Genomic DNA, 72,089 nt, shown 5'->3' with positions numbered 1-72,089 from the left:
TCTTCAAAAAATGTCAGCAATAAATATTTGGCAAATATAAAGAATATGCACATTTTTCCCAAGTGGGTGATATATTTTTTTTCCCAGTTCTTATAGTCAAGTGATGACATTGCAGTTCAGAATGTAAGTGCATATTGATATTTTCTTCCAGAAACTGCATGTGTTGTTAGAGAGTGCTTCTCCCACAGAGTTATTTTTGTGCAGACACCTGGAAGTGGTTACATACTTGCTCTGGCTTGCAGACTGGTTTTGGACAGTCAGGTGTATGTATGAGCAAATGGTCTTTATTTGCAGCAATTAAAATTCTAACATTCTCCTCTCTTGACATGCAATTACTAGGGCTCTGCTGTTCTCACTAATTGCTCTTGCTGGGGACATTGGTGAGGAGCCAATGATTTTGATGGGTAGTGGATTATCATTTTTACTCTGCTACCTGAGAAAAAAATCATTTGCAAAATCCCATGTGTAATTAGCAAGACTCATGATTAATTGTCCTGCAAAATTAGCTTCACTGTTACTTTTATTTTATTGCTTCAAATATTAATTAATGTTAAGTCCTTTCCTTCAGTTCTAGCTTTTGAATATTCAACGTGGCTTTGAAAAATTAGTCAGGGCTTCTACTTGCATTAACATGCTGGAGCTTTGATTTCTGAATAAGTATTCTGATTTAAAAGATCACACTTGGGTCATAAATAATTTTTATAGGAGGACAAACAAAGCATCAAAGCATCATGGGAAGGCATTCATGCACTAACTGAAAGTAAATTGTTTCAGTAATGATTCATTCCCCCAGTGCTTTTGGGGAAACATCAGCAAATATGCAAAACACTGCATTGTGAGGGGCAAAACAATTATTTAATGACAGCAATCAATGTATTTTCTAATACATAGCACAGTGAAAGAAGTAAAAATAATGGTGGACTAATACCATTTTAGTACCAATTTGTCCTTTAAACTTGGAGCAGTTGCAGTATCTACTCTCCGTATTTCTGTGTGTTGTGGGTTCTTATTGTTTGATGGTGTAAAATGGAAAATGCTGAGTGTCTTTACTTCAATGCTATCTGGTTTAGTGCTCTCCAAACTCTTATGTGTTTAACGTTAGGACTATGACAGGGTCAGCAAGCACTGAAAGGACCTGGTGAAGACTGTTCATGGGTTACCAGAATGCTGGTGGATGGAATTTATAGGACAACTCATTAAAACCAGCAGTAAGATGTCCTGAGACCCCAAAGAGCCTTAGCTTCTGTTTTAGCCGTGTTTTCATTGTGCCAGGTTAGCTCACACTCCTCCTCACAACAGAGCTCGTTTCCATGAACTAGTGGTTCCCCCCAGTACAGCGCTGTGGCACTACCTGTAGAGCACTTCTACACATCAGTGATAGGCTTCATTTTGCTCCTGCATCAGTCCTTGCTTTATTTCTTCTCTCTGTTTTCAGCATGCTGCTAGATGAGTTTCTCCGTAATTCTTCAGAAGAGCCCTTGCCTTCCAGGATGTTCTTCTCATTATGCAATAATCTCACTGAAGACTTGTCATAAAAATCAAAGTTGAGCACCAGAGAGAGCAGTAGGAGTGAAGGTGACACCATGGTATATTGGGCAACATACTTGGCTTCATTAGCAAATATAACAGGAGAATCGAATTTGGGAAATTCTGTCTCATTTGCTCTTTTTAAAGTGTACAGCTCCTCTGGCAGCTTTTGTCAGACTTTTGTAATGCAGTGCAACACTTTAGTGCTTTTCTAATCTCAGCAGAAACAGTCACGTATAGTAGTGGTTGCAGCGAAATAAGCAGGAACACTTGCAGATGTTCATGTATAGGATGCTTGCTAAAAAAATCTAATTTTGTCTCTGTCACATGTGCTAAGAAGTCTTTTCTACATGGAAAAGTACTGTCATCTATTCTGATAAGAACACATCATTCTTCCTGTGCAATTATAGCTGTATGGACAATCTTTTCTGAAGTAATAAATGACCTTTTTGCTCTAAAATATACCATTTTAAAAAGTAACTTACTAACTGTGTTAAAGATCCTCCTACACTGATATTGTGCTGCAGCACTCTACATGAGAATAACTAAGAGATTTGGATAATAGGTAGGGTCTGGGGGAAGCTGGCTTATTTGGGAATTTAAATAGGAAATATTTCAGATTTGGCCCTTCACAAAAATGAAGGCTTTGGTCTACTAAATTGATAGAAATTAAAGAAGCATGAAAGAGAAGCTGAGATACAGAAATTATGAAGGTTGGGACTTTTCTATTTCCATAACCATCACATTTTACTCGTCAAGCATCCCCAGGGGCAATTCTCCAGGAGCAAGAAGGTTTGCTGCGAAAAGGAAATGAAAGAAAAGAGAGAGATTAGTTAATCTTAAAACTTAAAATGGAGCAAGTAGCACCATGCTCGCACAATCTTCCAAATATGAAAGAATTCATAAATCTCCTGCATCAACAGGCACTGAAGTTTCTAGACTGTATGTGATGCCACACTCTTCATCTTCCAGTGATGCCCACAGGATTTGCACATGCAATCCTACAGGAGCAAGTGGCTTCAAGTTTAGAGTCGCAGGCACACTGGTCATTATCCGAGTTTCTGTGTTAGTGGACAAATGTTTTGACAAACTAAATAACTGATTTTGCAAGGACCTATGTAACTTCAGCTGCTTAGGGAAATTTAAGGGCTTGCAAAATCTGACTTAAAAAAAAGTAAAAAGTTCAACCCCTCTATATTCTTTTACTCTGTTAATCTTTTATCTTTTTTTAAAAAAAATCCATGTTTGCATGTAACATCCACTTCATGGAGTGGGGATTTGCTTTGGTGATTACTCTGTTGTTTGAAGGCCAGATTCCATTCTTAGTTAATTTTTTTCCCTGTGTTTGACACGAGAATGTAGCTTTAACAGCTGTGGATTTGGCTGTGCTCTATAAAAACACGTGGTTTGGAGAAGGGCACCCTCCTATGTTGTGGAGGGTGTGCAGAGTTCCAGCCAGCACAACGCTGTCTCTGAGCTGCCTGCTGCATTACAAACACACTGAGTAGCCTTTGGGGAGACTTCTCTTTTCTACTTACCTTTTCTCCTCTATTTTTTTTTCTTAAAAGAAACCAAAACCAACTTACAGGCAGAGGATCATGGCCTTGGCTTTTTCTTCTGAGCAAGTATGCCTTTAGCTTTTTCCACAGATTAGCTCTTTGTTGGATACTAGCATGAAATGCAAGAGGTTTAAGATTTTTAACAGATAAAATCAATTACTGTTTGATGTGTGGAGAAGGGCAGAGGGGAAGGAAAGATTTTTGCATGTGTCTCTACCTCTTATGAATCAAATATGGATTCTTCCTTCAAGTTGGCCTCTATGAGGAGGCTAAAACACCCTGAAGGTTAGCTACAGCATTATGTGTTCCTGAGATGGGATTTACTGGATGATGAATATATTAGTTCAAATTTAAATTGATTCTATGGAGGAGTAATGTTGATACCATATTTACTGCTGTGTTTCAGTGACGTAGGCCAATCATTAGGGTGGAGGGAGTGGGAAGAAAATAACTTAAAGGTGACACTGAATGAAATGGGGGAAACGAACAGTGCTTTATAAACAATATATTTCTCCTGTTATGTTAATTTTTCAAAATAAGCTTAGAGTTAAGTGTAATGTTCGATCAGTACATGCATCTATACTAGCATATTATTAGTCTGTTTAGTCACATCTAGAAATATGTTCTTTGTATTTATGGTTGCCAAAGTAAATAGAAATCAATGAAAGCAGCAAAAGTGCTGAAGTCATTTCAATAAGTGAAACGCTCATTAATTTAAATTTCACACTTGACATTGTTACAGACTAATCATAGAAAATAAGACATTGACTTCTAAATATATTCCAAGACTTGGAGGAATCCTGCAACTTTATTTTCAAAGTGGCAGTGACATTAGAAGGAAAGACCTCTGACTGCAGCAGTTTAGGCAGATGTTAATGATATGGTAAACTCTCAAAAGCCTGAAGTCCATTCATATGGATGACATAAGCTTGAGGAGCTAGCAAGCAAACAATATTGAGACACTGGGACTGAACATGTTCTGAAACATCAAAAAGCTCTTCCTGCCATTTTCAAACATCTAAAAATATGTGTGAAGCCTGTTCACAATTTAATGGGAGATATACAGAGAGCTGGGGGTGGTTATACAGGAAATTAGAAAAGCCTCATCTCATCAGAGTGAAATAAATATGCCATCGTATAAGAAAAGTAATTGAAGGGGTGTGTCAGTTCTGTTGATGTCAAGCAGGTGTTCATAAATTAGAATAAACATTTATAATTTATATTAGTGATAAGAAAGTATTTTAAGTTACACTGAAGAGAGATACCTAACTTGTCTCTCTCCATCCTTTTTCCATCAAAAAATAAAGGACTGGAAAATGCCATTTCCCCCAGCTATCTTTTCCAGTGTAGACTGATCCTCTATTCACCTATTTTCTGTGATATATAGCAAATCACATTGCTTAATGCAGGATGCAATGGAAGGGAGAGGCTACATTGCAGTCAGAGTAAGAAGCTTTATTTGTAAGTGGTGAGAGGCAGGTAGGTAACATTGAGTTGGTGATTTCTGATTGATAGATGCAAGGATACTGTCTTGTTTCTGTTTGTTGTCTAGTCAGTTCCTCAGTCATGGAAAATTCTCATTAACAGACAGTGCATGTACTTCATTCTCTCTCCCTTGAGAACATCCTCTGTGTTTCTTAGAATGTCCAAGAGAATTCAGAATTCTTTTGCACCTCTGACATAGATGCTATGAGAGTCATGGCACAGAGATCCCTTATGGTCAACGCTTTTTCAAAAGTTGATTAACTTTGCTCAGATGTGCTCAGAACGCAAGTCCCTGTATAGTGTTTAGTCCACTGTAAATAAGATGCTGCTAACGGTTGTGAAAATCTTTTCCGATCCAGTACATGAATCATGACTAGGAGATCAAATATGAATCTTGTGGTGTGTCCACAATATATTTTAGAGCACAGGTATTTTTTGCTGTTACGATCTCTTGCTTAACACAGGAAGAAATCAGTAGTAGTGGTAAGAAGGGCCTCTGCGTGAGAACATGGTGTGCATCTGAATGCATTGCTTGGATATCTTAAGTCTAGTATTTACTCTAATATTTAATAATGGATACAATATTTCCTGATCAAGAAGCAGAGGACTATAACAACGTACATGCTGTTTAAGTGCCTTACCACATTACAGCTCTTTGTGGCCTATTTTTTCCACCAGATTCCAGTGTAAATCTGGATAAACTAGAATGATATCAATATGAATTGGAGACCAAATCCAGCTCAAAATTTGGCCATCAATCTAATTTTATGTATCTGGTTCATATTATTGTTGAATATTTGGTTTAATTATTTTGGGCTGACCTTTTCAGTAACAAAATTTCAATAGCAGTTTTGTCTTGAGATTTACATGCTTTTTGAACTTAAATTTGTGGATAAAACTGTCAGACCCATTTAGGTAGTCATAGTTTTTATCGTTGCTTAGTAGAACTTGATGTTACTATGTAGAAACTGTATATTTTACAAACCTGTCCAGTTCCATTGTGATATGAAGTAGCAGTAAAACAGGTTCCTTTTGGAATAGTTCAGACAATATTTATAATACAAGATTACATTCAGAAAGCAAGCTATTACTGAGAACTGTCCTATTGAATGGAACAATTGGGAAGGTGACATACCAAAGAGCTTAAATCAATTCAAGGTGGTGGCTTGCCTTCCTTTTTGACCAATGTGCCTTTGGGGACTAAATATCTGTGTTGTAATTTGCAAGCTACTGTACATTTTCCTCATAAATATAAAAAACCCCTCCCTTTTTCCCCATGAAGTTCTTGTCACTCCTCTTTTTCCTTCATAACCTTCCAACTAATAGTAAAAAGAAAAGCATTGATAGTAGGAAATCTAGAGACATATCATTGGTGGTTTAAATATTATGACAAAAATGAGATTTAATTTACTGTAAACCTTTCATCAGATAATTATCTCAGTGGGAAAAAAGTAGAAGAGTCCTGTTCTACCCTTCTGATTGAACTCATGGACCTTTTCTGATATTCACGTAGAGTTACACATGAAACATTGATTGACTGTCCATTTTTACACAAGTGTGTGTATTTGGGGCTTCTATCCCATGTGTTCCTGAACAAATATTCTGATCTGTGACAGCACTGGGCTTTATGAGGAGAAAGAAGCTTGAAATAAGTGTGCTTCAGTCCTCAAGCCCTGGCATTATACTATCCCTCTTGTCAAGGAGGTGTAAGAATTCAGGGTGAGGTAGAACTTCTGTCCCAAAGTTTGGCTCATGCACACTAGTTTTTGTGCCATATATCAGCTTTGAGCTTTGACAACGTATGCTCCTTGTGCAAAGAGTGTGTAGCAACTTCAATATCCTTAAAATAAGAGTTTGAAATGAAAAGGGGTGATGCAGAGTAGATAGGAATAGGAGAGGCCTTGGAGGAGACAGGACAATCTGAACCATCTGCAAGTGAAGGTAAGCAAACAGCTGTGGGCGACGGGAGGGCGGGAGGACAAGCAGGGAATGGGTGCAATTAGATCCTGCTTCACATTAGGGCACTATAATTTCATTTTATGGCTTTGTTGACAGTCCTCTCATTTCTTTCTTACTGTGAATGACATCATCAATACTATCAGATGGAAGAACAGTTCACTAGCAGATGGCTTTGTACCGTTTCCAGTATGGTACCCAGCATATCACATTATATCTACCTGCTTTGTGTACTGTATTTTACCTGGAGGAACTTGTGTAAGAATACATTTAACTGAGGGTCCTATGTAGCTATCAGTGAGCCATAAGACAATAAATGAAACTTTTGCTAGCTAGTTGATGAAGAAAGTGAATTGACATGTTTTGAATTTGCTTGTTCATTTACTTTTCATTTACTTGTTCAATTTCCTAGAAAGGAAAGGATGTCTCTTGATTGGAACGCAGTTCCAATTGAAATGGGGACCATTGCATGGTGCACTAAAGAGTGAGCTAAAGCCCTTCTAAGTCCTTTCTTTCTCCCTTGTAAATTGGTCCAGGCCACTAATGGTGAAGTGATTTCAGAGCATGCAGCATGCAGCTAAAGGTGATGTCATTTCAGAGCATGCAACTTTGCCAAGGTATTCATGGAGCTCAGATAGGATGGTGAAGCTCTTGCGTTAAAGTACTGTTATGGAGAGTCCTCTAGTCATCCAAATTGGTGAATGAATGAAGGCTGTATACATACAAACTGCCTAGGTACAAATTTATCAGCCTAGTTAACAAGGATCTGCAGGTTATGACTGTAAATGAGACACTTGTACAGTGCACTTGATAGTACTATACTATCCTCTTGGCCAAGGAATTCTTGGTAATATGTGGGATGCTGGAAACAAGGTCAGAGATCATAATCTGGGAGCAGTGGACATAAAGAAGGCAGAAACCCAGATTTGAGATTGAATGTAGAATATTTAAATGAAATTTGAGTATCCATTGTGTTGCAGAAAATGTACAGAATCCCTAAATTACAAATTTTGAACTCAAATTAACAATACTGCATTATTTTCTTTACTACAATCTCTAGGTATTCCAGTGAATGAAATGTGGTATATTTTTGCTGACATCATGCAAAAACTAAACCAATATATTAGTGAGAACTTATTGACATGTTCCTGGATTTAATGGCACACAATCCTTCTAAATAAGAAAATATCTGGAGTTAGCAAAGTAAGAATTTTTCAGTTCTCAGATGACTGCATTTCCCGTGTAAAATTTAATTAAGTTGGTTGAGAGAAATACCAGTAGATTAGTTCAGGAAGAAAAAAGCATCCAGTTTAATAGAAGCCAAAGAAGCCGGAATGGCAACCTTGAGGAGCTATACAGAGAAGAGCAGATTGATGTCATTTGTATCGGAATTCTAAGTCATGTCCCTAGTGCTTTTGATTTTTGATCATGTTTCAGTCTAGTTCCTAGCAGGTTTTCTTTTTTTGGTTGGTTTAAATTTTCTTCTCCCTGCCAGATGTTTAGAGCTGCAGTAAGTCATGCAGCCTACAGGATGGAAGCCCAAACTTCTCCTTCTTCCTTAGCTAGTCCTGATTAGTATCCAGCTGGAGAGTTAGAAGGTTGCTGAACCTTTTGAAGAAGGTAGAAGATGTACAGTCATCATCTACTCCACTTGCTAAATACATATCTGAGAATTTGATTCTTCTTAAAATAAAAGCTTATGACAAGCTGTATCTTTTTTAGTATCCAAAATAGGGGTCAGAAAATAAGACCACTTAGAGACTTAAGGTAGGCTTAGGATGCTAACTTTAATAATCTTAGAAAGCAAAGCAGACTTCTAAACCTATTGTTTTATTAACATTCAACTCATGTTAGTGACTTTACAAAGTAATTAATAATGGTTTATAAATTCATCATTATGACTGTGGCTTGTACTGTGCTATCATTTGTATTTTTGCAATGACTTGCTGATTTCCTTCATTTCCACTCTTTACAACTAGGACAACTAGAATGGGAAAGTATTTTGTTTTGCATTCTTTTGCCAGTTTAGTGTCCAAATAATTTTTAACTTACCTTGTAATTAATAGGTAATTTTGACACCCTGCTACCTGTATGATCCCACTGTGCAAGTAGTGCTGGAACCTTTCCTGTGAAGAATCTATGCCCAAGGTCTGCCTGTCACTAAGGTTTTTAGGCTGTACAGGATGCTGAAGTATCATTCTCTCTAATGGTTCTGGCAGAGGTTGCTGTACATGGTTGCTCTGGAAATAGATGCTTTGGATGCTCATGGAGAGGAGGAAAAGATTCTATACATTTAAGGTCTATATTAATAATCTTTGCATTTACTTCCAGAGTGTCACAGTATTTGTATGTCTAAATTAATGTACTCTCCTTATAGATGGTCTTTTCTGCTGCATATCTAGATGTAGCACATGGGTTTTGGTGTTCTATTTAAAACCTAGCGATGCACCTAGCTTTGAGTAAGGCTCATCACTTGATGACAAAGCTAAGCCTTTCTGACCATTCTGTTCAGCCCGATAATACAGCTTACACCAGCAGCTTTATACATTTGGTCTTCTGCACAAAAAAAGCTCTCGGAGAGGTATGCTGGTCTAGTGACATAGTCAGGGTTAACAGCTGAGCTCACAAACCTGCAGTAGTTGGAGTCAGTGAAAATGGTGCTGGAAGGAGGACTGCATGCTCAGGCTTTGTATGAGACAACTAAGAAAATTATGATAAAATTAGTAGGATAATAGAGTACTAATAGTATGTTGTTGTAGAAACCAAAGGATGGTGGGGCTCTTATGCTCTGGATATCACATCTTTGGAAATTATTGCCAGAGCATCTTGTAGATACTTAAAGTTTACAGTGGCTAAAAAAGAGGATGGAGAGGTTCATGGGAGATACATGAGTTGATGGTCAGTAAATGTGTAAGAACGACCTCTGCTTCAGAATGTCCCCACACTGAAAATTGGAGAAGGCTGGAGAATATGAGAGGGAAGTTTGTTTGCTCTTATTCTTCCACAGGCATCTGCTTATGACCTTGGAGGCCGAGTAAAACAGTAGTTGGACTTGCTGGGCTGAAGCTGTATGGCTATTCTGAAACACGGTGGAGACCTAATAATTAAACCTTTAAATAGCAACATGCTAATAGGTTTTCTGGTGTACAAAGTGAAAATAAAATCTATATCTTCTCTGTTGTAAGATATGTTTGGTGTATTTAAGTCGCTTTCTCACTGCTTTTTACGAGATGATAAACTCACAGACGGAAATTCTTTTAAGCCATAAATACCATGCATGCTGTCATGCCTAAAAGTACAGATAAAGCCAATGGGATGTTAAAACCAGTTGAAGTGCATTCCTTCTCTACCTGGTTTGTGCAGATGAAACTGCCTGCTATTAGTTTGAGTGTATGGTGTTTGACCCTTGCTTGTAGATATAAATGAAATAGAGCTCACATCACTTAGTCACAATGCACTGAATGACAAATTTGTCCACAGCAGTTGACCTAAAAAGTGGAGGCTTAACCTTACATGGAAGCCTCTGAAGTTTCTTGCATCTGCTTTGTCTCTGTAAACATTTTACAATCTTTCCTCATCTTATTCGTTACAGACAAGGCTCCTGGGACTCTATGGTTGCAGACCTGTTCTCCGAATTTTATATTCTGTTACACTCTTCTTGATTTTGTGTTTTTTCCATTATATAGCTTCAGAGAAAAAGGATGGACTAACATCCACTGTACCTTGCTTGGGCTTGTACTACTTTTTTCTTGAGTCGGACAAACTAATTTTTTAAAAATATGATTTAATGTATTTTGGGATATGCATTCTATGCGTATTTTTTATCGTGCCACCGTATTTGCATTGTTACAGTTCTTTAATGTTTTCCCATCACAAATCTGACTAATATAGATAATAAATTGTATTACTTGGTAGTGCCTGATTGAAATGCTAAGTTGTGAGAATAATACTTAAAGTGATACTTACACATATTATCTTTTACTGATCATGAGATCCACACGGAGGTACAAGGAATCACCTGCACAGTGTGAATCCAAAGGTGAAAAAATATTGATGGGCATTAAATGGAAATTTAATATTTTCCTGTCTGTGGAATTTGCAAGTTATCAACTCTAGTCTTTGCATCATACTGAACAGGAGGAGACCAAAAAAACAACTTCTGGAGTCGGTGTCTTAAACCCCTAACCTTAAACATTTGCAAAAAGAGGTATTATTTCTCCTTATGCTTTCTAAAACTCCCCATTGTGTATACAAATGCCAATTGTAACACCATGTTCCAAGGATGTGTGAATTCAGGGACAATACGCAGATAATTTTTTTGTAAATTGGGATCATTGACTGAACTCATACTAGGAGAAAATTCATATTTTACATCTAGAACATTATTTATCCAAGCATTTTCTGTTCACCTGGGCGAAGGAGAGAGGAGGAGTGTGATGTACTGTTATCATTCAGTTCTACCGTATAATTTCATTCTTGGAAATGAGACACTCCCAATTTCATATTTAAATCAAGATATTAGAATGTTATTGCCTTTCTTACATTTATTCAGGTGAAAGTATTTTTCTTCTATCTGTTTTCTTACTGTATGCTGTAGATCTTTCTTGGACATTGGCAACACTTTAAACTACATCCCACAAGCTAAAAGTAAAGGATACCAAGCTAAAAGGCTGAAGAAACTTTGCCTGTTTTGTGCAGGTTCCTGACAAAATTCTATACTTCCTTTGCTCTCCAATAAAGGAAAAGGTCAGCCCTAGCGGTTTCCACAGCTGCTTGTTCAAATTTAGAGAGACAGTAAATAGACCCAGTTATATTCTTCACGTCAATTATAGTAGATCTTTCTGCAAGATCGTGATGAGGAGTTGAAGTCGGGACTTGACTGCTTATCTTAAAGTTCCTTTGCTCCTGTATGGTGCACTGAGTGGAGCATGGGCATAACTGAATTTCTGCATCAGCTTTTCATTTCCGTGGAACATGGAAAATATATCACTTAGAGGGGAATAGTCCTGTTCTTCTTCCTATATGTGCTTTTGAGTATCTTGCACATTTTAATGACTTTTTTTGCCCCTTTATAAATGTGTTTTATTTCCATATAATGTAAGAAGAAAAGGACTGTTATATCAAGGGTCTGTTTTGCCCAGTATCTTGTCTATGCCAGGAAAACACCAAAAGGACTAATCAAGCATACAGTGAATATTCCCAGAATATTCTTGCTGTATTGCCTGAGCTGTGGCTCAACATCTTCCATGAGCATATCTATTCTTTCTGAACCATGCAAACTTTCTGCAACCATGATGTCACTGGGATTATGTATAAAAGACCAGATTGTTGTGTTTACTGCAGAAATTAATTAATTACTGTGGTACAGTTCTGAATTATGATCCCACTTAGAAAGTTCTGATTTGTCTACTTGGAGGCTCTGAACTTAAGGTTCAAAGTCCCTCTGGAAGTCAGAACTGATGTACCTGTATCACAGAGACACAGGCCTTCCTGTTCTCTTTTCAACTTGACAAGTCACTTCAATGACTTTCAACAAACTAATGCAGAAGGAGGATCACATTAGAAGTCCTCCTCCATCTCTCCCTCCCTGCAGGCACAAACCATTGCCTGAGAAACAAATTTTCTCAACTTCATCTAAAGAAGAGCAAACACCTTCTGCTGTTGTTCCCAGACATTGTTAATTGTTGTTAATTTCCAACACCTCATTAATTATTTGCTATTAAAGATGTGACTGAGGCAAATGCCCTTCACCCATGGATAGTCACAAGAATGGACTACACATTAATAACTACAAAAATGTTTTACTTTTGAAGTTGAAAGGCAGCTTGTATGAAAGTCACTTTGCTTGCAAGAAAAGCCTGATGCAGCATCAGGGTGTCACTTCACAAAGGGCTGGCTATGCATGATGCCTTAACGTGCAAAAGAAACAAAACAGGGAACAGGGATAAAACTGGAGTTGATGTAATCAACAGAATATACTGGTTAGAAGTAGCCCCATCCCCTCTGAACTACTTCTCACTTAACTTGTTTTAAAAAGTGATTATTTTGATTCAGTACATGTGATGATACTTCCCATATATAAAAGTTTAAAATACTATTAAAAACTCACAGTAAGCTTTATTCTTTAGTATGCAAAGCAGTACATTAGACTAGTATTCTTATTATGTTAAGTCTGAGAAGCCTCGGTCAGGACTGATTATTAACAAAAGTAGCAGTAAGACACAGCCTGCAGTCAAGGAATTCATAGCATAGATAGGCAGGTGGATGAAGGGAGTCTGAACATCCCTCAGAAGTATGAACGTGTTTCCTAAGGTGATGCTTGGGAATTGTCCTGTATCCTAGGAGCTAGGAAAGGATGCTCATTATTTTTATGGCAGTAGCATAACAGAAAATGAATTTCTTCTGCCCCTTCCCGGCTTGTTTTCAAAGCTGAGCCTGTCAGAATGGTTTTCACAAACAGCAAAGCTTGACTTTCTTAGACAAAATTTTGGTTAAATCTACAGGTAGTGTCCAATAACTTCTTCACTGTTGGCTTTGACTTGTGAGTCTGCTTTACTGTAGCCATACGTCTGCTGTCAGAAATCCATCAGATGGCATTTCTGGGCCTTACTTGTCTTTGGCTGCTGGTGCCTGATACTTAGGTGAGGCGGCAAGCTTTAAGGCTGTTATTTCCCTCCTTTCTCTGTTCTGGAAAAGGTGCCATCAAGTTAATCTTAAAATATACCCATTCTGCGACTTCTCTTTCTCTTTTTATCTCTCTCAGCTTTCACTTTTATCTAGAATGTTTGGTCACTCCCTGCACAGACATTTGGTTATGACAGCTCCATGGCTGACTGAATATCAGGATTAGATAACAGCCTGAAAACCAGAATTAGATTATAGGCTGGTCTTCTTTCACTGCTTTAGCTGCAGGAACTGAGTAACTGCCAAAGAGGGGCAGTAACTTCTTCCACTGCTGCAGCCAAGTCCAAGCAGGGTTGTGAATCAAAGCCTTCACTTGCCATTGTTCACAGCCTGGTGTATTCACTCCAATTAATTTAAGAAACTAATTGATATTAATACGTAAGGCCATGAATTGCCACAGCTGGGAAGTTTACATGTCACCCCTCTGTGCCTCTGTTATGGGCTCCACACGTTGTTCAGGGAGTGGGTGGGTTGTAGTTTCAATGATTTCTACAGAGTAGTAATTTCTTTACCTGCTGCAGCTTATTCTGAAAGGGGCTGTTAAGCAGAGCCAACAGGTCATCTGGGCAAAGACTGAAGAATCGTGCTCTCTTCAGCCAAGTTACTTATAGAAATCGTTCCATATACTATCCGTTGCACAGGAAATCTGAAGCAGAGCCAGGAAATGTATCCATGTCTTCTGAGCTGTTACACCTTTTTAATACCAGAGCTACCTTCCAAAGCCAGACTTGAATTCCATTAGTTGAGCCAGAATTTAAAATTATCTGATGTTGCACTTACAAACTGGTCAGTGCTGGGGAGTTTGGACTGCTCCGTAGCTGTTACTGCAGTTCCTCTGAGGCTGCAGAAGCTCCTGTTCCTTCCTCTGAGAGGAGGATGGGGATTCATAATGTTGTTGGATCTCAGCTAATTAGGATAGTAACCTAAGCAGCAATACTTTTGTCTTTTTTTCTTTGCTCCATGATATGAAATTATGAAGAAAATAACACAGATTTACATCTTTTCTTCTCTAAAACCTTCTGTGTGTATTATGTATCTAAACGGTGGTAGCCTTGAAGGCTAAAAAGGGCTGTTAGATCATCTATTTATTTCTATAGGTTGTAGAATTTTGGGTCTCCTGACATTGTCTCACACCTTTTGCTGGACCATGGGATCCTCTCCATAGGCCTCCAGCCTTGCTTTGGAGAGATCGGAAGGCAAGACGTCCCCCATTCTCCTGATTATTTTACCCCTATAGCTGATAAGCCTCAGTGATTAACCATTCAGTAGTCAAAAATAAATGTTTTATGTAAAAAAATATACTCTGCAAGCTCTTAAATGTTATCCTCAAAAATACGCAATGCATATTGCAAACTCAGGGTTAAATTAAAACACTGAATTATATCCTATAGCTTTGTCTCGAGTTTCACTTTGGAACAGATAAAACCTTCCCAGAAATTATTTTCACCAGATGCCGGATCTGTATTTGTTTTAGAAGAGCTGAAGTATAATGAAGTAGCTGACTAAAGACTTTACAAGATAAGAAGTGCCTGGTTGGTGCTAAAGCTTCATTTTTAATTCAGTCTTTATTATGGGAGCTGTTCTCTCTGGGAGTTTGAGCTGTGATCGGGAGCGTGGCTGGGACAGATAGGGCACATGAACCCTGCCCTGAAAGCTGACAAACTGGCATAGCTGAGCAGTCAGTTACACTGGAGACAGATCTCTTTCAGGCAGTAGTTCAAGCTGAATTTATTCCAAGTCGCCTTCAAGAAAGATTCGCTAAAAATGGAATTCACCACAAATTATGCATGACTTTTAAAAGTTTATAATCTATGTGCCTGCAGGTTACTGTCAGGAGGTAATAAGAAAAGAGAAAACAACACAGCCTTCTTCTACACATGTGCATACCAACATGTATACATGCTAATACAGATGTAAAAGCTCCTATGTGTGTATATGATGATAATTACTTATTACAGTATTTATTACAGTGGACTTAAACAAAAGCCAAATCATCTGGGTTTAATGAATTAGAAAAAATTAAACCCACCAAAGCAATGAAACAGTATGGGCATTCACTTTAACATGTCTTGATGGAAAAACTTCATATTTGGTTTGAAAATTAATTTGGGGATCCCAGTTTGGGTTTTTATATGCTGTGCTGTGATAACTATTTTCTTGGTTTTCGTAATGACCAACATATACTCCTTAGTGATTTGTGTATACTTTGCTTGTATGGCAATGCAGTTTCTTTGGTAAGGAAACAGTGCAACATTGCTTTGTTATGTCGTTGTCCAGTACCTAGCATGGTTATTCTAAATGCTCCTGTATGTTACTTCAGTATAATGAATGTATGGTCATGACGTTTCTATTTCTCTGTTTCTATTTGTACTGGAAACTGAATTAATCCGTGACTCCTGTAAAGCTGATGAAAATTTAATATTAGGCAGTCCCAAACCTGAAATTTAAGTTTATTTTTACTTTCTGGGCTTGGAACATAGAGGTGATGTACTCCTTTATCAGAGGGTAATAGAAAATCTTGTGTTTCTGTATTGAAGAGAGATCAAGAGTAACAAACAAAACAAAAAAAAAAAAAAAGGAAGCAAGTTTCCTGAAGATGAGACACAGCAATCAGATGTTTAAATTGAGACTTTTGCATATGCAAATACAATAGCTGTGTCTCCAAACAGTATACATACAAATGTGCACCTGTAAATGTGCGCAGAAACTTGGATGGACCAAATTTTTGATGGACCAAAAATTTTATTCTTCATGTTCTATGGATATATTCTATTTTATGTTGAGGGTGTGTTTAGCTTTAATCTGACCAGAGAGGGTGAAGTCTGTTTTTTAATTATCAGTGTACCATTTTATAATTCTTTAGTCGTAAGAAAACCCCTTTTGCCATTGCAAAACAAAAGCAGAAATCTTGCAGCCAGTGTATTTATCTCTCTTCAGGGGCTGGGGGTTAATATCCAATAGCTCTAACATCTTTATTATAATGCATTTATAATGATTTACTGGAATGGTTCTGTAGCTAAGTATCTCATGTCAAAGACTGGATTTGGCATGGTGGAAAATGTCGTATCCTTGGCTAGCTCTAGGGAAAACAAGGCCTCTGCCAGTGCTTTCTGTGTAATTCTACTGAATGTAATAAGGATAGGGGTAATTGCATTAATGTCAATTAAGCTATTAATAATGCCCATCTTGTCATTCCTAAATATAGCAGTCACTCATACATATTACTGTCGCTTGTAAAGACTGTACGTGAATGAGATCATGGTTTATTTATGCTTTGAATTCTGGCTGACAGCCAGTCTTGTAGCCCTTATATACTACCAGAATAACTATTATTTTGGAGAAAAACAGCCTGCTCTACTTGAAGAGGCCATGTCCTGTAACTGTGATGTTGATCACATCATGCTAAATACACAGCTCCTGTATAATTTACAGACCCCCAGGATGCCAGCAGGACACTCTGTGTCACTCCCATTCATGCCAGAGGAAGCTTTGTCATGACTGACAAAGTAGAGCTTTAGAATAATGCTTGCAGCATCTCTGTGCACCTGAAGAAATGTTGTCTCTGCTGATGACTTCAAGTTTCCTCCACAATAGGCCGTAACTGGTGATGTGACTGCCCTTGCTAACCATCTATTGTGGCCTCCAGTATTCTGGCTGCATTTGTGAAATGAAATTGTTTCTAATGCCACTTAGAGATTGTTAATTTGTCTTAAGTAGGAGTATCGCTAGACAGTTTAAAGATAGAGTCCTGGAATAATGTAAATGGGCATGCAATCTCCCTAAAACATGCATGGATCTGTATTTAACAAAACAGTTGCTGGAAACTGATGCCATAGTTTCACTAAACGGAAGAATAGTTGGTGTGCTATTCAGTGCTTCAAAGATGGCGGTTAAATGTTCAGCATCACCAGCCACAGTGCACAGACAACCATCACTAGCAAATCTAAAGGGTTACCATAGGGGTGACTCTCAGAATTGGGCTGTCCTTCAGGCAAGCAGAGAAAAAAATATGAGAGAAACCTTTCAGTCAGAGCTTGTGACAAGTGAGAGGCCATGGCCAGTTCCCACAGGAAGGCAGAGAGAAGTCCTATGATCTGCCTGCACCAAGGAGCAGGAAAGAAGGCAACAGATGATATGTATGCATTAAGGGTGAGAGGGGAAAGAAAAGTGAGAAAGAGACTGGAGTTGTTTGTGAATGCCTCTGATATTCTAATGCTGCTCAGCCCCATACCGTCTCCAGAGAGCCATGGGTAAGGTTATAATAGGTGAAGTCATTTTTGTAATAAAGTTGGCTATAGCTCTAGGCCATAAATCACAAGTTCAAGGGCTCAAACTTATTAAACATTGCTCTCTTGCCTTGTGCTCTCTTTCTATTAATACTTTGATTTGGATGAAAATTTTCATTCAGTATGAAGGTAGGAAGAGTGAATAATTATTTCATCCTGATAGAGAAGAATACGTTTACATATCACTTATTAGGATTATTTTCTGAAGAGTAACATTCTGTTTTATTCTACCAAAGGAAAATATAATTTCAATGAACCTGCTACTCTCTCCATCTTATTTTAACTGACTTCCTACCACAAGGTTTTAATGAGAATGCAGCTGCTCTGAGTAGTAGCCAAAGGTGAACTGCCCTCTGCAAGTTTGTATCCTGCGTAGCTGAATCTTAGTCCTGACCCAGCTTTCATTTATTCCTTCCTTATTCGTTATTCCTTGTTCCAGTGAAGTGAAAATATCCCCAGTAATGCACCATGTCTCAAAACGGTTTAATATAAAAGAAAATAAGCTGACATCTTTACAATTATTAGCATTTTAAGAACAACTCTGTGCACTGATACCTCCTTGTCTATTTTTCTCCCTTATGAGTCAAAACTTTGTCACCTTTGTTAACTGGGCATATTTGAGGCAGCTGTTTAAACCCTCTTCCCTCATTTTCATTTCTTTCATAACTTCTCCCTTTAAGTACAGGTCCAGTAAAAAAATAGCTTCTCCCTTTAAATAAGGGCCCAATGCAGAATGAGAATGAATGTTGTCATATGAAGTGCATTTCAAATGTAATAAAGCAGAAAGGAGTTCCTGGCCCCTGTGTCAGTTGTAAGAGGGTGCATAGTGCGATCACTATAGCTCAGTGGCTGCAAAGCAGAAAATGAAGATTGTAAAAACGTCACATAAAGAAAAAATGCACAGTGGATTCGTTTTGCGATGCTCATAATTCAGTAATGCCTTTAAGTAGCTAGAAGAAATATAATAAATGTTTTTCCACAACATTGATCATACTGTATCAGAGGAAATATTAGTGTGCAGGGAGCCATGATTATGCTGGTAGTAATTCTCGGTGCAGAAAACTCCTAGAAGATGGGACCCTTTATAGGCTGAACTTTTATTGGCTGCAGTTATTTACCTTTAAGAATACGCCTAATACACTGTCCTATAGCTAAATATTTTTGTGAAAACTCAAACCAGTGACTGTCAGTAAATCAGAAACCCTGCTACCATTTTACAGAATTTATGTTTTTCCTGTGGACACTTTGATATGTTCTGAGATACGAAAAATGTCCAGTTGACCACGTAAAAGAAATTTTCCTGCTGTGTTCTAAAGCCGGGGTTTGGTCAGACAGGTTTATTGTGCATGATCCCATCAAACCATTGCCTGGAAGCGTAAAGTATCCTTAAGAAATGTAACGCAATGTTAGATTAGGCAACGGAATAAAGCACACGGTTAGCTGGAGGTTATGAGCAAACATGCACGGACCACCATGGACTTCTTTACCGCGCTGGGAACCCGCCGTACATCAGGAAAGGGTGCCCGGGCTTTGGGCTGTGGCGAGGAGGGCGGCCTTGGTTCCTAGCGCCGGTCTCTTGCTCCTCAAGGCGGCAGGACCCGGTAGTGCCGGGAGAGGCGCGGCCCGGCCCCGCGGGAGCAGACCCACGGCCGCGGCCGGCTGCGGGGGCGGGGGGGGGTCCGGCGGGGTGCCCTGCCCCGCGGCCGACCTGGAGGGGGAGAGCGGAGGCTGGGGCGAGGGAAGCGCAGGGTACCGGGAGATGCTTCCATGGGTGCAGAGGTGGCCCTTCCCTTGCGCTGAGCGGAGGGAGAGGCTGAACGTGGTGTGTGGAGGGCGTGGTGCTGGCCTCCAGTCTCCAGAATAGCCTGTTTGCTCTAGAAAAGGCGCTAAACCTTCACCTTCATTTATCATTAGGCTCCTTCTCAAAAGAATGGTTGAACATGGTTGTAACTTTAAGCAAGGAACTGTGCCTATGTACCTCCAAAGCATGGCTCACAAGTTTGCAGCAGCGCTCCTGCCACGCGGTGTGCTGGGCTGAGGCCTCAATGAGCAAATGTTCTGTGCTGATCGTTGGCTCCAGCCCCGCACAGCATCTGGTCTCTGAAGACAGGGGTTGGGTTTGTTTCCTTGATAGACGTTTTAGGCAAGAGTTTAATGTGATTGTTCCTCTGAGCAGATGCTTCCTCAGCCTTGAAACTTTAACCGTTTCAGTTTGGTTTTGATTTCGTTTTGTTTTTTTTTTTTTTTCTCCTGAAACACTCTCTATGGGTTTTTTTATGCTTAAAATTACAGATTTTTTTTCTTGCTTTGAATAGAAAAGACAGCCACCCTCCCTTTGTCTATCATGAGACAGTCGCTTGGGGTAGAGACTGAAGGTCAGTCCTGCATGATCTGTCCTTGGCTGTCTCAGTGTTTTGTGATGTAATGTTGGGCAAGCAATTTAAACGTTCTGTGTTTTAGTCTATCCATCCTTAAAGTGATTAAAATAATAGGCACGTCCCAGCAGTTATCACATGTGACTTAAATAGTTAAAGGTCTTTTCCAGGTTATGTTAAAACAAGGAAATTGTGCAAGGCTGAGAATTATCAAATGCACAAATTCTGTTGTGCATCTTCATGTACCACTTTTAAAGCGATGGAGGTTATCTAATGCTCCTTCTGGATTAATTGCTATGGCAGTACTTTATTCTGCGTAGTTGTGTACACAATGCATACATATATGTTGGTCTGTGGAGTGTTTAATTGCATATGACTATTAGATGGAAGAGTTTTAAATGCTGCAATCAAGAGCGTTACCGTAATACAAAGTACAGCTGTTGCTATTACTTGAAAGAAACTCAGTGCTGTACAGGACACAGAGGGGTGGGATTTTAGGGTCCTAAACCAGCAGCTCTAAATGGCAATTGATGGCCAAGATTAGTCTTGCTTCAGAGGTGAATTCACACTTCAGATAGACGTGATCTAGTACCAGCCCTCTGCAGTTCTGCATATGCAAAAAGCCTCTGAGGCTGGAGCTCAGTGCTCTCTTTCGCACGGGGATTGCCCCAGCCCCTGCACGGCCCCCCAGAACACCAAAAAGTGCACTCTGGTTTGTATGGTTAAAATCTGCCCATGGATACAATGAGAGGGCTTTATAGCAACTCGAGATGTATCGATCTGATGCTCTGTAGCTAACATTTAATCTGAACACAGCTTGCTACCTTTCAGGAAATTTTAAAAAAAAAAAAAAAAAGGTATTTATTTATTTTATTTTAAATAGTAATTTTGTTGGATTCCTAGGGATTATACGAGTGTGAGTAGGCTGAGCTGCCACTGGATGGCAATGTTGCATACAGCTGGCAGGAAAAAAATTCCCCCTTAAAACCCACAGCTTGAAAATGGGGTTTGGGGCAGTTAACAGATACCTGTGGGTGTGGGATTACCGGCCAAGCAAACTACCATAATGCTCCACTTACATAGCAAGACAAGAAATGTCAAAAACTCTGTACTAAAAAATTACTCTAATATTGTAATAACCCCTAGTAGCTGTCCTAGCAGTTGCATGTTCCCCCGCTACAAAAAAGAGCGCATATTTTATAATAGATTTTGATTTATTTAATTTTGTTTATTTTATTTTCTTTTTATGTAGAATGAAATACCAGCAAACCCAAATATTTTAGTTCCTCTACACACTTTTATCTACCCTCATAAGCAGTGAGGATGTTGACTTTAGATTGACTCATTGTCAGTGAGGCCTAATTTAAGATCAACTAGACCAAACCATTTTAATTTTCACTACAAATATAACTGGGACTGCTAGTTTTGAAAATAATTTGCTCCTTTAAATCTTTTTACTTCATTTGTTTTAAATCATAGATGAAAGTTTGCATTTAACTTGATTGGCTAATGTGTTTGTATTGACTACTGCAGTTTAGGAAAAAAATAGAAAGTGAGAAGGTTTTTCTCCTCAATTCTAGAGCAAATATGAGGCAAATATCTTCTGTCCTTGTTCAATTCAGTCCTTAATCTCTGAATTCTTATGCTTCTATGAGAATGTGCCATTGATACCGGAAAAAAAAAAAAAAAAAAAAAGTTTTCTTTTAATTGTATTGATTGCACATTGATATGAATTCAGCTGGACCTCTATGTTCTTTATTCCCCTTCTTTTTCTTTTTCTTGAATGTTAGAGTACATAAATTGTAGAACAGTTACAGGCCTAGAGTCTAGCTATGGGATTTCTTTCTGTTCATGTAAATTATCACAAAATTATGTTGCCTGCCATCTATGGGATGCTTTGATCCAAAATTTCAGTCATTGTTTCCACATTTAGGGGCTGGAATGAACATCAAAGAAGTGGGTGTACTGAATTTACTGAATGCCAAAGCAGTACAATAACATGCAAAGGATATAAGCAAATCCCAAAGGTAAAATGTGCTGCCAAATCTTGCACATAATAGAAGCTCTAAAGTGACAGTCTATCTTTGACAAATGCATAATGATATCAATACCAAGGGAAGGAACTAGCATGCTGAAAGGTGAATAAAAGAGTTGGGAACAATTCGCTGCATTTACACATTTCCTCAGTGTGTTTTCACACAACAAGGAAAGCAGATGAGACAAATGGATTAGGTAATCATTGGAGAACATTGTAAACCTGCTAAGGTTTTTTACTAACCTGGATCTTTCCTTGTCTTATAATGAGTATTTAAAACCAAAATATGGTTAGAAACAATTCATATTCTGAAAGAAAAAAAAATACAGGCCATGAGGAATGTTAAAAATGGTTTATTTCTTCTTCCTTTGACAAGTTCACATTTAATGCCCATATGGTGCTTGCAATATGCTGCTCTCTTTCCTGTTTGATGGATTCCTAAATGCTTCGAATAGTTGCAAAGGCAAGTTAAGGGTTCCATATGTATTCACCAGGATTTCTACCACTGTGGACTAACAGGGTAATTTCAATGGGTACTATAATATAAAAACATGAGAATCATTGCACAAAACCTATCAAATTATCTTGTAAAAATCTGAAACCTACTTGTTAAATTCATTTTATTTTCCTTTATTTGAAAACAAAACAAAACCCAAAGCAAATAATAGCTATAAAACTTTTAACAAAGGGCTTCCTCTCCCAGTATGTACAACACTTAGCAGAGACAAGCCTCGGGTTATTTAGCAGATCCAAATGTGTTCTGGAGTATAGAGGTTTTTCCCAAGCCTACATGTTAATGTTCTTCAGAGGGAGTTTGACAGCAGCCCGCTGAAGTGCAGCACGCCTGCTGCAGCCAGTCAAATATTCAGAAGGAAGTTCTACTGTAATAAAACTTCAAAGAGAAAGCAATCGAGGACCTGCTCTTCCCCTGTTAGTTTTCTGCCCTATCCCTGGCAGCAGAGTAGTCACCCCCAGTTTTCATATGGCAAGAAAACTGCCTCTCTTTACTTCTCCCGTTAGGTGACTGAAAGCATGGCTGCCACGTGTCAAGAGTGCTGCTCAGGTGGTAGGTACATATCCATCTAGCCAGCATTTGCCAAGGTGATAGCCATATTCTAGTCATATGATAGAAAAGACTATTCCATCTTTGACAAAGAGAATGTCAGCCTTTTGTGGGAAAAAGCAACATATTCTTACCTAGGCTGTGGTTCCTGCACTCCAGCTACAGAGGTTTAAGGAGCAGTTTAATAGATCTAGGCAGGGTAACATTCCTCCTGCTCAGGAACAGAGGAAAAAGCTTCTGACTGGCATGGACCTATGTCGAGACTGGAGGGAGTGTTTCCATTGCCTAATTAAGTGGATTTTCAGTTGCTGCTGGCTTTGGGGCAACCCATTAACACCTCAGGGAGCACCATAACTTAGTTACTTGGACTCTTGAAGCGTCCCCCTGAGGCACATATATGGTTTAAAGCTGCCTCTGTCTTGCTCTTCCTCCCCCTTTTCCCTTCTACTCTGAAACTACAGCTTTTCTACTATGCTTTGGTGAACTGCAGCAAATAATGTAATTCTTTATACATAGAACATCCTGATTTGTGCAAGCAATTAGGAAACTGAATGCCATGCCCAGATGGGGACCTGATCCTATGTGCCTTGGCTCCGGTCCTGCATTAGATTTGTAGGGAGTGTGACCTACATTCTCTTCCAAAGAAGGTTGAGTAGGAAAGGACATCTGGTTTGGATTGTGGTTGCTAGTAAAATGTCTTATGAAGCAGGGAAGAGAGCTGCAAGCGGTCAGGCAGAGATGCATCTGTTATCGTAAACCAGGATATACACAATCCCTGCTGAAGAAAACAGACAAATAGATAATGTAAACTAGATTAGGTGATGTCCAGAAATTAAGTGGGGAATGTCTAGTTTATTGCATTTTGTAGGCAAAGGGTCTGACCCCATGCCAGCAACCTGCTAACATTGAGAATAGACCTGTTCTGACCACAATGAGATTGAGCGCCCCAGAGATAAGGAGGGAAAAGCCCAAACCATCAAGAACTGTGAGGTTCATGGACAGGCAGCCGCTTTCTCAAAAGGGGAGAAAAGTTGGTGGCGCATAAGTCCCATCACCTTCAGGACAGCATTAACATCTCCTGACTGTCCCTAAAGACATACTGCTTCCTAGAAATCTGGATCAAAGTGTCACCATTTCTGCAACTGATCTACTTCATTAATGTCTATTGCATCTTCTCCTATCACAGACACTCTTGGAAGCGACGCAGGGCAGATCAAAAGATCTGGAGAAAGGGAGTGGAAATATGGAGATCAGAAACTCAGGTGGGACTCCTGTGAAACCTCCCATTTGACAGTCAAGCTACAGCCTGAAGAGAAATGTGTAGCTATGCCTGTGACACTGGAAGGATGTTAGTTTACCTTGACTATTAGTGATATTCTGTAAATTGCTGGGAAAATATTGAGCCCACAGTAAAAGAAGAAAAACATCTTTGAACAGTCATTTGCTAACCTAGAAAGAATGACTTTAATCTAAGAGCTAAGGGGAGAGGCTGGCAAAACCCCATATACTAAAATAAACACCACCAACTTGCATGAGGGTCAAAAAACTACAAGTAATAGAGAGATGTTTATTCATTTTGAAGTCATAAGGACAAGAAACAAAACAGCAGGTCAGTCATGAGTAACTTTAACAATCAGACTAATGGAAAAAATATAAAGAATAAACAAGGAAACTTGAAAATCTGAGTAACTGATCGTGAGTACAGCTGAACTGGCATAACAGAGACTTGGTGAGAGAATTCATATGGCTGGAATATTAATATAAAGGATATAGATTGTTCAGGAAGGAGAAGCAGGTTAAAAGCAAGGAAGGGTATCATGTGCTCTCATGTCTGAAATGGAGCTCAAAGCACATGCACGATGACTGAGAAGAAACAGACGTAGGCGATCTGACAGTTAGGGTCTACTACAAAGCATTAAACCTGGAAGATTAAGTGAAGGATATTTTTAATAATTAAGTAGCAGAATCTTCTAAGGGCCCGGAACTTTATGTGCTTTAACTATCAAACTGTTGGTAAAGGCATACTGTGGAACATATTGGTCAGCAAATTCTCGGATGATGCTAGTTAAAAGGGAAGAACTGAAGGTGAATCAGTCTCCCAAAAGAGTTGAGGTTTGGTTTTTTTTTTTCTAAAGGCTGTTTTCCAGTTTTAAGAGACTTCCTCAGATATTCACTTAGTGGCTTTCCCTTGGCAAAAGGTAAACTTCAGGATCTTTTGGACTTGATGAACAGGCCCAAGGTGTCCTCTCAGGTGTGGTGATATCTGTGCTTTGCTCAAAGAAACAACAGCAAAGACAACAGGGAATTCACCTTCCCTAGCACTGTTGAACTGAATAATGAAAAGGTAGGGACCGTGTTTAAAGCTCAACGAAGATCAGGCTCATTTTAATCCAGATTCAGTTTTGCTGCAGTCTCCTTCTGTTTGGGATTTGAATTCAGAGACAGGCTTCTTCTAGTTTTTGCCTTCATCAGAGAAATTATTCTTGTCAGACATCTTTTCAGCTGCAAGACTGAACTAGACCTCTCAGCCAGGACTAGATAAGTCACAAGTCATCTTTCTCAGTTTGCTGGTTGGGGGCCTATTCCACATTACTTCCTTCTTTTCTGCTCACATTTGCAGGCTGCCTTCGTAAATGCTTTACACTGTGGTCAGGGGTGCGCATTGTGACTATGCCTTGACTCTTTAAAATCCTGAAGGTGTAGTGTCTCAGGAAGAAAAAGAATGGACTTTGTTGTCAGGCAGTTAATTCTGAGTGCTTGTAAGTTCCTGTTTCATCCAGTCAAGTCGTGTTTGTTTCTAATTTTCATGGACATTGAAAGGACCTGAGCAAATGTTCAATACTTTCCTCTGTGTGAATGGTAAGAAACTGAGGTCTGAGGAATGCGCATAAACTGTGACACTGTTCCATTGCAGAAAATCAAGGGCAACATCACCTGGGTGATGTGATTGTAACAGACAGAACTCGCAATGCATAAGAAGAGAAGGTAAAGCAGCAAAAGTAAAACAATAGTTTTTGGGAAGATAAACTCTTCTGAAGTTAGACAATTGGAAAGTAAGCTCAAGAGAAAAGGCTATATGGTGCTGTAACAGCTGAAATATTTTGTACCTTTTATTGGATCAGACTCTACTAAATGCATCAACTGTGGCAGCTGGCTGGTGTAATTAACACCAGCTAGAAAAGGATAAAACCTCTGCCTAGAATAAAATAAGGGCAGGACAAATGTTTTTAATTTTTTGACACACTTTTTAATTATCACTGAATTAAGTTTATCATGGCCCCCTCAGATTTGCTAGCAATCGTTTTGGAGGACACAGAGAAGACCAGTGAGAAATACTGTAAAAAGTCACATGAATACCAGTTCTTTGAGAAAGGGAGAGGAAGAGCAAAGGAATTCTGGCTAGCTGCATGCATATTTATTCAAAGATTTTTTCCATAATTCGTAATAAATTTTTAGGCCCCAAAAGATGAGAAGGAAATAAGTAGCAGCCAATATGAATTTGTGAAATTCATCCACTTGATGAATAGGAGTTTGTCAATTACTACTCATGACAAATTAATTTCACTTCCTCTTACAACAAGGTAACTGGCCACAAGTAAAGTGGAAAAGTGGTAGGTCATAGATATTCTGACTGCCTGACACCATGTTGCATGACAGTGTCTTGAACAACCATCTCAGTACTGCTAAGGCCTGGGCTGGTGTTTTATGTCAGGTTTTGGGGCACCAAGCTCCTAGAAAGACAGAAAGTAGTTAGAGTCTGAGGGAGAATAACCGGGTCACAACAACGTGACATATATGAAAAATTGGAAGAGGTGTATTGTATTTCTTTCTCTAGAGTAAAGAAGACTGATGGGCCACAAGAACAGCCTCTGATTTTATTTACAACAGCCTGTTACAGGAATTATTTGTTCTCTCTGGTAGATAGAACAAATTTGCTCTGGCAAATTCAAATTAGGCCTTAGGAAAAAGCTTTCTGACTCTAAAGATGGCAAAACTGATTTTTTGAGAGGACTGTGGAGTCTTCATCACTGAAAATGTTTAAGAATGGGTTTGAGAGGAACATCTTTCATAAATTAAACCTGCCTAGAGAGAGGGCAGAGACCTCCCAGGGGAGTCTTATTTTCCAGTGATTCCCGGACACAAAGTCAAATGTCTGTAAGCTGCGGTTTCTGTGCCATCCAAGGTAGTAGATGTGTTTACGGTGCAAGAGAGCATCCATGCTTTACCTAGCATGTGTAGCAGCAGCAACTAAGGGTTGCTGGGTTAGAAGCTGAAGAGTCTAGCCAGAAACCCTGGTATGGTCTGGTTTTACTCACGCTAACATTATTCTTTGTCATCTGTGCTACAGAAAGTCTTCTCCTGTGGAAATGCAGATTGGTGTTAAATTATTTTTTTTTTTTTACCAAATCCTTTACTATCCTTGTGATTTCTCCATTCATATACAGCTTTCTACACTTGATAGTGACTAATGATGAAATTTGACCTAGAAGAATTTTTTTCCTGAATATATAATCTTTTGGAATTGTGATTAGAGTTTCCAGCATCCCAGCTAAATTAGAGCATTTGGCTTTTCCGTTGTTTCAGAACTTATTATTGAAGTATCTAAATGTTCAAGAACATAAAAATGTACAAATGGTTGTTAGTGAAATGGATGTAGTAAAATTTTTCTGGCATGAAAACCACAGTATTTATGAGTTAATTTAATCGGAGAAGAAAAATATTGAGTAGGTGACGAAGTAAAAATGATGACTGTGTATTATGTTTTTGCCATGCAGCTGAACAAACACATTCAATGACAGACTTTGGCAGGAGCTGCAAAGATGTTCTTGACAATGGCATGAATAAATATTAGGTGCTGTACACAATTCACTGCATTCCAGGCCTTGAGCAAAACCAGGTGAGCTTTGCCTGGCAAATGTGGAAGAAACAATGTATGCATGTTGGGAAAATGTAAACATCTACAGTATTCTCTCCAGCTGCTTTGCTGTAACGTTTTCATTTGCATCAGCAACAACTCTGTCATTTTTTATCTGCTCTACTTTCATTGCACTTCTAGGAATCAATTAAATTCCCAGCTGCTTTAGAGTTCATGGCAGGCACTTCAATAATATTGCCTAAATGAAGGACTTTATTCCTGCTAAACAAAATGCACTGATCAGGCTTCATTTCCATTCCTGCAACTGGTTTACAAAAATATAAAGGAAAATAAATACTTTGAGATTCTTGGTGGTCACTACAGAAGCAGAGAGGATGTCTCCTAATAATTTAAGATGGAAATCAGAGGAAATTATACAACATGTTGTGGGCTATGATAAATAACTAGCAGTAAGACAAAAGCCTGCTAATATATCTCTTAAGTGTCACAATATGGAGGATAATTTCCTTTTACAGATTATTTTTTCTTAAAAGCTAGTTTACAGCTGTAGTCTCTTGCGAGAACCTACAGCAGTATTGGTGGCTCAAGCACAATTGACTGTTTGCTGAAGAGAAAAGAGAGATAGGAACATTTTGCAGATATTCTCTACTCTTCATTCTGACTCCACTGAGTAAAACTCAAATCAAGTTGGTCTTCACAACCTCAGTGTTCAGAGGACTAATGTCGATATTACTGCTTTTTCATCTTTTTTTTTTTTTTTGTAATTTGAGAATATTCTTATTTAGTGTTGCAAGAATAGTTTCCGCTGACAAGTGTTCTTAAGTGTATTCCTCCTTCTGTGTCACTCCAGAGAGCAATGGGGATAGCCTACCTGGAATCTTAAAGACAAAGCTGATGTGGGCTGATGCTTGTACAAGGGATAACAATGTCTCTCCTGTATAACACGATGTGTTTGTGTGTCTGGGATTCTGCAGGGAGTCCCAGTAAGAATGAGCCTGCAACAGAGAAATCATTGGTATTGCTGGGAAGGAGCGAGACAGTTTATGTAACTTCTGCAGTTCCTTTTCTGGAACAAATACCAGGCATAATTCAGAGCAGCCTCAGACTACTTGACCATCTCTAGCCTCATGGGGATGTTTGAGCTGCTAAGGACAGATGTGGTGTTAAGCTGCCCAGCCCATAGCTCCCCTTATTCACTTGTTCTCCTTGTTTTGTGAGGGATGCGAGAGTTCGTGAGGATGTATATCAGCTTCCTGTAAGAACTTCAAAGGGATTGGGCCTCGCACATTTTATTTGTGCCAATTTTTCTTTACCAAAAATAAACAGAACAAAGTGAAAATCCATCTTGTGGATTTGACTTTCTCTCCTCTATTCCTTTCAGAAGTGAAAACAATGGACTCACACACTTAAAACACGTACTGTGAGAAAAGCAGCAAACACCCTATAGTGACATACTGGTAAAAAAGTCTAAAGACTGTATTTTTATATATAATCTTTAGATGTCAAGATGATAGATATGAAAGAAGGAGTAAAAATAGGTCTCTTCCATTTAGAACAGTTTGGGTAGCTGAGGATCTATGTTGTATTGCTATCTGCAATTGTAATTTCTTGTTTCAGTATGTGACATTCGGCTTTCTCCTCTAGGTTATAGAGATGGTTGGTATGCCTGAAATGACCAATATACCTCTTGCATAATATCTGTTCCTTAGCTGTTGCATGTTATTATTAGACAAGTTGGACAGTAATTTTCTGGCTCAAAAGGCTCCCAGAAAGGCGGATCAGGAGACATCCCGATCTGTTTGCAATTGCATATTTCGTCAGGAAAGTGGAGAGTTTATTCTGAGCCGCAGTTGAGAGATGACTTCTTCAGGACGTTATTATACCTATCAGAACAATTTCCAAATACCTATTACTAGGGGAAGTTTTTCTGGACTAATTATGTCTCATCTATGGACATTTACAGACATATTTTCAGGTATGGTTGTCAAGCTAACAGCTTTGGGTTTTTTTTTAAACTGGCATATACTTTGGGAATTCTAGTCATAATTGCAATTTTTGTGAAAAGCTTGAAAATTTGAGCCCCAGAATCTTAATTAGATAACACAATATTTGCTTCATTTGTTAGATTAACTCTATCTAGATATCCATCACTTGTGTCATATCTCACTAGGTTCTTGACAACAGAGATCACAGTCCAGGAACATCAGCAGCATGTGCATGGCATCTGTGATTGTCACACGTGCCTGTTGGACACACAGAAAAAGTGTTGCTTTGAGCTACCTTTTCTGAGATATTTTACATGCTTCACCTGTCTGTGGTTATGCAGTCTAAGCATACCTAATCTGAAATAATTCCTCACTAAGAGGGGACTTATTTGTTTCTGTCTAGGGTCACTATTGTGAATCAGCTACAGGAAAAACACTGAAATGTTCCCATCTATGAATCTTGGGGCAGAGGTTACTGTCCTATTTTACAAATTATAAATATAGTAAATGAAACATTATTTTAAAAAAGAATAGCAAGATATGACTAGCAGGTTAGCCAGTTCAAAATCTTGAATATTGACTTGCAGATCTTTCCCTTTATCCTGTAGTTCTTAATTGCAGAGCTTAACAGCATCCAGAGGCAAAATTTTGAATTAATAAAACTATGGTTCAGCATCAGAATGTCTTCAGGGGTGAAAACTGTTCTCAATGTAAAACCAATTTCAATTTTTATTGATATTAAGGAAAGCTGTGTTCTTAAGTTAAAAGTAAGTAAGCAGACTGAGTGAATAGGAGCAACTCTGAATCTGACTTAAGAGCCAGAATAAGTGAGCACTTTGATTAGTGGAGATACGAATACTCTCAGGACATGAAGAGGGCAAGGGACAATGCCTCAGTCCTTTCACTAAAATTACATCTACTCATGCAATCCACTTGCTCCTGCAGACACTGCTTAGGTATTAATATTTATCTGGTTTTGTTTCTTGTGTATCATCTATGGCAATACTTAAATAAAGTTGGGAAGAGAATAGATGCTTTCTTAAAATTTAATTTTATGGTTACACTACTAGGCTCAACTGATTATGGAGAAAATCATGTTTAGTTATTGTTTCATCAAATATCACAGAACAGTTTCAGAAAGCCCTTAAATGCAATTATTTAAATAGCTTTAACTATTGCATGTGCAGGTACATAACTTCTTCCTGTGGCGTAGCCATGCTTTAAAAAATTGTGGAAGTTAGCTCTTTATTTCATTGCAGGGTATTTAAAATTATGTTTAATACTGGTAATGAAGCCTGCTCCTTTGACTAACTTTGGTACTGACTGGGATTTAAGCGCAATTACACTGCCAGAAAGAAATGTTCTTGATTCTGTATGCTTCCTCTTTATTTCTACAGAGTTAGAGAAATGGTTCAGTTACTGACAAAGCAGGACAACTGTTGACCGCTATTCAGATCTTTGCTCTTCCAGCCTGCACATTTTTGTGGTGAAGGATTTGGCTGAGTCAATTATTGCATTGAGCTGAATAAACTCATTATACTTTATAGTTAATTTGGGCTTATATTTACAAAACTCCTACAAACATTGCTCAGGAATATTATATACATAAGCATCAGTAATTACTTTAATTTTGGTTAATTAATAATACATGGCTGATCACAGTACTGGAAGGACTATCTCCTGGTCTATCGTTTGTACTCTTTAAGAGGTATACAAGAAAATAGGTGCTTATAGCTGACAGACTGTGAACTGTATGAATGGAGAAGGAATGTTAAGGATATTAAAACAATTTCTGGTTACATTGTTACATTAATGCCTCTTTAAGGCTTTTAGTCTGAAAAATTATTCTGTGTTACCTTTAGTATTAAATTGTATTAACAGTATTAAATTAAAACCAAATTTTTATTTCCAAGACAGAAATTTTACAAAACCAGTGGATTCCCAGTTTCATAAGTTCCCACAATGGTCTGGACTCCTAAGCCATAGAAAAAAAGCACTCTATTTCTCTAAGTTACTGTACAGTTTCTTGGCAACAGATGATAAACAGATATTGCTTGTTAGGAAATCTGTCTTCCTTTTTCTTTTCCTTATTTTAGATGTAATCTGGAATGAAAACCAATGCTGTCATCATACAGGCTCCAAAAATAACAAATAAAATATTTATCATATCACTTGGGATGTAGTACTAGATTAAGCCTTCAGGCCTAGCCACGTTGTAGTAAAAGGTATAACATAACTATTCCAACTCCAAGAGACAGTGGCAAAAAAAAAATAATTACAACTCCAGGCATTGCCTCCCTCCTGCTCATTTGCTCTAGGGTGAGAACAGAAGCTGCTTTCTAAAGCCAAGTGCTTTGAAGCTACTCTGATACATGGCAATATGAAACTCTAAGATAGCTTTGGATCCCCATCCCAGATCCTTGTAGATTTAATAAGCAGAGAAGGGAAGTCTGATTTCTTACTTGTCTGAATAAAGACAGGGCACTACCCTTTATGAGAGCTGGAACTAGCTGCATAGGACCTTAAAGTTAAAATGAAGTTTTTACGAGCTTTCACCATCCTCTTGTTAAGCCGGAAGACATTAACACCATCAAACCCAACCTATGGATATTGATAGACACATTTAAAGAGAGAAGCTGATATTTGAGTCAAATGGCAATGGCCAATAAAAACTAAACCATATAGACATCAATCACAGATTCAGATTAGAGGAAATTGTTTCATAATCAGGTATGCTAGTAAAGGAAAAGCAGCAGACAAGGAACGACACAGGCAGACACTAAGAGCGAGCTCAGAAGCAGCAGAGAACTGAGTGGAAAGCCAGATTAGGAAAATGTATGCAAAGAGAGTATTTGTTCTTATTCTGCTGATTTTGCATTGATTCTTCATAAGCATGGCTGTCTGGAACAATATATTCTGAATATTTTAAATTCCTCTCTTTTACAGAAATGACCCTACAGATTTGTAAATGTTGGACAATTTTAGCTACTGGTTTAGTCATTGGGAGAATTTCAAACAAATTGAGTGTCTGAACACCATTAATTTAAAAATTTCACTGGAATTTGATGTTAGTGATTCTGTGTTCCAATTAGAAACATAGAATCATAGAATAGTTTGGGTTGGAAGGGACATTTAAAGGTCATCTAGTCCAACCCCTGTCATCTAGTCCAATTCCCTTCTTCCAATTAAAATAATTTGATACAGGAACTGCTTAAATCATGTTTCCGTGTTCTAGAAAAGATTTTTTCTGTATTGTGAAGTAATGAAAATATTAACCAAACCGATAAGCCACGTCTTTGTTGCTACCTTTGATTCTAACACTCCTGTGAAGTTTCCTAGACATTAGATATTTTTAAATATGGCAAAATATAGATTTAAACTTTGAAAAATAAGGCTTAAACAGCTAAGTAATTATTGATGAATAGTACTGTGTAAAAATCCTAAATACAGTGTTTTAGATGGAGTCAAACTCTGACAATTTATTTGCGTAAAACATGAATTAACTGTGAAATAAAGTGTGTCAGCAGTTGAACTGTATTTTCTTACTGATAATTAATCTTGAAGAATTATGAAAAACTGAGGAAGCAGCAATACTCGCTACATACAGTCGTGTCAGCACAACAGAAAGGATGGGGCAGGGCAGGAATGAGGGTTGTGAGCCAGAGGATAGGGAGTTCCTTACACTGCAATCACCACCAAAAAGCATTAGGGATTAGAGCTGTATAGCTGTCTAAAGTAGAGAAAAGACTCAACATCAGAAAGTTAGTCTAAAAAGATTAAAAAAAAAAGAAAAGAGCAATGTTCAATTCACTAGAAGTACAGTAAGATATAAACAGCTCAAATCAATGCACCTGTTCCCCACTTTTTGGCACAGCATAAAATAAGAGATTAAATGTTTATATATATATATATAATTGGGTGGTGCATGTGTGTAAGAACACACATATGCAAGCAAATACACATGCAAGTCTCTTTTCTCCGTCCTGGTTGTGGTGCTTGGCGTGGGAACTAAGCAGAGAGGCTTGGAAGTGGAGGTGGCAATCCACGTGTAAGATGCTGCTGGGTCTGGTCCTCTCAACAACAATCAGGGAAGGAGACTGCTAGAAATAAGGGTTTGGGTGTGGTTTTGATTTAAGATATGTATCTGGATAATTAAGCCAAGAAAAAAATATATTCGTTTTGGGGAATGGAACTGTGACAAGTTCTGTCAACTTTGATTCTATCTGTATAAATTTTTGAGGTAGTGTTTTTAATCAGGGATGTAAACTTGTTAAGTAGCCTAACCCCTTTTCCTTCTGTAGTCTGCATAATACAAACAGCTGCTCAGAAACACAAAGATCTCACTCTGGATTTCCAAAATTGGAATTGGAAATATTTAGATTATAATTATTTTCTGTGGGTTCATACGACAACCTGATACGATTTTCACATGAATGGCTTCTTAAAGTTTTAATTAAAAGTCATTTATTTAAGGTTATATTCGTTCCTTTCTAAGTCTTGGAAGTAAGAGGTTGATTTAATTGATTTTCAAGGAGCTGTTCAGTTCATTTGCTATTGTTATGAGGGATGTATCATCTCCTATTTAATTATTTTTCTTTGAGCATGAAAATTATTGTGTTTTCTGCAGTAACTCCTATCCTTCGCTTATAGCTGCACGTGTGACTGCTGTAGACTTGTCTGGAGGACATTTTTTTAGTGTTGGTAGATTTGTCTAAATTTCTGTGTGAGGTTGTGTGAATATAGTAGAACAGAAATCTGACCTGCAATTTTTTTTCAAGTGCTATTATTTATTTTTAGAAGTATTTATTTGACATGTCATAGGCTTGGCTAGGTCCTGCAAGAATGCTCATGTGAGAAACACATCTTCTCAGCCTGGCTCCCCACATCCCTGGATGCAGCACACCTCCCTTGGAGGATGTGTCCCGTGCTGGCCCGGGCAGTTGCCCTGCCTGGTGCAGACATGCAAGCAGCAGATCTTCCACGGCTGCTCTCTCTCCAAAATGGTCAGGTGCCCACTGTGATCCCAAGGCTTGCTCAGGTTTTTTCCACCTGCTGCTTACCACTCTGACTCTTCCAGCTCTGCCCTATTCTGTACTTTGTCAGCCTGTGCCAGGAGTAACGGATGTCTGCAACAACTTGCCTCTTTTTGATACTGACCGAGCAAGGGACTATGCCTGTGAGATGCTGAGCTGGTGGTAATTGTGAAAGTGTAATATATATATATATATATGTATATATATACACACTCTGCTTAAGAATATGGGACCAGCCCTGGCTTTGCTGTGCAGGTGACAGAGCTGCAGATTATTGATCCTCAGATGTTTCCTTCCACGTGGGCTAAACAGGCAGGCAACCTCACGTGGGTGATGTGAAACCTGTTGGGAGAATCACAAAATAAGCTTTTCTCACAGATCCTTTCCACAGTGCGACTGTATTATTTCTGCTGTGCACTGCCCTTAGTAAGGAATTTTGTCATTGCTTTTCATCTTAACCAGCCCTGGACTGCTCTAGAAATTTCCTCAGCAGTTTTGCTAGATGTTTTAATCGTGTTTACACTACCTATCCAGTCTCAGCACCACTGTACTATCTTATGCAAAGTCTGTTATCCTCATTTCAATTCTGTTTGTTTATTGTCATGTTAATTATTTTCTCCAGCACTATGTTTTCAATAATACACTAGATTTTCCATGTGTCAGCTCTTTGTCCAAAGAACCCCATTTGATTAGCTCTTAGGCTTTTCTTTATTCATCAGCCACTCTTTTTTTTTTGCCAATTTTCAAACTGGCAAAAAATAAATAGGCTCAGAAGTGTTACGCTGAGGTTCATCAGTGTTGGATTCAGAGTTGAACAAGTGATGAAGACAGACTTTATAATTCCTAGATAAAGGGATGAGGTAGAAAGTAGCTGATAAATGGCTGTTATGGTGCTCTTTTTAGTCACAGAAGATAGAAATAATTTTCTGTAAATGTACTACTATTATTATTAAGCTATTTAAAAACCAGAATCTTTTCTCCCAAGTTTGAGATGATACCTTCTGTTGAGTTATCATTTTATGTGCTTATATATGTATGAACTGCAGGTGACTATTTAATAAATTAATTTTTCTTGTCATTAATATTAGAAGATTTCCAACTTCCACTCACATGCTTTATTTATGATCAAGTTCTTGCAATCACAAATGTGATCTTTAATAAAATGAAATGTATGTGTCTGATGGAAAGAATCATTAATCATGCAGAAAGCAACCAGTACACATTTATTTCTTTTTGCCATATTGTCACATTGTATTTCTATAGATTAATAATGATTTGTAAGTAATATGTAAACATATTTTCAAGGAAGTACTTTCCTTTAATGCACTGTGAGTCTAAATAAGCAAGAGTATGTTCAGTTCCCTCCCCTGTTCTGAGAGCGGGGCAATCCAGTGTCCATTTACCTCTGCTTTGCTCCTAGGTATTCCTATTATCTTGCACGTTGTGGATACCAAACTGATGGACCTGCAGTTCCTTAGAAGATACATTTTAAACATCAGTACCACAGTGCAGTGACTACAATTTTCCATAACATTACTGAAAGTTAGCCCATTCTTTGTAATAATCATTAGTGCTCTCTTGAATGCATATAAATTATTTGTATTAGTTATTTCTTTTATTTACACTCTTCCATTGTGTTTAAAACCCACCTCCTGCAAAACAACTAATCTAAGAGCTTGTTAGTATTCTGCTTTTGACAACTTGGGATGTTTATTTAGCAGTAAACTCATTTTAGAGCTTATGCTTTTGGCAAAGAACATTTTCAGACCACTGTTATGGTTTGATCCTGGTCATATTTTTCAAATAGGCTCTGAGATCTTTCGGTCAGTATTTCCGCAGCCGAGACACAGGCCTGTAGCGGGGAAGAGAGATTGTCTTTGTATTGCCAGAGTTGCTTAGCCACTGCACATACCGGTGGTGCCTCATCGTCTTTCCAGCTCATTGCTGCCAATGAGCTGGCATACAGTGATGGTGCACTCTGTACAAACTTCCACCACATGGATTGGGAACGTTCAATTTCATCTGGATCTACAGATATCTGCGGGTCATCCAGCTTATGCTAAATCAGCTCCCGAACAGCTAATTCCCTCAGATACTGGATACCTCTCTCCATGGTGGTCCACTGGCTTGGATGGTGTATAATATCTTCTTGAAAAAATACCTGTCCCTCACACCTGACAGGAGTTGCCTCCAGAGGCTGCAGGCTTCTGTCTCTCTTCCAATTGCTCTGTCAATGGCTGCTTCTGTAGACAGCTGCCTGGCTTCCCTACCTTCTAATTCCAGGCTACTGGCCCTGCTATCCCAGCAGTGGAGCAATCAGATGACAAGTTCCTCAACTTGATTATGGTTGAAATCTATTCGCATATCTCACAGCTCACTCAGGAATAGAGATCGAATGACTACCTCTGCTTCTGCCTCTCCCTGTTCTTGTGATGTCCCTGGTTCCTCAGCGTCTTTCACTACGTGAACTGATTTTTTTTTCTGTATTTCTTCTGTACAGGGGCAACTGATACTGGTGTAGGTTGGTTTTTTGTTTCATCTACAGTACTGCTTGCTGGGGTTTGAGTAGCTACAGTGCCTGTCATGGGGGTTGAGCAATGGCAGTGCCCGTAGCAGGGATTGGGGTAGCCACAGTGCCTGCTGTAGAGCCTGAAGTAACTGCAGTGCCTGTAGCAGGAATCGGGGTAGCTGTGTGCCTATCATGGGGGCTGAAGTGACTGCAGCATCTCTAGCAGGGGTTGGAGTAGCTGCAGTGTCTGTAGTGGGGACTGGAGTGTCTGCAGTGCCTGCTGCTGGGGTTATGGCAGCCACAGTATTCCTAAATAGTTTAAACTCAACCAAGGTCAAGATCTGAGATAGCTCCAAGAGACCTGCAAATGTGAACACGGTGGCTGGAGTGTCCTAAGGGTATTCAAAATTCCCAAAAGCTGTTGAAATTAACTTGGTGAAGCAGGGGAAGCTGTAAACAGGTGTCAGCCCCATGGCCTGGTTTCCTAGACCAAAACAAGAGATATAATTCCAAACAACACCCACGAGATGGCTCCCGAAATACCCAGATGGAGCCACAGCTGCCACTTTGCAGTGTGTGCCACCCGCTGTCACTGAATGCAAGTACCAAACCATCTCACCAAGCCATCCAGTGCCACATAACACAGCAGAGTGATATCTTTAATCCAACACATAGAATTTATAAACTACATATTAACAGTGACAAACAGCATATACAGCAAGTAGGATGCTGCCCAATACAGCTCTAAAAACAGCTCCAAGAGCAAATAAAACAACATTGCGGCCAGCAATGACCAAACCTGCATACTGAATCTTTGTAACAATCTGTTTTCAACACACTGCGTCCAAACCTGTCCTTATCTCAGCACTTCGGGACTCACCAGGGGCTCAAACCTTGGATCCTCAGATTAAAGTCTGATGATCTCTCAAGTGATCTAGTCAGGCCTCTTCGAGCCCTACGCTGGGCACCAAAAAGTCTGTTGTGGTTTAGCCCTGGTCACGACACAGTTTCTCGCTCACCCTCCCCATCCCCAGCGGGATGAGGGAGAGAATTGAGAAGAAAGGAAAACTCGAGGGTTGAGATGAAGACAGTTTACTAAAATAGCAAAGGAAAACTACAATAATAACAGAATATATAATACTAAAAATATACAAAATGGACAATGCACAATTTTCTCACCACCCAATATCCCAATGACCGATACAGCTCATATCCTGAGCCACAGTCATGGAAACGAAACCGAGCAGCAAGCAAAGGAGTGAAAAGGAACCAGCAAGGTAGAGAGAGATGCCCACTCCCAGGCAACCCCCGCTTATATACTGAGCATGACGTTTGCAGCATGGAATACTCTTTGGCCAGTTTGGGTCAATTATTCTGGCTGTATCCCTCCCAGCTTCCTGCACCTGCACATTAGCAAGACCTGGAAAGCCGGACAGTGTCCTTGGTCTCATTAGCAACTACTCATAACATCAGGGTGTTTGTCAAGATTCTTCACATATGAAATCCAGAACACACCAGCTACTGAGAGGAAAATTAACTCAATTCCTGCCAAAACCAGGACACACATAAATGAAAAAAGTGTATTCATGGCAGAGCTGTAACAGCCAAGAAGTTGTGAATGAAAAATGACTGAAAAAATTCTTTGAATAGTTGCACTAATTTCTACGGGAATTAGTTGCATTTATCATTATATCCCTTTTGTGCTTGCTATCACCAATGGCCACTAATCAGTTGAATCTCCCAGGCCCATGCATAAATGTACAATGACCTGCACAGTCTTCTGTCGTAGGCTCAATTTGGCACTGCTGTGCACAGCTGACTAGGGCTGGCCATTCAAGAAGCAGAAAAAGTGTAACAGCCTCAGTTATGTCTCGACAGCGCAGCTCAGCCCTCAAATGCTGAGCAGTTTGTGTTACCTAAACAGATGAAAAAATGAAAATCGGACAGAAAACTGCCGAATGATGGAGCATTGTCAGGCAGACACAAAGGCTTTAAGTGCTGGATGTGTACACCAGCCAACATGCGGGTAAAACAGTGACATTCCCATCACCTGTCACTCTGACTTGTACCGTGTCTGCTGCACGCACTGTAACATCACCCGGATGTTGGATAAAGCTGCAGAAGCATGGAGTAATCCTGGTGCCAGAGACTCTGCACCAGGGGCACAGGGGGCTTTTGGCACAGGATTGATTTTAATGTGCTAAGCGTGATCAGTACTGACGTCTTCCAAGTATGGCCAGAACTTTAAGCACAGATAAGCCTGAAAGCGTAGGAACCTTGAGGTTTTGATGGCTGGGAGATTGTGTGTGGGTGTGGGCAACAGAGGATCTAAATTTTGAACCTGGATCTCTACATTGGCAACTGGATCCTGTATCCACTTGAATCCCATCCTTAGCCCTCAGTAAGCTGGAACATTTTTTCTATGGGAAAAGGTCCTTAATAGTTGTAAATTGGCAGTACGTGCGTGTAAATTGGCAGTACCACTGAGTGTACTGAAGCTCACATAATTTACACTACAAGAGGATCTGGCCCTATGTCTTTACTTGGAGTCTTCTGCACTCAAACCAGCATGTAGTGGGTATTAGAGGCATCTCATTATGGAGGAGCCATATTCACCCATGTTCTCTCTCTGGGAGGTCTTACTCTTCTTCTTTCATGATTTCTGTAGCTGTACCAATGCAGAATAAAGGTCACTGTCACTTACAAAATAAGTTCGTTTTTTAGACTGAAGCACACAACAGAAACTCTGGCTGCTAATGGGGCTCCTCTCTGGGCTAGGGGCTGTGTGCTGAGGGGAGGAGGGATTTGCTGAGCTTTGCAGCTGGCCAGGGAAAATATCTGTGCGATCTGAGGATCTTTCTCTTCCCTTCTTTTTATTTCTCCTTTCACCACATTTATTTTCTTCGTCTCTTCCTTTCTTGCTTAAAGAGCTGTTCCTTTTCAGCAGCCTATTCAGATCCATTCAGGAATGTGGCTCAGTGAAATACAGAACTGCAGACATGGCAGGACGAGCAGAGCTGTTGAGTAACTGATGGCTGAAAGGCACTATTTGGCAGTCCCAGTTGTACACAGAGCATTGCCCAACTGCACTGCTTTATTTAATGACTTGTCATTGTATATATTTTATAACCCTTTGTTAGCCTTGAAAATTTGCTTAGGCTGATACCCAAAACTCAGTTTTAGTTGAAGTAAGAAAATATTCCAAACCTCTGCTTCCTCTCAATAGTGGCTGTGGTAAGTTCCCTGCAATTAAGAAAACTCCAAAGTGGTCTTCTCAAAATGCTGCTCCGTATTGCTTCAAATTATGAACCAGAAGTTTTTCTTGATTTTATGCAGCAGATGTACTCTCAAGGGAAGGAGTCTGGTGAAGTAAGTAGTTTACTTCAGAGAAAATCCCATAAAACTTTCCTGTCATTTTCCTGTCTTTTGATGCTAATTTACAATAATAATATCAAGAAAATTCAAAAGTGTTGAGCAGGAGGTTATGAACAGCCTTGGTTTGAGACTGTTTAGACATAAGCAGAAAACTCAGAGAGTGAGTTTGTCCATACCTTGAACACAAGACAGTTTTGCTTGCATTTTGCAAGTAAGGCTGCCATAGTGAGTTTGAAGTCACATTTTGCTTTTGCCACCAATATCTGTCTTCTATGGCATATACGGCTGACAATAAACTTCAGTGGGAATTTGGTACATCATGCCTGCATTTATGCATTTCTTCTCCAACTAGAACTTAATAATTATGAGATTCACAGCTTCCCAGAAGCTGAGAACATGAGTTTAGTGTAGAAAATTCACCTATGTTATTGTACTTCATTGGCTTTTAGAGTTGGTATACAATAACCCAAATAAGGCACTTATTAGAGAGATAACACTGAGATATACTGATTATATTGATACAACTACAGTGATATAATTATACCAGTATGACTAAATTTTCTTGTTTAAGCTAGCCTCAAGTGAAACCCTTAATGTTATTAAATTGTAGTTTTGCATTATGAACAATAATAGTATACAGAGTTTCAGATATTAGAAATATTAGTTGGTCCACAGGGGACCAGAACAGGATTATATCCTCGGAGTGTATTCCTGCTTTGTTTCTTCTAATTTTAAAGGTCTCAAGGGAGTGGAGCTTTCACCATTTCCATAGAGACACTATTTCAGAGCCCATAGATCTTTCTGTCAGGAATATTCACCTTACAGTCTCTCAAATTTTTCCTTTTATGCAAGTTGGGTAGCATTTTTAACTCCCTTGGATAGCTTTATATGAGAGAGGTGAAAGGGGAGGAATTAGAGAGAGAGCTACCAAAAAAAGTGAAGTCTGAGGAAAGCTCTAAATTATTTTCTCACCAAAAAAAAAGTCACAGCACCACAAATTGAATGTTGCTTTCATCAGCACCTTTAACAGTTTGAATGCTGCTATGATACATGTAAACATAAAAAGATTTTAATGTCAAATTGTGCGGGAATTTTACAAAAACAAGTGAAATTTCTTCTAGAAATAAGAGTAAAATATCACTTTGATTCACTCTAGTAGATTTCCTCACATAATCTAATATCTCTGCTTTAAACCTCAAGGAATTTGTGCTGCTTTATAGACAGTGAGACCTTGCAATGAAATGGAGAAGTGGGAGTTAACTTTAAAAACATACTGGCTTTCTCCCAAGCAGTGAGTGCTGACAAGTATAACCATATTACTAAAATCACATCAGCAATGTGATATATTAAATAAAAACATGATTGTCTACAGCCAAGGTAGTTTGTATTTTGTCCGTGAAAAACCATTGTGTTACATCAATCTGTCCAAAAAATGGGGCACATCAGAAAACAATGTTAAGAAGGCTTTTAAAACACATCATTGAGATTACAGCACCTTTAAAAATAAACAGCACTGAATACCAACACAGGTAAGATGTCATTGTGAAACCCAGATTTGAAATTCAACGACATGCTTTACAGCTTTCCAGTGTGTGATAAAATCTGTTCACCAGATGTACTATCTGTCTCCTGTGTAGCATACTTGAGCATCATCTAGGCCTGAGGCCCATTTATTTCATGTAATTGCCTTCCCTGTGCACACCTTAGGGCACCCTAATTCTCCATTTTATTTCAGGCACTGTACAGGGTACCATCTGGTAGTGTTAAGCTCATCTCATTTTATTGCACTATTGCAGTGGCTATATCCAACCCTGTAGCATTCTTTCAATGAAGAGAGTTTGGTTACTGCCAGCATTTTTTTTTTTTCCGAAAAATAAAGTTGTTTTTAACTATACACATGCAGAGTCCACATGTATATCAGTCTCACCTGAAATGCAGGTCACTGCTTTTCACCTCACATCATTAAAAATAAATAAATAAATAGTGGCTTGCTGATATTCAGGTACAGCAGCGGTGCTGGGATATCGTTCTCTTCTGTTAAGAGTAGGAGGTCTAAATTCGTCTTACTTCTCCAAGTAATGATGTCTTTTTAGTATCTCATTTTTATTATTTCTATTAAAATGAGCAAAAAATATTATACCACACCTTAAAAAAGCACCTTACAGGAATAACTTAATATTTAAAGGTAGCAATATACCTCTCAACTGTACTCCATTACAAAGTTCATTTCCTATTTTAGGCCGAAATTTACTTCTGTCCATCATGTTCCTGCTGTTATCTTCTTGTTTATTCTTGTAAATTATTGCCATTAAAAAAATAATCTTGAAATTTAGGTTATAGAAAACTTGCTCCATTTCTAGGTTCTTCTTCGTTGTCTGCCATTTTTAATCATTTCCCTCCTTTTGAGTCTTTGTCACATATTTTAATGGCCTGATCTTTTTTTAAACTCCCTTTTGTGCCAGCAATTTTGTGCTCTTGGTTATTGCTACTTAGATGTCTAACTACCTGCTTGTGCCTACAAACGAGGGAGTTGGAAGTCTAAGTGCCATTAATTGCTCCCACAGTTTTCATGTGCAAAAAGGGAGCCTGGGGTTTCAAACTCTGAATTTTGCTGGCAATAGGTTGGAAGCACATCAGGTTTGAAAGTGCAATGCTGTTGTCTGCTGTAGAGCCAAATTCTACTTTCCTGTAAACTCTGCTGACTTCAGAATGGTTGCATGCCCGTAAGGCAGACCAGGGTTACCCTTACTGATGCAGCTCTACCACTGTTGGAGAGGAAAAAAACCATCTTTGCTAAATCATCGTGGAAACATCATGTGAAACACATTTGGCATCAAGTCAGATGCCCTACAACAAAATACACAAGTTTCGGTGTTTCTTAGATGTGTGAAATAGATCCAGTTCCTGATGTCAATGGCAGCATGAAGGAAAAAAATGAACTGCTTTTCTCCCGTAGGCTTTTTAAAAACTATTTACATCACATTTTCATTGCATCCCCTTCCCCTAGTGCTTCCTCTCTAGGCAATGTCAGGACCAGATAAAGGTTATTTGGATGCAGCATGGCACTTTCCCTACTCCCTGCACCTCTGTAACTCCGTCTTCTCTTTGCAGCAGTACTTGGACAGGATGTCATCTTTTTAACAAGTATCTGTTAGTGTTACTTGGGAGAGATAGTTATGTTAGGCACTGCTTCCAGACAGAGCTCAGACAGTGTATTTTTGCCCAGTAATCACAGCTAGGGGTGGCATCTGTCTTTTCTCACCCTGGGCAATGGCAGAGGTTCCTTTCTATTGAAAGGTAAAAATGTCCTACTTCTTTCAAGTACAATTCCCAGCTTTCTGCAAACTCTGGCTGACGCCATGTCCCCGGTGCCACTCAGGTCACATGTCACTCTTTTCAGCTGTGAATTCTGGATGAAACATTGATGTGACTGAATGCTCCCAGTAGCTGGGCAGTGTCCATCTTGATCCATCCCCAGACAAGGCAACTGTAGAAACTTAGTGGGGGCTTTGAAAGTGTTGATTTTAGGTAAGTATTTCAGTTACTCACGTGCCATGTCCAGATGCTGGAAGTGACTCTCTTTCTGTAATCTACTGCATATTAAAAGAAGGTGACAGTGGTCCTTCTCAGAAAATAGCGTGGCACAGCTCTGGTGACCAGCACAAACAAACTCATCATAAAAAAAACCAATTGCTGTTAAAATGCATTCTCCCCTTTCTCCTGACTTTCTCATTCATTGATTACTAATAGCCACAGCATGGCATTAATACCCATGTCTGAAAATGCCACCTTCCAGATAAATAAATTATAACACAATGAAACTTTTAAAAGGTGGAAATATGTTCCTTTGTGTGAATTCTGTATGTTTTGCATTCAGTGGCAATGACAAATGTGGGTAGATTCACCTGGATTAGCTGTCTGTGTTGATGTAAAGGGCAGGTGAATGAAAAGAATAACATGCTCTATCATTCTTGTAGGAAGAGTTTATTTTACTGTTTTCAGTCTCAGCTGAAATCGAGAGTACTGGATTGTGACTAGACAAGCTGTGATTCTTAGCAGCCATACAAAGTACATTTTTCTGGTGGTTTGTAAATCAGTGGAAGTCTCCAGTGACAAAATAGGTTCATATTTATTTTCCTGGAGACTTCCACCTCCTTTAGCTTTCAAGCCGCCTCATTCTGTAAAAATGTTAATGATAGTCTTAGTATGAAGACTCATTTCTCCCCTTCACCCCATCAAATAGAACATCCTGATAATTCCAAATACATTCATCTCAAAGAGCTAAGTGTCTGAACAAGCCACCATGGGCCTTAGAGGAGTCAGGGCTCAGAAAGTCTGGTAGATAACTGAGTACTGAGATTTTCCATATACCGAGAAACGATGCTCTAAGGAAGGGAAGAGAACTTCAGAGCTGGCAAGGTGCAAGAGACAGGTGTGGTTGCAGCAGGGTACCAGACGATATCTATTGAAGGACTGGAGCCTTAAATATAATTAAGACTGTTCATTTGGCATAGCAAAAAGAAAACTCATAGATTTTTTAATGGATAAAAATGCAAATGCGATAATTTGAGCTAAAAGGGGAAATGTAATGGCACATGCTCATTCCTATTAAATTTATTTTCCATTAGCAAAATGCTAATTAACCATTAATCATTTTATGATGTATATGTAGCAAAAGCAGCCTAAAAGTCAAATTGTCTAAATAAATAGCCCAGTAGCCAGTCAAGGTGAAAAATACCATGCTTCTTTATAAAGAAGAAAAGTAGAAATCATTGTTTCCCCTTACGGAAACTGTAGCTGTGGCGTACGTACAGCCTTTGTTATGACACCTGAGAGTTACGACTAGCTAGTCAATCTTTTCCTGCAAGTGGCTGCCGTTAAATGGAAGCAACACTAAAACAGACTTACCCATCTCTGCAATCAAACTGGGAGAAAACTGTCTTGGGATTCATTGGACAGTGGAGTTTGAAAGCATCACATTCTTGCAAAGGTTCCCTCGGAGCTGAAGGATGGCTTCCTAGCACTAGTGACTTCTACTCTGAGCTCATTTCTGCTCCACTCCCATTACACATTTTTGCATGCATAGGCCCCTGGAGTGCTGTGCAGCCCGACCTGATGGCATCTCCTGTTTATTTCAGTCTCTGGTATGATATTGGAAGTAACATCTCAGCCTGGAAGTATATTAAATGAAGTGTGTATGCAAATTACTAGCAAACCATCTTTTCCATTTTACAGAACGTTCTTGTTTGATTGGTTCATTTTGCAAGCCTTAATTCTGTAGGATGGGCTAGGCTTTTCTCCCATTACAAAAAAAATCCATAATAAGCAGTCCTACATCTGAGACAGTGAAGATTAAAATCAACCACTGTGTAGTATATGAGAAGTAACTATTTTTCATAGGCTTTTTACTGCACATTTGGGATTATGATTTCATATTATGCAAATGCATTTTATGAAACCGTAACACAGAAATGTGTACTCTTGTTAATACACATTTGCAGCCTAGCATGTGAAGTCTCCAAAAGAGCCATTCTGGTGTCTTTTTTCATTGTGTATTATGAATGATAAACAAAATGTAGTTAGACATATTCTGTATTACAGGACAATAATAATAAAAATTGCATCCTGTCATTAATATGCATCAACAGTGTGTATCCTGGTAGCTCAGAAAGACATCTCGATGTGAATGCATTTTAAACAAAAAGTAGAAGTTGCCTGTGTCATAGCAGGAGCGGGGACTGTCTGGGCAGCTCTGTTTGTTGTACTTAGAGGGAGGGTTGATAAGATAATCAAAATCCTGCTTATTCTTAATTTCTTTCAGATTCACAATGCTAGTTCCTGTGTATCACAGTACTATTTTGCGAAGTACTATAATAGGCCTCAAAAAATCTGTTCTTGTATTTCTTTTCTAAAGAACTCCAAAGAAGCGACTGGTGTTGGAGCAGCCTAGCTGCTGCTGCAATGCCTTGCTGAGAATGCTAACCTACTGACAGCACCCACGCGATGGTTAGGTTGATGAGGCCATTCAGACGTGGAATCACAATTATATACTATTTCTTCTTACATTAGTAATAAAAAAAAGGAAGTAATTTAGCAGCTTTCCCATGCCAGCATGATTTTTGCACTTTAAGTGCAAAAAAAGTCACTATCAAGTTTCCTGAAAAAATTCTGTATCAACGCTGGCCTGTGACTTACAGGTGTGCTCCTATTTCCACGTATTTAATGGATCTCAGACCCGTGCAGTGTCCGTTTCCCAGTGCACAGAGTCACACTGGCTAGTTTTATTCTACTGTAATGTACAGAAATTTGTCTCCCTCCTTCTACTCATTACCATTGCTTGTCAGCCACAAATTTCTGCCATGTTAACAAAACCAGTACTCATGTAGTGTCATTATTGGTATTTCTGATATCCCAGAGTGGTATCTGGGGCCTTTTATGTGCTTGCCAAATCTGAAGGAAACAAAAACAAAGGGGAAAAATGGAGCTGTTCTGCTGTTCCCTAGATGAAGTGTTTAATAAGGGCAGCTTTCCAAGGTGAATGAAATGGTATTTGTTATTTTTTCCTTGGTCAAATGTATTCTGGTACTAAATTAGGTTTAATCTATCTGCTAGAGCTGTTTCTGGTGTAATCTTGCCCATATAATCTGAAGTATTACAAAGGTTTTAAATGTCTTTTGTAGGTTGAGTTGACCAGAGGTTCTGAGTGTTACTACTTGAATATAGTTATGAGAGATTTAATTAGAACTGCCTTATAACTAGTTCTCACTCCCTAGTTATGTGAGATTTAATTAGAACTACCTTATAACTCTTTATCCTAACAATCTCTCTACTTCCAAAGCTGGAAAAAGATTAACTTAATAGCATGGTTCAGTGGCAAAAGCCAAGAGAAATGAGCTCTAGAAAAATATTACTTTAATTTAAACATCTGTATTTTGAAGTTTCCTACAGATATCAGTTAAAGAAGGTTCCATGTCTAGATTGCATTAAAGACATGATATCTAAACTTGAGGAGGTAAACACTTGAAATTATGTGTTCTGTATAATAAAAATTGCATATCTATAAAGCTCTTTTTCTTTTTTTTTCTACTGCAAAAAGTATTTGTGAAGGTAATTTCCCCAGACATTTGGAGACTTTGAAGTGCTTTTCTATCCATATGGTTCTTTATGAATAGGTAGTTTTTATCTGTGCTCTACTCAAATGGATGTTTTTAAGACTGTCTGGTTTCAAAGATGTCCGCTAAAAAAAAATATGATTACTCTGAAATGGCTAACATAAGATTTATTCAGTTACCCTTTAAGTACTTTGCTACTTATTTCCATTTTTCTCCCTCTTAATTTTGCCTCCAGTAAAATCCTAAATTTTTCTAATTTGCTGTGCTATTTCAATTAGTCAATTTTCCCTTATTTGTACAAGTAAGCAGTGTTATAAGTTTGAGACTGTAAATCATTCATCCATTAAAAACTCTATTCCCTCGTTTTGCAAGTTCGATTCATTTAGAAAAGAGAAAACCTTGGCATGGAACAGAATTATGCAATGTCATGGACACATTAACATTAGGATCAAAATTTTACATTGTGTCAGCTAGTAAACAGTATAAATGGTTCAGATTTGCAATAAATAATTGTCTATTAATACCTTGGCGTGGTGTAGCAAATTAAAGTCTCACTTCAGTAAGCACAGATGTAGGTAAGAGCTGGGGCCTAAAGAAAGCAACTGCCGTGCAGGGTTAGAACAGAAAGAGAGCATCATGAAGCGTTGCTGTACCTTTCCAGCAATGAGAATAAGGGATACAGGTTTAAACAGCAACAGAGAAATGCAGGGGGAGGTAGGTCGTAGGTGCATTTAAGTCTAATCAGGCAAGATTTAGAACCATTTGTTCAGGATGCTCTGGCAGACACTTCCCTTTGCAGGAGATTGAGAAGCATTTTAAAATACAGCATTGTGTGCTCTTGCATACCAAACAGAGCCCATAATTCAGGACGATCGGGACACAGGATATTCAGGGACCTCCTGGGTCGTTACGTTGGGTCCATTCTCGCAGTAGTCTAACATCCCCAAAAATCCTATCTGTACGCTTCTTTTGTTAAACTGTCGTATTTTGCAGCTTGCAGGTTGTTGCCAATTGTCTTGAGATTTTTGCAAATTTAATTGCTAACTGAGATTTTGTCAAATTAATTCAGTAACTTCCTGCCCCACAGCCTGTAAGCAGATGTTCCTGAATGCTCAGCATCTGAAACTCAAAGTTCAGTTTCTTAATGTGGGTTATTTCTGTGAATGTTTTAACAAGTAGGCATGCCATTACTTCAGTGGGGAAATTCAACACAAATGCAAGCATGAAAATAGATTAATTTACAAATTAAAATATGTATGAACAATTAGGTATTAATAATTATTTAGAGAGCTCCAGTTCCTAATGTTGTCTCTCAGCTGTCTGTAGTGGTGTCACCTATGAACCATAATTCTTACTGCAGTTTTGAGTGTGTTTTTTCTTTTGCATTACCAACTCAGCCCATAATCCTGTAAGACAATCTAGCTTGTCCATATGCTAATAGGAAGGCATTAATCAAAACACTGCTCTCTTTTACATTAACTGTAGAGCAATATCTCCTTATTTTGTATTTCTTAATGGTTTCTTTGTCCAAGTCTGTTTAAAAACACAGCCTTGGTGTGCTGGACTACAAGTCTTCCATGGTCTATGCTTGATTGGCTGAGTGATCTCTCTCATTTTCTGTGGCACTTTGCGTTCATGTCCTTGGTGTCTGGAGCACAAGTCAGTGGGTTTTTAAGCAGAGTACAAGGACTGTATTTTATAGGCAAGATGGCTTATTTAAAGTAGATCTGAAGCTGGTCCTGCTAGCTGCATAAGACAAGGGCTTAAAAATCTTCCTGCAGCATCTGGTTGTTTACAAGCCAAACAAAATGTAATGCTTGCTCTGAGAGAATACAAGAACGATCTCCTTTCTGCATTGCCTCGTGCAGTGGGACTAGTTTAACAGATAAAAATGTACCCGTGAGAGCCAATGCCTCTGCGCTTTGGAGGTCCTTGGATAAACTTGAGAGCTGCTTCCTTAGCTCTTCCAACAGGGTTATGGCTCTGCTCCAAACCTCTGAGGCTATTAATAAAACCCCCAAAATCATCCATCTAATAAAACTCACGTCACTCCTTGAAACACTCAGAGCTCTTTACCTTACCAACGATTTGCTCCATTTGTGCAGCAGCTCTGTTGACTTGAGTCCTTACATAGTTACTGTGAAATAATCTGTTATTACATGGTTACCCACACAGTAACTTCCCTGGAAGCAATGGTAATTACAGTGAGTTGTGGTGACCCTGCTGTGCTATTGTTTGGTAACTGTAATTAGCTTGGATCACTTGTGCAAATCAGATTGCTTGGTAATTTTTCCCTTCTTGTAACAATTGTGAGTGAGTTAGAACATTGATGGTATCTCAGCAAGGTATGTTCATCCAAACTTGCCAGAGCAATGCATTGCTCGCTATAAGCAACTCCTATTTTTAATGTTATCAGCAGAAAACTGATTACCAGGGACAGGGATTAAATTTGCTTGTATAAACAGTCATACCTCCATTTTTGGCACCCTCACTGAAATCAAGCTCAATATTACATTGAATAGAATTCCTTCCCACCTAGTTGCTGTTTAGGGACTTGTGAAATGAATTAAGCACTTTTAATTCACTCCCACTCTTATGAGTTATGAATTTTGAGTAAGAATGACACAAGTTTGGTGAAACAGTGAAAGTTCCAGGATTTCAAGAAGTCCATGGCTGAGGCATCTCACAGCAATTCAAAGATAGCCAGAAGCTGTATATGTATATGTCAGTGTAGTATTTGTTCTGTGGCCAGAGAATGCAAGTCACCAGAGATGACAAGATGTTACTTTTTTTGCATGTACAATAGAGTCTACACATCCACAGTGTAACACAGAGATAAAAAATGCTAGGGACATGACCTGGCCTGACATGATTTTCTTTAATACTGTCCTGACTAACTGACCTAACTGGTCACATGTTAGAATATAAAGAATTAATCACACAATACATAACTGACTCCCACCAGTGCTCTAGCAATCTGTGAAGCACTATTTAGGCACGCGTTTCGTGTGACACTTCTGTCTCCAATATATCATACAGCAAACCCAACATAACAGAAGCACACATATCAACATAAACAATATCATCCTGATGCAGAAAAATTCACAGTTAATTAAAAAAAATCAAATATAAGCAATCGAGCTCCTTACTAAACTAATTAAAAATATAAATACAATAAGCCCCGACTGAGGTTTTGACAGGTCATTAAAAACACACAATTGAGTCAAGTACAAGGACTAGTTTCAATATATAACAGAGTGAAATAAATTGGTGAGGCTGAAGTTAAATTAACACTGGTTTTGTTCCTCACCTGGTGTCTGTGGCAGAGTTTACACAGTGCAGTTCTCCAAAGGGAAAGCCCTCGGCAGTTTACTCTGTGAAGGCAAGGATGCTGTATACTGCATCCTTCTGGCTTGTAAATCAGCATTATCAGCTGTGTGTGTTCCATGCAGTGCCTTTTTGACCACAAGTTTTGACATACTTTTCAGTCCTCTGTAATTATTTCAGCAACAGACATACACTCTCTCCACTCCAAGTGTATCTTTTAGAAATAACTTTGGTTAAAAGTGGAGCGGTGCTTTTGGTGCATCAGCTTAACGTTTCAAGCAGGACTAAGATCTAGCAAGCATTTTGCTTGCAGGTGCTTTAATACTGTGTGGGAAGGCTGCATGGGACTCCCAGTCTTGACGATACCCATGCTGTATACAGCTTATTTCATCCCCATACCCCATACCCTTTCCTAGGGTAAGTACTTCAGTTGGTGAATTAAAGTAGATCTGACCTCACAAGGTTAGTTTGGTGCTTGGCTGTAAAATACAATTCTCCCATTACGTTTGCAGTGTGAGGAATTCTCCAATATAATTACAAAACCCGAACAAAACCAAAAAAGCATGCATGTAGCCACTGTGAATATTTTTCCTGTTGGCCTTGATTTATCAACAGCATAATGAATGTCCTGAATGCCTTTGAATTTCCTTTGAAGCTCCTTTTGAGGGGAGCTTCAGGAATATTCCCTGTATTGTCTGGAGAAAAGTGAGGATGCCATTGTGAATGAAAATGTTGCTTCCTAGCATGTTCCAGCTTTCATTAACTGACATCCCACGTACATTCACTTGTATACAACATCCAAGAACAGTGTGTAATATAGTTTCAGCTGAATTGATTTCCAACACAATTTGGCCTGCCTATAAATTGGCACCAAGCTCACTTTTATGAATCTGGACTTGAGAGATCTTGTTTCCTGGTGTTAAGAAAGGAGACAGGGGATCAAAGCTTCGCTCCTTGCACGAGTATAGCAACAGCCCCTATGCTGAGCCAGAAGGATGAGGGAGTACCCCAATAAGAGGTTCCCCAAAAGATGTAGGAGTTTCTGCCTCTGGTCTTGTCAGCTTCAGGAACTCCTCTGCAGCAAGCAAGAATGTGAACTCAGCACAGAGTGGTGTAACACCCCTTGGAGAGGCCGCTTGAGGAACTGCTGTGAAGCAGACAAAATGCTATAGAGTCACATTCTTGCTTGCTGCTTGCTGATTCCCACCATGCCCCTGAGTCTGCCTCCCCGGCACTGAGCCTCGCAGTCCGAAGGAGTCAGGACTATTGACGTTTGTCCTGGTTGCTGTGGCCCATAGGATTTGCCTGTGCTTGTGTGTGTATGGGCTTCAAAAACCCAGAGCCCTGCAGCAAGCTGTGCCTCTAAAGAAGACATTAATGCCTAGAAAATATCTTAGTCAAAGAGTTTAGATACGGTTTTATAACTTAGTTAATGGTCTAGTACAGGAAAGGCCTGAGAAAACATGGCAAATAAGTATTAATGCTGGATCCTCCTCATTCTCTATTCTTTTCTACTGCCTCTACATCAGGTGGGTCTCCTTTTTATCCCTAGCATTATGTTTTTATCACTTTACTAAAATACTATAAATCAATAAAATAGGGCAGAAAATTGCTTTCTTACATCATTGCACCAACATGCCGCTTGTATGGTCTGGAATGACAATGAGACATCCATCTTTCTGTGGACAGAAATGCCAGTTCCCAGTACAAAATGCCAAGTTGTATATGGCTAAAAAAATTCCAGACCAAACATTACTTTCTGCTGAGATGAGAAATGCCTCCTTCACTTTTCTAATTTTTTGAAGATTAAGAGAAAATTCTAATTCTCTAAACACAAATTATTATTAATAAATTAATATTTATATTCTGTCATAAAACTCTTTTCCTAGTCATTCTTCTTCCTGATAATATTCACTTGAATCTCATGCCAAGCTCTATAAAGACCTTTTTTGATTTTTTTTTGATTTTTTTTTTTAATATACTCACTAGGGGGAATGCTCATAAAATTCAGCCTAGCCACAATCTGGACTATGGTCTGCCAAGCTCCACATAAATAAATCATCAAGTCATTTTGGCATCTTCTGGGCCAGGAGGAATATCTTCAGGGTAGATTTAAAGAGACATTGTCCTGTAAAGATGTCCTTTGTGAAGAAAACTAAGCAGTAGCTTAAAGGCTACTTTGAATCTCAGCTATTTGAGTTTTTGCAGGTAACCAGTGCAACAAAATTCAGTGAAAGACTTTTTAATTCCAAAATTACAAAGGTATTAGTTAGTCTTCCCTGCTGCTATCCTAGCAGAAATGAAATCAAATACCTGAGACCTCAGGGCAGTGTGAGCAGGTGATACTGGAGATGCCGATTTTGTGCTAAAATGTTGCTGAGCACACAGCAAGTAGCCGATTGAGATTTTCTCTTAGCAATCTGAATGCTGAGATAAATACCTGAATGCAGGGATAAAGCAGCCAAACATTTCTTGGCTTTGCACTTTCTAAAGCCAATCTAAACAGTGAGGCACAAGACCACGCCAGCTCTGGAAGAGCATGCTGGGGTTGGCCCGACAGCATGCTGGCCTGTCAGCTGGTGGCACCTCATCCCTTTCTCCCTCCCTTACGCCCTGCGGTAAGTTGAAGAGAGCAACTGTCTCCTGCAGACGTCAAAGGGGTGGCCAGTTGAGCAGGAGCACTGCAAAGGACATGTGCCCTGCAGCCCAGGCTCACAGCTGAGTCCTGCTTGTGACACCTTTGTGCTGGCCAGGAATGATCTCTGTCCCTGGCTGTGAAACAGAACTTTGTTCACCTACCCCTTGTGAGGAGCATCTAAAACAAGGACACATAAATCAGATAATAATAAAGAGAAAGCAAGCTGTAGCTGGTTTGTCAAGAGGAGACCTTGGGCCACAGTCCTTTCTGTCATTCACAGGTCACTGAAATCAATGGAGTTGTGCCTGAAATTACACCACAGGGAATCTGGATCATTTTACTTGGACTGTGAGAAGTTACTGTACAGTAAAAACACAAAGGAAAATTGCCTCATTTGAGATTTTATTAAAATCTCTGACTTGGACTGGGTTCATCAACAGGTTCTAAACCATCAGTAGTGTCCGAGACCATTGAAGAGGTTTGGGTGGGCAGCAGAGAGAAGTCAGACAAAAATTAGTATCTTCAGCTGAGTTTTTCTGAATGTTCCTTCGTTCATAAGAACTGCAAACAGACAGGAGGAGTTTGAACTTCCTGAGATCATTTGGAGAGTGAAATGAACATTTATGGGTGCACAGTGGTTGTGCTCATGGTGGAACCAGAAACAGAGTGACAAATCCAGAACTGCATATACGCATAGATTATCAGAAACAGAATGAGTGGTGGTTGGGCCGCTGGCTACATGAAGGAGATTCCCTGTTCATCTTAATTAATTTCTGAAATGCAGAGGAGAGTCTTACCTGTAAAAAACTGTATTTTAGGAATGATCAAATCTTAGGAGCTGTGATTTGGCACATTGTAAGTAACAGCCACCTCCTGAAAAAAAAATGAAAGCTGAAAATCAAATTCAAAAGCCAGGGAGTTTCAGCTCATGTCTTCTCAAAAAAAAAAAGCCCTGTATTTAAACTATACTTACCACCAATTTCAATGACTAGAGGTATTTTTTGTGATCTTTTAAAGATCATTTACCTATTTTGAGTGGACCTATTTTGAGTGGTCTAATGTTATTCAAAATGCAGCGGTGGAAAGAAGCATCAGATACTCTTTCTGGGTTACACTGAAATTAAATCTTTGGGGTGCGGAACGGTGGCACAAGGTAGTTATCATACATGCTGTTGGCACCATGTTCTTTGTATGTATTTCTGAATTGAAAAGAGGCACTGAGAAATACATACCAGGCAGTTACAGGTTAAGGATCATTTACATAAATTAGCAAATTTGCAAATGAATTCATCTAGTGAAAAGTAAGACACGGGACACTGCATTTTAATAATTGACATTCCACATGAAATGCAATGTTCTTGAGGAGGAAATTGAGCTCCAGGTTGCTATTAGAACCAGCGGAGCAGCAAGAGCTGGAAAGAAATGCCATCTCATATTATGCGAGTTACTGCTCCTGCATAACAACTATCTTCTATTCTGATAGAGTTTATTTTAATAAAACCAGTACTAGGATTTTTACAGGAGAAAAATCCAGTCATGGATAACACTGGTCAGGAAACAAAAATGCAAGAAATCTTTGTGATCTCATTCTAACAGTCTGCTAGTAATTAATTATGGTCTAAAGTAATCTTTCTTCTGTTTTATTTGGCAGACAAATCTCCTTACTTTTCAGTTACACCAAGTAGCTACAAGCTTACTCCAAAGTATGCAACACTGACAAAAAATTATAAATTATCTAATTTTTTTGTTCCCTGTCACAACATAGGTTAAATTGCAAAATAAAGATAAGTGATCCACTTAGCTGCTTCCTGCTGTCCTGATCAGTTTAAGAACACATTATGTTACAAATATTGTTCTTGATACAAAAGTAATGACTTTCATAAGGTGCTAGTCAGTCATTCAAAGTCACAATATTTTCATTGTGTGTCATAAATACAAATTATATGCTCACAGAGAGCCAAAAGCAAATCTGTCCATAGTAATGTTTCTTAGTGTAATTTAAAGATTAACTTAAAGTGAAACAAATCATCCTTTCAGTGATATACTTTTTCCAAAATCACATAGAGTAAGTGTGTCATTTCAGTGAATGCCAGTAAGATTCCTCCTCTTGTAATATTCCTAAATTTTGATAAGAGTGTTTGTTCTTAGTCTGACTACAACTCTGACATCATCCATAGGGAGTATTGTGTTAAACTTCCTGAACTGAAAAGACAAAGCAACAAACTACTGCTACCTGCACACAGTGTTTAATATTTGGTTATCCTACCATCCTTTATACTTCTGTTTTTATAAAATCTATTGCAGCAACACGGACAATTGTTACCTATAATGAGCTCAGACTCAATAAATCGGTAGGCCAAGATCCTTTCTCTTCAGTGTTTTCACACACATTGCAGTGCATATATACGTACAGACAGAGCAAGGACATTTACAGGTGGCAGTGATGCCCCGAAAAGCGAAGATTGCTGCCCTCACTGGCACAGGAGGAAATTTCTGAACTCTCATGCCCTTTGATATGAAGTCTTATTGAGAAGTATTCTCCTGTACTGATTAACAGACTGAATGAAGAAAGCTTTCATTCTTCATGACACAAAAATAACTGCCACATATTAATGGGAACAATCATGTGGTGGAATTATTTTACAATGAAGAAGAAAGCAAGCAGCTCTTGGACTTTTTTCTCACTCAGAATATTCTTTCCCCACCAAAGCAGCACTGTAACCTGGGTCAGCTAATCCCCTGCGCTGTATCACATGCGGAGTAATGAACAGGCTTTGCAGAAGTCCCTAGCTTCACCAGATACGGCTTTACCTTTAAGAGTGCAGTAACAATGCCAGTGCCTTTTCACCAGGGTGTCACTGATGAATCTGAGCAGCTTCTCATGTATGCATGCTGCAAACTCTTTATATTTTTACATTCTAATAACAGTGAACAGCATAAATTATCTCTAATTCTTGATTCTGCGAGGAAGCAGCCATCTGGTCTAATACCACTGTGACAGTGATATAGGACTGAACACTCTGTGCTTGGTCTGCTGCACAGAAAAGGACAGTAGGACATATTTTAAAATGTCAGGATACATCAGAACCGTATTCAGGAAAGTTTGCATTTATGAAAATTGATAGTATTGGAGATATATCATGATGCAGATCTAATCATGGCTGCTGGTATGGCGAATTAAATTAAGAGCTGATTTGAATTTTTCTAATTAAAGATGTGTTATTCCTTCTCTCCTCATGTTTTCTCTTTTCGTAAAAGAAGCTTATTAAACAGTTTTTAGGAAAGCTTTGTGATTCAAAGGGTTAAATCTTTAGTAAAAACCCCTGGTGTCAGTGGTAGTTTGACTGTCTCAGTGCAGTGTTACACAGGCATTTGTTTGTATTCCAGAATCATCACTGATGTTTGCATAAGTGTTATTGTTTGAACTAAGCACAGCCAGGTACTGCAGGGTGGGATGGCATGTAGGCACAGCAGCTTTGCAGAGCAGAGCTGCACAAAGTGTTCTGTGCGCTGTGTCCAGCCCGGGAGAGCTCTCATCTGCCTGCTTTCAGTGCTAAAATTCATGCACTAAAAATAAAGGAAGGGCAAAAAGAAGAAGAAATTTGACTTATGTGGGAGTATGCACACTTTAAAGGTAAGCTAAGATGAATTAGATCAAAACCTCTCGACTCATGATTTGCCCCAACAAATTAACTTCAGCTTCGCTCTAGTGCTTAGTTATGTAACTTCTCTTGTTTAAAGTTTTTCTAATAATGCCAAATATTTCTCAAGACCTCAAGACATCAGGAATGTTAAAGAGTATCATTTATAGGTGTCACATAGAATGTATTTTCATCATTAGCTTTAATAACTTTAAGAAACTTACTGTATTATTTAAAAAATAAACATAGAATCATAGAACGGTTAGGGTTGGAAGGGACCTTCAAAGGTCATCTAGTCCAACCCCCCTGCAAGGAGCAGGGACATCCCTGACTAGGTCAGGTTGCTCAGAGCCAGTTAACCTACAGAGGTCAAAGAGTTAAATACTGTAATGGGATTTTTAAAGGGACTTCTTAATTTTATGACCAATAATATCATTTGTAATTTTATGTACTAGGAGGGGCCATCAAATTCATACTCCAGGGTGTTAGCTGATCACAGGGATAAGAAACAGTCCTCTCATCCCTTTTTGCCATGTAGGACTTTGCGTAATTAGCCAGCTGCTTTCTTTGAAGCACCTAACATAGGCCACTGGCAAAGGCAGAATTCTGAGCTTGAAGGATAATTGATCCAATCTGGCTTGGTAACTCTATGTTGACTTGTCTACTCTTAAATATATATATTCTTCAGATCAAAGATGGGGCATTTTTTGAGTTTTTCACTTTGCTTTCTGCTTACAAGCATGCCAGAGGTATACGTGACATGAGTTCTTTCAGAAAGTGGTCTTTCTGGAGCTTGTGTCAGCATACTCACGAGTTAGAATTTTCTGGTGCTGTGATTACCTTTAAAGCTGTATAATACAGAGAAACAATGCTTGCAGACCATTATTCTTAAGGATGCTGTATGCCAGTTTTGCTAACTCGGGTTGTCAAATGTTAAGGCATGCTTGTTTCATTCAGTCCTTCTTGCCAGCTCAAGTTCCCACTATCATAGGACCAAGTGCTGGAATGCTGCTTTCAGGGACGCTTTCTTAAAGAGGCAAATGCAAACATAATATTATTCATGAAGGGGAAAGGAAGATAAACAAAAGCAAAGGACAGTGAGCTTAGCCCAGCTCCTGCATTTATGGGGACAATCCCCTGTGATACTTCTGCTTCACAGCATCAGGAATGCTCATACATACACTGTAAGCAAAGAAAGCACACCTTCAGAGATAAGTATGGAAAAGTGTGTAAAGATAGATCTGGCATTGTTTTGCACACCAAGTTTTTCAGGAAAAAAGCAGGCTCTGGCTAGAATCTTGCATTTGTGTGAAGGAAGGGGAAAGTTTGTGTGTGCCAGGAATGGAAATGGCCAGGACTTGCATGAGTAGTTACAGGTTTTCCAAAGTTGGATGGGAAATGAATTGATTTATCTTTGCTTAAAGCTTTATATCAGACCTCAAAGGAAGAAAAAAGGAATATTAGCTTACAGTCATTATAAAGTTTCTGCAGATATTTCATTTTCCCTGTAAACTTTGAGATAGATTATGTGAAAGACAAAGTTTCTAAAGATTATTTCCTTTTGGGTTTTCCTCTGTTACAATCTCAACTGGTTATAATCTTCTAAATTCACACAGACACTAAGAAAGCTTATGAATTCAGTTAATCTGTTATTCTATGCCTTAAACACGTGTCAAGAAACCAACTAACCCACTGATCTTCACTCTTTTGTTGCTTTGCTCTTTCAGAACTAAAGTAAAATTTAATCAAATCTGTTAGGATTGATGAAATCCTAAGCTCAAGCCACTTCCCATTTCTGGCAGAAAAAGCAGAAGCAATACTAGTTCCCCAAATCCCTATCAAACGTTTGTGTTATGAAAAGTAAAAAAATGCTATCTTGGAAGCTATGACTAGACAGAAGTTGGATAAGAACTTGTGCTTGTCTCTCCTCTGTGTGTATTCTTTGACACTTCCATCAGTGTCCTGTGTGTGTATGTTGGAATCAAGTTTTGGGAAGTCTCTGAGTTTTGAGTTTCTTTTTCTTCTCCCACATCTTACACAAGAATTCTCTGTGACCAGTCAGTGCACTCAAAGTTATGCATGAGGTCATCTTTGCTACGGAGAGCCACAGGGGAAGCCATAGTCCCCCTCTGGTGCTGCCACTGCTGGTTTCTGACCACCCTGTGAGCCCACCCGAAACACTGAACTAGCAGAACACTAACTAGGCAAGAAAAATGGGATAATTTTTATTCAGTTTGTGAACTGAATGAGGTTACAGAACAAGAAGAGGTGGGGGATGGAACTGGGAGAACTTAGTGGGGTGAACAACAGCCTCTTCTGTTGACAGTAAGTTTCATCATTGCAGCCATGGCGTTTAGCATGACCTAAGATGCCTGGAAATGGAGAAAAGCAGTTACTGTTAAATGTTATTACTTTTACGATTTTGTGCTTTGATCTTATCAAATTTCTTAAGGCAAAGAAGGTCATGGCCAGTTGGACAAGATCCCTCACTTCCCTTTCTTATTTTCCCTGGAAAAGCCAAAACCAGTATGCTAATTTGTACCTGCACCCGGTGCTGAGCTTCCAGGCAGTCAGAGAGGCAATGAATGTGTAACAGTGAGCCTTACTTTTGGATTAGATATTAAGCCAGAGTCTTGATTAAAGCCAGAGTCTTTAAATAGAATCAAACTATGTCTGGACAAAGACCCTCAGCATCTGTTAATCAGACACAGGAAATGTTAATGAGATGAGAGTTTACCACAGAGGTACTGCTAACAGGTTGCTGTGTAACCAAGAGAGATCTGTGTTATTTGTCATCTTCTCTGAACTCTTCTGCATTTGGATAGAAGTTGCATGTGTTCATTCACACAAGTTCATGGATAGTAATGAACTAAAAACTAACAAACTTTTATCTGTCTGGACAGTGCAAAATAGTTTGTATATGCTATTAATTAGAATTTCTAAAGGTTTTGTCACAGAAACTCAAAGCATGGCTCATATAAAAAATGTTGAGTAGTTTGTGCAATCTGTGTATTATAGAGGGAATTTGAACTTTCTCTTCAAAGAACTATCACTGCAGTAGTTGGACTATTCATTCTTGTGTTATTTCTGTCTTAGAAACATGGCAGAACAAGAAAGACAGAAAGAAAAAGAAAGAAAGAAAAGCAAGAAAAGAAGGAAGGAAGGAAAAGAAAGAGGAAGAGCAAAACAAAGAAACAAAGAAAGAAAGAAACAAAGACAGAGCGAAACAGAGAGAGAGAGGACAAAAGACAATTCCCATATACTTTCTAGCAGAGCTTTCAGTAAAGAACTCATTAGAGTACCAGAGGAAGCATGTGGAGGATAATTACTTAAGAACAAGCCAAATGCTACAACATTACTGTAAGCCAGGGGAAGAAGGCTATGAAATGCTGTGAGCACCTACACACATCAGGACAACTAAGAGAAAGGTAAGTGACCATTTACCATTATGATACCTATTTTGCTTTAAAAGTTTGAAAATAGTGGGGGTTTTGAATCAGAAATACAAATTACACATTTTTCTATGATACCCTGATGTCCTGCTATCAAGTATTTTCCGGTCAATCAATCAGTCACTCAAGTAGTCAAAATCTTTAACCACATAAAAATCTATTGAGAACAAGTTTTATTTACAATGGTGACCCAGCCAAGAAAGCTCACAAACAGCAATATGTAACATCACTTACAGACATACAATCACTGTTGTATATTATTAGAAAGCTCCCAAACATATCACTAGGCATAAATCAATTATATAAAATACCACAAACATCAAATAAACCAATAAAAGAGGGAAGGTCATAACATCACCAGACATGTCATGAATAACCGCCACAAACATCAGCCAGTGATTCATCCACAGTATGAATAAAAAAGCAAAAGATATACAAGCAACTCCTGTAAGATCCTTTTGTGTTCTGTTAAAAATGTGTTACTATCTTTTGATGTTGTCTCTTTTACAACATTACTTCTATTTATATTTCACTAAGGGCATAAATTATTCTTAAAGTCTGTGTTAATTAAAATTTGAGGTTTTGTTTGTTGTACAAATGTGCATTTTAGCATATATGTTTTGCTTAACAATTCATTGCATATATTTCCATGCTTATTTATAATCAGTAATACTTTGCATTTAGTAATATATTCCACAATATTATTATAGTTTGGCCTACTAAAAGAAATTGCATGTAGAACACAATGGGATGCATAGTTTGGTATCATTGTCATTTTCATATGTGTGTGACCCCTCCACCGCCGCCCTGGATTATGAACATAATTCAAAAGCCACTAAGATTTGAAGAGCACTACCTCCATGTAGTCAACATCTCTTAGAATCTGCACCACTATTTGTATATCAGCAACAAAGAACACACATCAAACCATCATTAAACTTGGTCTTTAGAGAGCTGAGAGCTTATACATAGAACAGCATATCTGTAACAATTAAATGCGATGATTGCAATCAATCCATTTTTAAATGCTGGATCATGGCTTTCTTAGTGTGAATGTCTGTATGTCCTATTCCCAGAAGTCCATGTTAAATGCCTACCAGTCAAGAGGTGTCCTATTCTCTCACAACTGCAATATACGTTTATATTTTTGCAAGGGCCACAAGAATTTAACCTTCACAAATTCAGGTTTATTTGACAGTGTTTGACACATGGTTTTCAGATTGCATTCAAAGCAGCTGAGTCATCTGTTTGAATGAAATTTTATGAAATAAATAATACAGAATATGCTAAGTTCCACCCTCTGTTTAGTACTCCCAATTATTCAACAATGTAAATAAGCATTGCCTTCAATCAAACTTGACAGAAAATTAGATAGCATGTCTAATCAATCCTGTTCTCAAAAGGGACATCTATGAGCAACTCACAGCGCATAAGGTGGTGATGATATTGTCCACCATTAACCACCCAGTAGTGTTCAGCTAGTGAGACATCAGCAAGCCAAACCTGTCTGCTAACTTGAAAATAAAAGCATTTTATTGCTGAAAACTAGATTTGCATTTAAAACTCCTTTATAGCTAAACTGAATGTAATTGAATGGAGAAAGTGGTGAAAACATTTGGTTTATTTATATACATCCTTTTCCAGACATGAAGTGTATTCTGAAATTCAGAATAAATAGATCATCCAGACTGTAATCTAGATCTCCTGCTTTTAAACTGATTATATTGGCTGAAAATCAGACCGCCATCATTTCAGATTAGTCATTTTTGCTTCACTGGTAATATATGCACTTAGAAGCAAGTTCTGCACACTTAAAAAAAAATCCAACCCTTCTATGCATGCATTTTTCAGATGTAGACCCAGCCACTATATGCTAACGCCAAGCAATTTGTTTTGCAGCATGTCACATAATTCTCTTTTTTTTTACACCCAATATCTATGATTAAGAAATGTAATACATACTAAGAAAGTCTTAGATAATTTACACAATGCATTAAAGTGTTTTGCATGAGAATATAGTATGATGCAGACAGCAGAAGAAATATGTCTTTCATTAAAAGGTTTGCAACTCAGTGTGCTATGATATAACTATAGCAGTTTTTCTGTCTCAGTGAAGGTTTTTTATTTTAAACACTGCCTTGAAAAGCAAGGGATGCATATGCAATAGCACTACTTTGGCTATATGTTTTAACTTAATATCACCTCTTAGTAATTACACACTGTCAGTTTACCTGCTGTCCCAGGGTTACGGGTGAACAACCATGCTGTCACTGTTCTTCATCTCTCTGAATCTTGATGTAAGCAGTAAAATAAGATGGCATTTTTTCATTATTTAACATTTAAAAAAAATCCGAGTTCAAAGCCTATTTGAAGCAGTTCATCAAGAATGATATACATTAAAGTCAGGATTAAAAGAAAACCAATTACATGGAAGAAATATGATTTTTGCCACAGATCCTTTATGTGCAAATTAGGATGTGTATTTGCTGCCTAATTTAGAAAGCACGAAAGGATAACTTACATGTAGGGATGTAGACTAGCCTTTGGAGGAGTTCAGCATTTGTGTTTCTTGAGGAATTTAAGCAGGGAAGAGGAATGATGCACTTCACAAGAAAGCTTGTGTTCAGGGCAAAACGTGGTTATTGCTCAGCATGCTTTGCACTATCTGAAAAAAAAACATGATAGGTGTAGACTAGCAGCTTGGAAGCTTCTCCAGCTTAAAGTAACCTCCAAATGTGGCCGTGTGCTTGTAGGCAGTCTGCATCCTATTGATACCTTCACTGTGTTGCTGGCAGTATAAAGGACAGAGCTCTAAGCTGATGCAGCATTTTGATGCTGTCTGACTATAAGAACAGTTTATAAGGCAGAAAAGGTTTCAGCTCTTTGCTTTTCAGAGTCTATTTCAGAGCTACTACAAACCATGCTCTAAGCATGAGCTCCCAAAAACTTGGTTATATAGACAAAAGAACTCAGCATGGCTTGTCCTGCAGTGACACTTCACCATAAAGTGGTTGTTTCTTCTGCATCCTCCTCTTCACAGACTGGCAGGTTGGAGTCACAGCCCTTAGGACTTGGGCAGCAGTGTGTTCCCAGAGCAGAGGAGAAAACCTCAGGGGATGTAGTGGTATAACTACCCCCGTGCAACACAGTGTGCTCAGATTAATGATAGCAATATGAAAATTCTTGACTACTGTAATGGCTTTTAGGGGTGTGGACATCTGGATGCCTTTTAATCTAACAGAGCGCTCAATTCAATGATATCATGCATCAAGACACCAAGGGTATAGTGCTATTTTTGTCTCTTTCTTCCTGCTAACTGAGCTGAATTCCAGATCCCTGTAGGAAGGTCCACGTCCCTCACTTACTGTCCAGTTAATAATTTGCTGCATCAGTTGCAAACCATCTCCCAAATGCTCTGGGAATCTGAAAAAGTGGGAGTGACACTGACTCACCTTTTGAAAATGTCCTGCACTGGGCTATGAATGAAAACTGTTACTGTGGCAATTGGCACGTTCCGAGGGCAGGGGAACTCACAACGGGCTGTTACTACTATTCAAGGAATAGCCTTGTGAAAGTTTATTTATTTCATATATCCAGTTAGCTCAGATGAGTAGTAAATCTTCAGTCTAGTCAATCCTCCTTCAGCTCAGATGTCTGGAGCAAGCAGGCCACTGGTGATACTTCACCTGCTTTAATTCTCCCAAGACCAGGGCTCCAGCCTAGGGCTATGGCAGAACTGAACAGTCTCTGAAATCACTAGTCAAAAATTAGGAATTAAGGTCAACCAGAGGAAAACTCTCCATGGATCTTCCTGGGTTCATCTTTGCCACACAATGTCTTAGTGATACCATATATCTTGCTCTGGAGCAAATGTGCATGTGATCAATAACTCGTATATGCTGTGACTTTCAGCACTAAAGATTGCTCACAGCAAAAGTCACTGGCAGCTGAATTTTGCATGTATGAAGTCAAGTCCTACATATTACTAATGACTCCTCCTCTCCCTTTCCAAAATTAACCACCTAAAATGAGCAGCCAAATTTATTGGAAACTTGTAGTTTTAATATCAATCTACCCTAAGGCAACGGCTGTGAAATAGAGGTAGTAGTGCCTATTTACCTCAAAGAGATAGAAGGAGGATAGGTGCTTCACAGAAAGGAAGTGCTGTGTTGATAAGGACCACAGGCATTCACCTGGTAAAATGGGGACTTCTGTCTTTAGAAGATTCTTTGACTAGTACATAGGAAGTAATTCATGGGACTATACACTGGCAATGAGGGAAAAACTGATGGTTCAAGAGCTTCTTATTTAGTGGTTACTGCTCATCCTATATATTAAGTAGTCCCACATCCTGGAACTTGAGAGAAATGTTGTGGAACTTGTGACAAAAATAGCATATAGTCATGTAACTAAAGGCTTTGGTTAGGTGCATACATGCAAGAAGTTTGAAATAGTTATGTACAGACTTCCGTTATTCTAGCATTTCTTAACTTTGTCGTGCTTGGCTTTGTAACCTTATTAATGTTCTTTCAGAATAGTTGCAGTGTAAAAGTATAGGGATCATTAAACTGAGAGGAAAAGATGCTTTGAGATAAATCATCTATTGAATTTTTCAGACCAAAATTTATATATTGGTATTTGCCATCCAAGGCAGTGACTATAGGGTCAAGTAAAAACAGTTGTCAAAGCACATATCTAAATAAGTATGAAAAAAATCTTTGTACATTTTCTCAATATCAGCGAATCTTGTATATGTGATTGGGAATTTTTAAATAGTTTTTGTTTGTTTATACTGACAGACAACTTCTAGTGGCCTGTCTTCTGTACTCTGACATGACAAAACTTGAGAAGATGAGGGTGGGAACAACCCAAAGCATATCTCAGGGTTACTAGCCTGCATCCTAAGACCCCAAAATGTGATATTTCTCTCTCTTCAGAACTGTCCTTTCCTTGTATAAAGACCCAGATCTTTAAGAGATGCTGTTTATCCATAAACAGCCATTTTCCATAAGAAGCTGTATGTGTTCTTATAATGCAATATAGATATACCCTGAAACACCTGCCTTGTGAAAAAATGTAATGAAGTGCCACTCAAATTACACCAGGAGAAGGTTAAGATCTTCTGTGTGTACCATCAATGACCTGCTGTTTGTATTCTCAGGAAAACATTCCATACAATTGAAATACAAAATGTTAGCAATTTGATTTACCCCAGTTAATAGAAAGTGTATATAATACAATGTACACAGATATCACTGAATGTAGACGCCTGTTATCTCTGCCTAGTGCCAGCAACACCCTCACAGTTCAATTGATATTGCAAGTGATTTTCTCCTTAAAGCTGCAGACCATTATGAAATGTCAGGCTTCCTGCTGGTGCTCTAAGATGGGAACCAATTGCAGAGACTGGAACAAGTAATATAGCTAACCTCGCTTACAGCAGCACTACCAGAAGTGTTTGCTTTTATTTACTAAGCATTAGTCACTAAGTTCACCTAAATCCAGTTCCAGGCACCAGGGAAATGCAGAATTAGAGTTGAAGATCAAGTGAAAAGAGAGCTTCTCTAAAATTTCCAAGTTAATGCATTAATTAAATGGAATGTGCCAATGATATTCTAATTTAAAATAAACTAACCTAAAGTGATTTAAGTTTTTAGTTTTGCATATTCTCAGTCAGCTGGTGCAGAGATGCCATTGTCACTGTGTGGCAAGTAGGTGCTCAGTAACAGTTTTTCTCTGTACTTCTCTTTATTGCTGTCAAGCTTCTACATATGAAGAACTGCAGACTAGGTTTTTAGTTTGCCTTTGTGTCAAGAATTTACATATTATTTTGAGCTGTAAATTATAGAAACACACAAATTATACATTAGATACACTGAATGCTACAGCTTCCGGTTATATTAATTCACATAAACAGAAAAACTATTTTTAAGTGTCAGAGAAAATCATATATTGAATTCTCAAAAACTTAGTATTCTGTCTTCAAGGAGTAGTTAGAGAGAGCAGTAAAGGATACATGAAGCTCTGTTCTTTCATTATATGAGCAGCTTTTGAAAATTATTTTCAGTACCTCCTGATGTCATGACCAAAGAAAGAAAAGGGTCTGTCTGACGGTTAGCAACAGCTCTTGGATCCTGAGTTCTGTAGTCCGAGGCCTTGAAGGTTCTTAAGATCTCTTAATGTACTTGGCCAGTTTCAAAACTGTAACAGAACAGATTGATTATATAGTAGTTCTACCTCTCAGCTTTGCAGCCTGTATGTGAATTTGTATGCATAGGAAGACTCTCCTAACAGCTGCCTTACACCCCCAAGCAACTCAAAATACACTGTTAGAATTACAGGTGGGCCATTTTCATAATTGCAGGTATGAATAAGCTGCTCTCTACAAATATAAATATTTTTAAACAATGCTTACTGTTAAGATTTAAATTCACATAAATAAGGGCAGAGAAAGACTATTCTATGTTAGCATCTTTTTTCCAGTGATATCACAGGGCACTGAATGTAGCTATGTGATCATGGGAAAATATGACTCTCTTCAAGCCAATGGGAGCCCCTGACATCAATAACCTGGTGATGTTAATTGCTTTAGCAGAAATTAAGTGCTTTGTTAAAGACTTGCTTAAAAAAAAAAATCCTTATTTTTGGAACATTTTGTTGATATTTCCAAAACTATCCATTTTGCCATGTAACTGAGAAGGCAACACAAATATTTGAGTCCTACAACAGGGGTTTCATCTTAGAACTGAAACCTGACACCATCTACAGAAATGAAAACTACTTCAGAGTGCGATCTGTACTTTTTTGCCATATACTTAAAACTCTTAGGCAAAACATACTGATCATAATTAAAATCTGTTCTTTCATAAATTCATTTTACCCCACTACTATTTATGCATTTGTTTCAGCAGCAATGTACAGTCCCATTACTAAATGAACAGTCTCTAGTCACTCTGCAATAAATTTTACACACTTCTTATCTTTTAACATTTGTGGCACTGCTGTCTTTAATTTTGAGGAAATTAAGATTTGCCTATATTTTAAAATAACATGACTAATTTACTAAGTGTGTAGAATGAACAATGCTTATTTTTAAGATTTACATTTACTTAAGAACGGGCAGAGAAAGACTCTATTTTATGTTAGCATCTTTTTTTTCCAATGATATTAAATGGTACTGAATGTAGCTATGTGATCATGCATAAATCTGACCCTTTTGAAAGAGGCTGCTGGCCTTAGAAGCAGTTCTTACCAGGGAAATTGTAGAAGGTTGGATGGCCAACAGTATCAAGAAATAATTGCACCTTTATCAGGCTGCTCTCAAGTAAGTGCTGTCACTGCCTGAATCTGGTGATAAATTGCATTGATCATGTAGGTTACAGAACCCCTATCAGTATCAAAGGAAAGACATTATAGTTTGACAGCAGTGTCTCCATTGTCAACTTCTGCAAGTATTGTACTGCACTACATTGAACGGCTCATTTAATAACTGTTTATAAATTAAACAAGCAGAAAAATTATTCCTAGCAACTTAAAATGCTTGGGAGAATTTTTAGAACACTTAATTTTAAGAGACACTTCAAATTAGGTGAAAGTTTGAATTCTGGATATTGCAATAACATTGGCCAAAGTTATTGCAAGTAACAAATGGGTGAACGCGCACTCTAGAAGGCAACATCAGGCTCATTTTTTTAGGAACGCCCATTTGTATGGGCGGGTAACATGCTATGTATGTCATGGTCAGTTAATAGGAGTTACAGAGGAGTTTCCATAAGCTGTGTGGAAACCCTGGCTTCAAAACTGGCAGGAGTTTTTCATATTATAGCAAGATTCTGATCCTGTATTCGCTTCTTAGCTGTGAGAGTTTTAGGATTGCTGTAAAGCTCTGAGATTGAATCCAGAGTTTCAATGTTTAATTTGAATGGTATAGCAGCAGGTTGTCACACTGGATGCTGCTATATACAGGTAAAACGTTATGTGAAGGTATCTCATTAATTTCAAACAAGAAGTGGAATTCACAGTAAAGTCAAATCCGCCCCATAAGCCAGACAGGTAATATTCTTAAACCTTAAGGAAATCTTTTGTCACCCCTTCTGGTTTGAGCAGCTAGCCAAAATTTTGATTTTTTGAAGTTATTCTTAGAGGAAAATTAATGATCAAGTCAGAAAATTTAATTTAGAAACTTCTGCTTTCTTAATAGGTGTATATAATTCATAAGAACATGGTGCAAAAAGATTTTTAATTTAAAAGTAGCATGAAGTGAGGCTAAGGATTGCCATTAGTCTGGCAACATTTTTTACTTCTGTACTCAGTGTAGACACATACAGAATAGACTGTTATGGACCCAAATCTGTAACTAGAAATTGACTCTTTATAGGGGAAAATCTGACATCCAGTTCCTTGTTCTTCTTGTGCCTAATAAACAGGAAAATTTTTGCATATTTTGATACAACTTCCCTCCACCTCCTTTTTTAATTGATTCTGCTCTTGGTCTTAAGAAGTGTGTGGCTTGGTCCTCAGCCCTATCTTAGCTAGCTTCAGTGAAGAGAGCTAGGAATTCAAAATAAAGTGTCTCATAGGTTATGTCTGCTAACAAATTTCCACTAATTGACATCAAACTGGTTAATTTCCATATAATAAGTGTTGATTGATTCAAGGGCTTGACTCAACTGGCCAAGACTGTCCTTACAATGATCGCTTATGGGCTACCTTTTTGGAACACAGTGGAATATTTAAGGTCTTGCCAGATTTCAAGGATGCTGGGAGTTGGAACAATGTTTTTAATCTTGGCTACTAATTACGTGGCAAAGGTATAAACTGGGCTTTGCAAATCATTATTTCCATTAGAAAGGTGTTGGAAGCAATTCCACTGAGGGCTTCCCTCCTATTTATGCAGCTGTTATTCCCATGGGAGGAGGCCATTGCAGTCCTGGCTGAAACATGGGCTTCTGTTCTGTTTCCACAGCACTTGGAAGAAAAACAAAACAGGACTAATGAAAAACACACACGGGAAATGCTTTATTATTTCATCATCCTCACCTACTGAGATCTGGCACCACTCTGTGTTTAGGAAGAACTTCTCCCGCCCTTTCTCTCTCGCGCGCAGTGTGGTTGTATAAGACTGACACTCTGTCATTTCCTGTCAGATCATTTCAGAGGAATTTGCTCTTATTTCCTCCCAGCCTCATCCCCTCCTCCCGGCCTCAGCCTTGGCTGCATGCCCCAGCAGCCATGCTGTGTTTACTTAACCGCATGGAGTGCTGGGCTGCCTCAGCTCGAAACGCTGGGGCAACGCGCACACACGCACATCGTGAGCTCGCTCGCAGGAGTTCACGTTCACACTCAGGAAACAGACAGCAATTCTTTTGTGAAGAAAGCATGCAAGGTCCAAAGCCAAACCTTATGCAGGGTCTTTGTAGACTGTAGGTATGTGACTTCTAAGCTTTTTCACTAGATGTGGACAAAAATCAGACCTTTTTTTTTTGGCCCACAAGTGTCTAAGTAAATTCCTCTTGGAAGATGTGTTTTTGTTCGTTTTACAGATTGAAACTAAGGTATATTCTGAACTCATGTATGTGGCATGGAATTCATAGTACGTGACTACCAGTTAATTCGACATCCAAATGATGGGTTAGGATTAGCCAAACGTGTGTCTGGCTTCAATATATGTACCTACAGCACTGCACATATACATGGTTACTCCTACTGTTTTTCTGCTTTGGCATACCTGTAACAGACTCGATAGATTAGCTAAAATGTCCATGCCTTATAAATGGTGTAAACTATTTTCGCACCCAACAATGGTGTGAAAACAAACCATGCAGAAACAGGACATTTATACTGGAATGATGTGTGAGCTTTTCAATGGGTAAAATGGTCACAGTTCATTGTTTAAAAAAAAAAGCAGTCTTAAGTCGCTAATAATCTCCACACAAAGATTTATGGCAATGGACAAAAAGGACTAAGTAAACTATCTGACTGAGAAGTCATTTCTTCCTTCCCTGGCAGCACAGGATTTGTTTAAACACTGTTACAAGAAGGCTAATTAAAATAATTTTGCCAGAAGTCTGGGAGATTGAGAAGTCGAACAGCAGCTCAGTGCTCTTGATCTGGAATGACAACTTGTTCCTAATATAACCTAGAAGTTTCTTACTGAAACAGAAAATTAGAAGTCAGAGAGAGAAATACCTCCCTCTGACACAGTTATAACAATAACCATTATTTTGAGTAGCAGTCATAAAATAAATGATGGTTGACATTTTATTACAACATTTAAGTTTTATTTAATATTATTGCTGATATTTATTTAATTTAAAGCTAATGGGCTATCTGCCAGGCCAGAGCAAGAATGAATAGTTTTCATTCTACTTACAGTAGACTTTTCTTGTCCAGGATACTGTCAGTGTTTAGAGCACAATCTATATAAAAGATTCTTTAGTCTCATTAGCTGGAATTAACGTTTAATCCACATCCTCTCATAATCTAATATGTTATCAGGCAAACAATTGCAGTTTTTCATTTTATGATTCATATCCTTTTTGCTTTCTCAGTTCCATTGTACACTTAGTAGAGAGAAATAATTTATACAAACAAGAAAATGTCAGCATTTATTTCCATGTGCTGAATATCCACAATATTGAGCCTTAAAATGTAATATTAACACAACTTTTAGAATTTTCCACTTTCTAAATTTATGAAATGGGAGTTAGAGAAGTCCTGAATTCCCAAGCTAAAATTAACTCACAGTATTAGAAAATTTGCCCGTATGTCTGGAAGTGTGCTATTAAGTTTGCGAAGTAGCTATGTCAGGTAGGCACAGATATTTCTTCAGTAACAGTCTACCAAATAAGATACTTTAATTTTCCCTAGTAATGGTGGCAGAATTGTAACCACATTTTCTATTTTTTTTTCCAATTTGTATCATGTTTTTGTTAAGTCAGAGGTATTCTCATGTACATTTTTTAGTTTGTTTCCAGGCCTGTCTGTACATACTTTTAGCTTTCTTCACTTTCTTTATATTTCTGTATTTCTAGGTCCTTCATAGTAATGAATGATAAAAACAATAAGTGTTGTTTAGCTCTGTGGGTTTTTTTTAAAGGTAAAACCTAAGGGATGCAAGAGTAGCTTGCTATTCATAGTAAAACAGTATGGAAAATTTATCAGAAATGCTA

The sequence above is a fragment of the Chlamydotis macqueenii genome, chromosome 6, assembly GCF_036417535.1.
Source record: "Chlamydotis macqueenii isolate bChlMac1 chromosome 6, bChlMac1.mat, whole genome shotgun sequence".
Classification (NCBI taxonomy): Eukaryota; Metazoa; Chordata; class Aves; order Otidiformes; family Otididae; genus Chlamydotis; species Chlamydotis macqueenii.
The sequence above is the reverse complement of the archived record's forward strand: the minus strand, read 5'-3'. Positions refer to the sequence as shown.